Raw genomic sequence first — 72,089 nt, 5'->3', positions numbered from 1 at the left:
ACCACCAAGGGCCGTAAGAAAGGTTCAACAGCTATTTTGACGGACACACCCGTCAAAACGGGCTTTAGAAGAGCAGCGAGACAATCGCTTGGCCCCACGAAGGCTCAGTAGGCCTACCAAGGCTCAGAAGAAGAAGAAGGTGTCCGCCTCCACAGCTGTCGCCACCACCTCCACAGATGTCGCCACCACCTCCACAGATGTCGCCACTACCTCCACGGTGTCCACCGCCAGGGCGAGGGCATCTGCTGCTGCTACCTCAAAGGTGTCCACCGCCAGGGCATCTGCTGCTGCTACCTCAAAGGTGTCCACCGCCAGGGCGAGGGCGTCTGCTGCTGCTACCTCAAAGGTGTCCACCGCCAGGGCGAGGGCATCTGCTGCTGCTACCTCAAAGGCATCCGCTGCTACCTCAAAGGCGTCCACCGCTAGGCCTACCTCAAATGTGAATGTCTGTGAATGCCTGGTCTGTGGAGAGGACTTTAAAGGACAACTTTAGTTTTTTTCAACCATGGTTCATGTTTTAGGTTGTTAATAGAGAAAGTAAAAGATGAGTGTTAATTTTCTTTCATTTGCTGCTTTCTTTCGTTTTAGGGATTTTAGCTGTTTTTGTCCATTGACATTGCAACGACAGAGGAAGAGCGCAGGAATGTGGAAGAGGCTACACGTGATCAAAGCTAAAGTAAGGACAAGCTGTGGTTCAAGTACCGAACGGGAAGGATAACTGCCTCTAATTTCGGAACAGTGTGCAAGTCGTCACCAGTCAAACCTCCCAAAAGTCTCATTAAGAAGATCTGCTACCCAGAGGCCTGTAAGTTTACTGCTGCTGCTACCACATGGGGTTGTGGTCATGAGAACCAGGCCAGGGAGCAGTACAGCAGGGACATGACATCATCCCATGAAAACTTTGAGGTCAGGAAAGCAGGGCTATTCATACACCCAGTCTATCCATTCGTTGGTGCCACTCCTGATGCTGTTGTAGAGTGTGACTGCTGTGGAGTAGGATGCCTAGAAATAAAATGTCCCTATTGCATTAGGATGGATCCAGTTACAGCTGGGGATGTAGAAGGGGGACTGAAGTGGCTACAGAATACAGAGGATGGCAAGTTAAAGCTCAAGACATCGCATCAGTACTATTACCAGGTCCAGTGCCAGCTGAATACCTGTGGGCTTAGCTATGCAGACTTTGTTGTCTGGACGGAAGCAGGCACACATATTGAGCGAATTGAAAAGGACCAGGACTTTTTTAACAGTAATGTGACGCATGCTGAGCGATTCTTCCTACGTGGAATCCTTCCTGAACTGACAGCCCAGTACTTCACCAGAAACGGATGAGAGGCAGCACAACGTTGGCCACCAACGGGGATGTGCCTACGGCGCAGCCTAGCAGTTGGTGGTTGACTGCCATGCATGGAGTCAGGCCCCTCAACAGAGCTGGCCATGAATGGGGATGTGCCTACGGCACAGCCTAGCAGTTTATGGTCAGCTTTATATCAGATGATGGGAGGGGTGTGGGCGGGCGGGCGGTAAATTGTCATATATTATCTGTGTTGCACAGTATGTAAATAAGTAGCCTTCCAGTTCTATAGCGTAATGCTCTGTCATTAGAAATTACATCTGTCCTGACGTGCCTACGGCGCAGCCTAGCAGTTGGTGGTTGACTGCCATGCATGGAGTCAGGCCCCTCAACAGAGCTGGCCATGAACGGGGATGTGCCTACGGCACAGCCTAGCAGTTTATGGTCAGCTTTATCCACACTTTTTCTGGGCTGTGTGTGCTCCAGTTCCTGTTGATTTCATTGGATATCATTGGTCATCTGACCAGTTTCATTGGCTTTCATTGGATCAAATCGACAGGAACTGGAGCACACACAGCCCAGGAAAAGTGTGGATATCAGATGATGGAGCTGGCCATGAACGGGGATGTGACTACGGCACAGCCTAGCAGTTTATGGTCAGCTTTATATCAGATGATGGGAGGGGGGTGGGCGGGCGGGCGGTAAATTGTCATATATTATCTGTGTTGCACAGTATGTAAATAAGTAGCCTTCCAGTTCTATAGCGTAATGCTCTGTCATTAGAAATTACATCTGTCCTGACGTCATTAGTGACTTCATTGTTTTCATTGAATAATGGTAAATTAACTGTCTTGTGTCTTTGACCATAAAACATGTGTATCATTTGACTGCCATGGAATCAGGCCCCATAACAATGCTGGCCGTTTGTTGTCAGCTTTACAGCAGATGATGGGGGTGGGGAGGATATGTTCGTCATATTAGCTATGTTCCTCAAAATTTAAGTAACTAGCCTTCTAGTTCTAGATAGATCTTTATTGTCATTGCTTGCATGACACAACAAATTTCAGTTTAGAGCTTCACCACTGGTAATAAATAACCATACTGTGTGTACTGTGTTCTATAGGGTAATGCATCGTATTCTATATGTAGCATCGTATTCTATAAGTACACCACCTAGCCATGATGTATATCACAGGCACCCGATCCAACCCTTGATGCGGAGTGGCAAGCTGGGAGGCATTGTGTAACTTTTGTTTATCTTTTCATTTTGTAATAGTCTGTGTTCTAACCACAAGGCCACTGTTTTTTTCCCCTCATGTATCTTCAATGCTTGTCACGCCCCTCTAGCTGAGAACAAGATGAAGCAGGGTCCCCACATTTCATGTATTGTATAAAATTGTGTTGCAGATTACACTTTTTCATATGTCTTCATAGACTTGTTTGACAGCATTATCAACAGTGTCAGTGTAATTATTAAATTTATTTTGCTATGAATATGTTGGACTCATGTGTATTCATTTAAATTGTCAATACTTAGTAAACTTGACCATTGCCTCTGTACTTGGTGTGCTATTTTCCCCCTCTAAACCAACCTTCATCACCACATCTACAAATAGATAACAACATGTCACCCCCTAGGCCCAGGCCTAGGTAATCTCAGACCCTGCTGTTGAAAACGCTGTAGCCTACTATACTACTACAAGTAAGACGCGCAAACGCGGGAAGCGAACGCAGCTCGTGTGTGTGTGTGTGTGTGTGTGTGTGTGTGTGTGTGTGTGTGTGTGTGTGTGTGTGTGTGTGTGTGTGCTACAGCTGCGCCCTCTGGTGGCGGGCGGGTGGTGTCACAGCGGGACAGACACACACACACACACACACACACACATACACAGACATGAGCAGCAGGGTCTCATAGTAAGTGGCTCACTGCGTTCGCAACTATGTCATAATTTATTATACTGAGAATTAGCTATATACTATTTCTAAATATGTTTTTTTTTATTAGTTTGATTATATGTAACACATTATACTCTATTATGTACTATAAAATACGATTACATTATACTATAACTACTAACTACTAGATATATTTTTTCTCCCTCAATCTATACATTTTCTATACATTGTCTTATTAGCAGTGGTAGTACTAGTAGTAGACATCTTAATACCATATGATGGTGTAATGTAGTATTAAAAAAAAATCCTTTTTGCATTTCGCTCTTGCTTAAATAATGGCCTTTATCAGTACCTGTCCTGACGTCATTAGCCTCTTCATTGTTTTGGTAAATGAACTGGGATAAAAACAGCAGTGTTAGTCTTGTGTATTTCACCATAAAACATACATTTATATCGTTATTTTATGTGATTGTATTTGCTTAGGTGAGTTAATATTCTGTCATTTAAAAGTAGTCACTTTGATTTTAACTAACGTGTCAAACAGGCGACAATTTTTGTGCAGTAGTCTGCTGCAGTAATACAAGTGACTCAACTAAGTTTGGAAAAAAGAAATTCTTTAGAATCCCCAAAATATTGACATCGCAGGGGGAACAAACTGAGTCTTTGAGCCGTGAAAGAAGACATAAATGGATTCAGGCGATTAGGAGAGAGGACCTCAATGTTAAAACAGGTGACGTGCCCCTCGACTACGATACATATTGTATATGCTCGGATCATTTCGTTACCGGTAAGTGTTAAAGTGATTAAACAACCAAAGTTGGTAAACTTTCATCTCTAGAGTAATGCTACCACCTTCAGGGCTAAACCTCATGCTAACATTGTATAGGTGAGAGGGCAGAACTGTATGATAAAACCAACCCAGATTGGCTACCAACAGTGAAGATGGGACATGGATATGTGGCTTGTGCTGGTCCTAAGGGTTTCCAGCGTCTTGACAGAAGGATGAAGAGGGCAAGAACAGTTGAAGGTAAAAGCAGTACAGTACAAAATTCAGCCAAATATGTTTTGAGTGGCTGCCTTACAGAAGGGCGATGAGCACTCATCACTGGCACACTGACTTGAGAGTGAGAGAGGGTTTTCCTTTTAAAAATAAATATTCAAATAAAGTGTATTAAATTAAGACCCTTCACATATGCAAATTATATCATGCATTGACCTGTCCTGCATTGATTCAAGCCTGGGAGGGAGATGCTGAGTCTAATCCTGATGTCATATTTTAATAGAAGACAAACAAAGGGGTTATTTACTTGTGCAATCGAAATCAGTTGGCAATATGGCAGGCACTCAAAAAGGATGACGACCACTTGGCTGGTGGTATTTTGTTTTTAATATAGAACTCTGACAACATCAACGCATACAAGTTGACAACCCATCTGAATGAAATGTATTTCACCAAAAGCATACATTATAATACAAGTATAAGCTCATTTTGCATTTTAAATGTTAGTTATTCCCAGGTAACTCAGTATACTCGACATTGTTTTTCAGCCTGTGCCATGGAAGACAGAAGAGCAGAACATCAGGACGAGGACGCAGACTTCATGGGGCAGGCTGTAGTGGCTAGAGGAGTTTGCATCCAGGAGGGAGACAGACAGAGCAGCAAGGACAGCCAAACGGATGTCTCTGGCCAGGACATTGCAGCTTTGACAGAGCAGTTGCAGCAAATAAAGATGGAGAATGAACATTTGCTTGAGTCAATGGATGAATACAAGCCAGAAGAATTCCAAGACCCTGAGAAGGTGAAATATTTCACAGGGCTGCCAAATCATCTGGTTCTGATGACACTATTTAAATTTGTAGAGCCTGCGTTAGACCAGACTGGGCCAGGATGCCTCACATCTTTTAAAAAACTCCTAATTTGTCTGATGAGGTTGAGATTAAATATGCCAATAACAGTGCTTTCATACATGTTTAAAGTTTCACCAGCAACTGCATCCAGAGCCTACACTGCTGCCATTGATTCATTGTATGTGTATCTTAAGCCTTTAATTCACTGGCCAGAAAGGGAACACATCAAGGAAACTATGCCACGCTGTTTCAGAGTGAATTTTGGCATGGCAGTAACCGTAATTATAGATTGTTTTGAAATCTTTACTGAGCGTCCATCTGATTTAAAAGCCAGGGCATTAACATGGTCTTCCTATAAACATCACCACACGGCCAAATATCTCATTGGGATCACACCACAGGGAGTTATTTCTTTCATATCCAATGGTTGGGGGGGTAGAGTGTCTGACAAACACCTCACAGAACACTGTGGCTTTCTCAACAAGCTGAAGCCTGGAGACTGTGTACTTGCTGACAGAGGATTTAGCATTGCAGACAGTGTAGCATCTGTCATGGCATCTCTTGTCCTACCAGCCTTTACAAAAGGGAAAAAACAGCTGTCACCACAGGACATTGAGAACACAAGAAAAATTGCCAATGTTCGAATACATGTCGAAAGGGTCATTGGACAACTCAGACAGAAATATACATACCTAGGCAAAGTCATGCCTGTTGATAACCTCATAAGTCACACCACACTGACTTCCGTATCCAGCCTGGGAATGTCTTCTACAGGACTTATGAGGTATCTACAGGCCTTACTAGGTAAGTATATTTCTGTCTGAGGAGTACAATAAGCCTTTAGACATGTATTCGAACATTCACAATTTGTCTTGTGTTCTCAATATCCTGTGGTTAAAGCTTTTTTCCCCCCACCCTTTGTAAAGGCTGGTAGGACGAGAGAAGCCATGTCAGATGCTACACTGTATTCAATGCTGAATCCTCTGTTGGCAAGTACAGTCTCCAGGCTGGTTGAGAAAGCCACTGTTTGTTGTGCCCCCCCCCCCCCCCCACACAACCTTTGGATATGATACAAATAACCCCCTCTGGTGTGATCCCAATAAGGTATTTGTCTGTGTGGCAATGTTTATAAGACCACGTTATTGCCCTAGCTTTCAAATCGGATGGACACTCAGTAATTATAGATTGTTTTGAAATGTTTACTGTTACTGCCATGCCAAAATCTGAAACAGCGTGGCATAGTTTCCTTGATATGTTCCCTTTCTGGCCAGTGAATTAAAGGCTTAAGATACACATACAATGAATCAATGGCAGCACAGTGTAGCTCTGGATGCAGTTGCTGGTGAAACTTTAAACATGTGTGAAAGCGCGGTTATTGGCATACTTAATCTCAACCTCAGACAAATTAGGAGTTTTTAAAAAGATTGTGAGGCATCCTGGCCCAGTCTGGTCTAACGCAGGCTCTACAAATTTAAATAGTGTCATCAGAACCAGATGATTTGGCAGCCCTGTGAAATATTTCACCTTCTCAGGGTCTTGGAATTTTTCTAGCTTGTATTCATCCATTGACTCAAGCAAATGTTCATTCTGCATCTTTATTTGCTGCAACTGCTCTGTCAAAGCTGCAATGTCCTGGCCAGAGACATCCGTTTGGCTGTCCTTGCTGCTCTGTCTGTCTCCCTCCTGGATGCAAACTCCTCCAAATGAGCTTTTTTTTTAAAGCTGTGAGGCTCAGTCTGTGTGGCTGTGTGGCTCAGTCTGGTCTAACGCAGCCTCTACACTAACACTTACCGGTAACAAAATGATCAGAGCATATATGTATCGTAGTCGATCACCTGTTTTAACATTGAGGTCGTCTCTCCTAATCGCCTGAATACATTTTTGTCTCTCACGGCTCAAAGACTCAGTTTGTTCCCCCTGTGCTGTCAATATTTTGGGGATTCTCAAGATTTTTTTTTTTCCAAACTTATAACTTGTATTACTGCAGAAAACTACTGCACAAAAATTCAGCATTTTGTCACCAGGTCGACACGTTAGTTAAACCTAAAATCAAAGTGACTAATTTTAAATGACAGAATATTAACTCACCTAAGCAAACACAAACACAAACACAACGCCGACTACGAACTGCTAGGCTGAGCCGTAGGCACGGCTCCGTTGGTAGCCAGCGTTGCTGAGGGGCCAGACTCCATGACAGTCTTGGCAGAGGCTTCTGGGCCTCATGGCGGTGGTGGGCATGCCGACTACGAACTGCTAGGCTGAGCCGTAGGCACGGCTCCGTTGGTAGCCAGCGATGCTGAGGGGCCAGACTCCATGACAGTCTTGGCAGAGGCTTCTGGGCCTCATGGCGGTGGTGGGCACGCTGACTACGAACTGCTAGGCTGAGCCGTAGGCACGGCTCCGTTGGTAGCCAGCGATGCTGAGGGGCCAGACTCCATGACAGTCTTGGCAGAGGCTTCTGGGCCTCATGGCGGTGGTGGGCACGCTGACTACGAACTGCTAGGCTGAGCCGTAGGCACGGCTCCGTTGGTAGCCAGCGATGCTGAGGGGCCAGACTCCATGACAGTCTTGGCAGAGGCTTCTGGGCCTCATGGCGGTGGTGGGCACGCTGACTACGAACTGCTAGGCTGAGCCGTAGGCACGGCTCCGTTGGTAGCCAGCGTCGCACTGCCTGCAGACTCGATGGAAAAGAGGACTGCACCAACATGGGAGCAGACCTCACCCAGTCCTGTGAGGAAGAAATTATGTTATATGTAACCTTATTTTCAGTACATTGTGTTGTTCATCTCTGTTCCCTATGATATATTATATATTACATAACATAGACCTGATAGTGATAGCTATGATACAGCTTGTCCTTGTATCATGACAGTATAACCATGGTCTGATTGCCTGTGCTCCTGCCAGAATGACTACCACAGGCATGTGCATACTAAAACAACTCCCCTGTCCACTTATGTGCTGCTATTATAGCACAACCACCACCTTTATCAAGGGCCTCTGAATCCTTTAATTCATATTATTGATCGATACTAAATTTCACCACACCTGCCTTGCAGTCACAATTGGCAGCAAGCACCTTTCCAGTTTGCTGTGATGATCCAGGGTTGGCTTCTCCCTCAGTTGCTGTGAGTGGAGCACATAGACAGAACAGACCAGTAAAGTATTAATTTCTTCAGCTTAAATAAGACAACACTGCATGCCCCACACTATAAATTTAATAATATCTAAAGCAGGGGTCTTCAACAGTCATGGACCCTTTTTATCATACCACTGGAAGCCTAGCATGGATGATCTTTTCAATATATCGCTTCTTCTCCGCCTGTGCGAGATGTGCTGTCGGGTCCATCGCTGCAGTGTGTGTCGCTCCGCCCGGATATATAGACAGCCTGGTTGTTTACATGCCGACTCATCTTCCAAGATGGCGCCGGCACCAGAGGGGGGGGGGGCGGCGGGGCGGGGCCAGAAAGGCCCCTATTAACTAAACTAACTAACTAACCCTATATTTATTGAGTCAATCATTGAACCCATTGGGTAAACGGGGGGGAGGGGCGTCCACTTCCGTCTGGGTGCTTCTGTGTTTATTCCTACTAACAACAACACCACATGTTTAGGGCAGTGCATGGTGCTGAGAGGTGAATATTGATACACACAACTCTGTCTCTCTATCGCACGCACGCACACACACACACACGCACGCACACACCCACACACTAGAGGTGGCCCACTAAGGGCATCAGGTCACCTGAGGAAGAGTTCAGGCCTCCCAGTGTCTCATATAACCTCCAACAATATGTCCTGTCAGCATGACTCTCTCTCTCTCTGTGCACTGTCACAAGGTCTCTCTCTCTCTCTCTCTCTCTCTCTGCGCACTGTCACAAGGTCTCTCTCTCTCTCTCTCTCTCTCTCTCTCTGGTGGATGTGATTGTCTGTCTGTCTGTGAGTCTGTGAGTCTGTGAGTCTGTCTGTCTGTCTGTCTGTCTGTCTGTCTGTCTGTCTGTCTGTCTGTCTGTCTGTCTGTCTGTCTGTCTGTCTGTCTGTCTGTCTGTCTGTCTGTCTGTCTGTCTGTCCATATGGTGTGGCAAAAGGTCAAGTAATAAACTTTGATAAGTTATTAATGTTGTGTCTCTCCCCTCCCCTCCCCCCTTTCAAAGTCAAACAGTTTTAAGTTAGCATTACTATGTTGTCAAACACCCACTACTCACACCATCCTCATTTCCTGGTCAAAGTTACACAAAAGAGTCACCACTGAATCCACTGCTCCTTTTATAGGTGGAGGATTCAAATTGGGTTGCGCCATGTTGCAGGGGTGCATGTATCTGGCAATACATACTATTTAGTATGATTGCGACGAGACGGGTTGTTTAAAACCTGGTTTGTTAATTACTTTAGGATTGACAAGTATACTGTAAAGGTTTGGAAATGTTTTCTGTGTTACATGTTCACTATAGATTTGTAAGTGAATGCTTTGGGGAAACCTGTCTGTAGACAGATGGTTTGGGCCAATAGTCAGAGGCCTGGGTTTGAGTTGAGGTAGTCAGTCCATGGTGAGGCATGGGGAGAGAGGGGGCACAATGCGGGAGGCTCTGCACTATAGGACAGTGTTAGGACTGGTAATGTCCAAGACTGGGTGCTTGAATTTAAGCATGTAAGTTAAGTTTTTTTTTTTTTTTTAAGTTTTTTTTTTTTCGTGAAAGAAGTATTCTCCTGCGAAATTATTTTGAACATTATTTTTGGAAACCTTTGAAGAAATAAATCTTTGGCAACGATGGAGATTTTTGGTATGTAATTTTTCTGTGCACCTAGCCCTCATCAAACGGACTCATTTACAGGGAACTTATGTACACATACATACATATATAAACCATCTGCCCTGATTCTTTCCCCTCCTGTATGTACATACTGTACATACATAATATAACTGTACATACATATATAACTGTGCATACATAATATAACTGTATAATATAACTGTTCATACATATATAACTGTGCATACATAATATAACTGTACATACATAATATAACTGTACATACATAATATAACTGTTCATACATATATAACTGTGCATACATTATATAAATGTACATACATAATATAACTGTACATACATATATAACTGTACATACATAATATAACTACATACATAATATAACTGTACATACATAATATAACTGTACATACATAATATAACTGTACATACATAATATAACTGTTCATACATAATTATATAACTGTGCATACATAATATAACTGTACATACATAATATAACTGTTCATACATATATAAACCATCTGCCCTGATTCTTTCCCCTCCTGTATGTACATACTGTACATAAATAATATAACTGTACATTTTTTTCCACATAATTTCTTAATTTCATATATATCTTCCATTGTAATACATTATTTGATTTAAAGGTATATTCAGTGATTTCACTTAATTCAAATATCACTTATTTTTTTGTTTTGTTGTGATAATCCTCCCTACTATAGAGTGTGCTGACCACAGGGTTGGGAAGTAACGGATTACATGTAATCCGTTACTGTAATCAGAGTAAAAAAAAAAACGTAACTGTAACGTCTTAGAGTACATTTTAAAATGTGTAATCTGGATTACAGTAACGGGGGTGTTGTAACGGGGGTTACATGAGGATTACATTCTTCCCTTCCCCTCATTAATTTTACAAACAAGTTATAAATTATTATAACACCAAACGGAATGGATTGGAGTTGAGTGCAGCGCGCACCTCTCTGACTCTGTGTAAAATCCTCACAGAGGCTGCTGCTGGTCAGGGCAGTGTTGCCAACTTGCGAGAGAAATAAGCAACCAGGTCTATGAAAACAAGCCCAAAAGAAGCGACTATAAAAGGCCACACGAGCACTTCAAAGCTATCTATATCGTCCATTAAACAATGTGCATATTTATATATGTTGGCTATTTAAAAATGGACGATCTACAAGCTCACAACCGTTCTACCATTATTTACAAGCAACTTCAGAAATATAAGCCCAATGTGGCTTATAATAATCAGACCAGGCAACACTGCAGAGATACTAGATAGGAGAGCATATATGATATATTGGATTGGGGGGATAAATAATGGGTAGCGCAGTCTTCTCTTTTAGGTCAAATACAATGAGGCTTTTTATTTAAAGAGTAGCCTACGGGGTATAAATATAATTGTATAGGGCTGAGTTCTTTGTAGACTATATAAATGAGTCTTTACTGTCTAGTCAATGTTTTAAACTCATGCCATGTCTATCTAAATGAGTGTCAGCCAGGAATGTCAAAAATAGTTTTTATTTGCCACTTTGACCACACATGGATGGAGTTGTTGGTTGTCAAAGTTGTTGGTTGTTGTCAATCAAACAATCAAAATGGTTCTGTACGTCAAGATGCATTTTTCTTATGATCTGTTATAAGTTGACACAATGGGCTGTATTTTGCGTGTCTTAAGTACCAGGTCTTATTCCCTAACTTGAGTAAACTAAAGACCTGGAGGCGTGATCAATGCCATTTGGCTATTCTGAGTGGCCAAAGAGCATTGATCACGCCTCCAGGTCTTTAGTTTACTCAAGTTAGGGAATAAGACCTGAGAGAGAGGTCAAATTCTTAACAATTAAATGACCTTAACCATATTTCAGTTGTCCTTATCTTAATTTCATAGGCTCAACATTCTTGTCTATCAATGGTAAAACTTGTATTATCTAATTAAATTGAGTTTTACTTAAAAGTAATCCAAAAGTAACTGAAAGTAACTTGTAGTTACTTTTTAAATGGAGTAATCGGGATTACGTTACTGACTCCATTTTTTAGCAAGTAACTTGTAACTGTAGGGGATTCCTTTTTAAAAGTAACCCTCCCAACCCTGGCTGACCATATAAGGAGTTCCTCCCTGTCCCCAGTTAACCCCTGGGGGTCAAAAAACCTTAGGTTTCGTTTTTGACTCTCTATCCTGATTGGACGAAAGGCTGGGTCCCACAGCCAAAAACGAAACCTAAGGTTTTTTGAGTGAAATCACTGAATATACCTTTAATAGCTTCTGCCTTAGCATTATTTCTTTGAGCCATATATTGTCTGAGTTCTTGGTCCAACCATGGAGATGTAACATTTCTTACAGTTCTCTTTTTTACAGGAGCATGTTTATCAATAATTGGCATTTACAAGTTATTGAGAGCCTCCAATGCAGTGTTTGGATCATCTTCCTGTAGGACTGTTGACCAGTCAATTTCCTTTACCTCATCATAATAATTGTTTTCATTAAAATATCTAAACATCCTCTTTTGAATAATTTTCTGACCTGATTTTGTAACTTTAGTCTTCCTTCCAATTGCAACTATATTATGATCGGTACAACCTACAGAAATTGATACTGCTTTCGAGCACTGCTCAGCCACATTTGTAAAGATTAAATCAATACAAGTTGATGTTTTTGAACCATCTGCTTATATAGCATATTCTTGTTGGTTTTTTAACAACTTGTGTCAGATTACAGGTATCTGCACATGGACGCAATTTACCTCTGAGTGCACAGGACTTTATATCCCAGTTAATATGTATGTCTCCCAGATAATACATCTCATTATCTAAATCACACACCCTGTCCAACATCTCACACATTTGATCAAGGTACATTACTGTTGCATCTGGTGGCCTATAACAACACCCAATAAGTACTGGTCGTAAATGAGGTAATTGAACTTGTAACTGCAGATTACTTCCACTCCCAAAACAGTTAGATCATCCCTGACTCTTACTGGTATATGGTCTTGAACATAAATTTGCGACTCCTCCACCATTTTCATTCCTATCTTTCCTATAGATATTGTACCCTTCTATCTTTATTAAATAACAGCTTATTGTTGGACCTAGACGTGTTTCTGAAATTGCCAAGATGTGTAAATTACAGGGCTGACCTTCGATTACGTTTTTGATGATCGACGCTTTGGTTTAAACAACGCTATAGCGGAGAGAAAGGCATGCTTGGATTTGTATCATTTATTTTAAACGATAAGCCTTTAGGGCTGACCAATGAACTATAGGCTTAAAATAAAACAGCGATATAGCTGCAGAAGATAGAGAGGAGCGCATATTGGATTGGTCTTTTATTTAACAATTAAACAGCCTGAAACAGGCATTACCTCTCCATCAAATAAAAATATATATAATCCAAACTCCTCTGTCAATTGTAAACGAACGGTAAGATGAATGAACTCTTCAAGCCTGACACTTGTCAGAAATAAAATCAACCACAGTTAATTTGATTGATCATAAAGTTAATGTGACTGTGAGTGTGCGTATATATATATATATATATATATATATATATATATAAAATATATATAAACTGCACAGATTATAGATCACTTGGAATTATAACAATCTGTTGAGTATTGCCTGAATAATGCCACTAGTGAAATCCCATTTTTATCGACATGCGATGGCGATGCCGATGGAGAAATATATGTAACCCAGGTGGAAAACCCAGCTTACAAGCTAAAAGAGTTAACAAGGTCAACCAAGCTATTATTTTATTTGTATTGAAATTCATTACAAGGTATTGTTTTATTTAAAAACATGTACAAAATAACCTACCTCAGAACTAATGATACTCAATGGTTTAGTTGTTCATGAGGTATACTTGGAAGCAACACGAGAGGGCAGCACTGCTTTTTACAAGCACACAATTCAATTCAAAGGGCTTTATTGGCATGAGAAAACATACGTTTACATTGCCAAAGCAGAAAGAACAATACAGCAATACAATCAAAACAAAAATTATGTACATTTGAAGGTCAGAATCTTCAATAGATCAAATTCTATGTACCAAGGTCACTCGATGCAGGTATAGTGCAGGAATATACACAATGATTCGTCTTTAGGGTGGTTGTGTTCCATTTGATATCCTTCTCCTATCACAGCAACTCACAAATCTTGCTGCTGTGTTTGCACATTGTTGTACTTCGCCCAGCAGATATGGGATTTTTTTGTCATTGGTCATGTTTTCAAAATCTCTGTGTGTGGTTGTAATCTGTGGGAAGTATGTGTCTCTGATGTCTTGGTACAATGGACAGATGGTTAGGAAGTGTAGCTCGGTTTCCACTTCATTTAGTGTGCAGTGGGTGCATAGTCTGTCTTCTCTCGGGACACAGGTCTGCCTATGACGGCCTTTCTCGATCGCGAGACTGTGCTCACTGAGTCTGTACCTGGTTAAGATTTTTCTTTGTTTTGGGTCGGTCACAATGCTCAGGTATTCTGCCACTGTGTATTCTCTGTTTAGGGCCAGATAGCATTCTAGTTTACTCTGCTTTTGTGTTGCTTCTTTCCAATGTGTCAGATAGTTTTCCTTTTGCTGTTTTATAATTTGGTTTAGTCCAATGCGTTTTCTATCTCGTGGCTCTGTTTGTGTTTGTGCCCGGAGTTCCAGGGCCAGCTGGCTGAGGGGGCATCTCTCTAGAGTTTCACTGTGTGTGAGTGCCTTGTTATGGAGTGCATCTAGGTCACTTTCTTTTAGGTGGTTGTAGAACTTAACCCATTCTGACCTGAGATCAGATTCATACGAGGTTTTCCACTGGACACACACTGGTCTGATTAATCAATTATGACCTGAGATCAGATTCTAAAAATGTCAGTCGTTCTTGGATTTTCAAAAATAGCAGACCTACAAGCTCGTAGCGCGCCACTCGGTGGCGCGATATGAGCTTGTAGATCTGCTATTTTTCAATAGCTAAAGCATAACATGATGCCGACACCAAAATGGGTGCCCGGTCAGAATTGGTTAAGTGCTCTCTTTTTTATTTTGATTATGAGTGGGTATCGTCCTAATTCTGCCCTGCATGCATTATTTGGTGTTTTTCGCTGGGTACGGAGAATGGATTTGCAGAGTTCTGTGTGTAGGGTCTCGGTTTGGTGTTTATCCCATTTTTCAAGGTCATGGTTTGCTAATGGTCCCCAGATCTCGCAACCATAGAGGGAAATTGGTTCTATCACAGAGTCCAGTATTTTAAGCCAGGTTTTAATTGGGATGTCTATTTTGATGTTTCTTTTGATGGCATAGAATGCCCTTCTTGCCTTGTCTCTCAGGTCCTTTACAGCTTAGTTGTAGTTCCCTGTGCTGCTGATGTTTAGGCCAAGGTAGGTATAGTTTTTTGTTTGTTCTAGTGGGATTGTATTTAGGAAAAATTGGTGGTTTTGGCGGCTGGGCCTTTTTTGAAATATCATGATTTTAGTCTTAGTTAGGTTCACTGTCAGGGCCCATGTCTGGGAGAATTTGTGTAGGAGATCAAGTTGCTGCTGTAGTCCTTCCTTGGTTGGGGACAGCAGCAGCAGGTCATCTGCGTAAAGTAAGCATTTGATTTCTGTGTTTGCCAAGAGGATGCCTGGAGCTGTAGACTGTTCTAACGTTTTTGCTAATTCCTTGATATGTTGAAGAGTGTTGGACTCAGGCTGCATCCCTGTCTGACTCCTCGGTTTTGGGGGAAAAAGTCTGTGTGCTTTTCGCCTATTTTAACTGCACATTTGTTGTTAGTGTACATTGATTTTATGATGTCATAGGTTTTCCCCCCAATGCCACTTTCCAACAGTTTGTACATCAGGCCCTCATGCCAAATTGAATCGAATGCTTTTCTGAAGTCGACAAAGCAGGAGAATAATTTGCTTTTGTTTTTGTTTATTTGGTTGTCAATTAGGGTGTTGAGAGTGTAAATGTGGTCTGTTGTGCGATATTTTGGTAGAAAGCCAATTTGTGATTTGCTCAGGACATTGCTTTCTGTGAGGAAATTTAGAATTCTGTGGTTGAGGATCATGCAGAGGATCTTTCCGAGGTTGCTGTTTACACAAATCCCGCGGTAGTTATTTGGGTCATATTTGTCTCCACTTTTGTGGAGTGGCGTTATCAGCCCTTGATTCCATGTGCTGGGGAAAATCCCAGAGCTGAGCACGATATTTAGGAGTTTTAATATGGCCAGTTGGAATTTGAGGTCGGTGAATTTTATCATTTCATTTAGGATTCCGTCTGCCCCACAGGCCTTCTTTGTTTTAAGTGTTTTTATTTTGTCTTGTAGTTCTTTTAGGCTGACTACCAGAATCTAGTGGATTCTGGTAGTCTTTTATGGCTGACTCTAGGTTTTGTAGTTTATCTCTTATTTGTTTTTGCTCTTTGTTCTTCTCGATTGGGCCAAAGAGTCTAGAAAAATGGTTCACCCATATATCTCCATTTTGGATGGGTAGTTCATCCTGTTTTAGTTTATTAAGTCTGTTCCAGTTTTCCCAGAAGCTGTTTGTCTGCACACACTTGAAAGCATATCACAACAGCGCAGCTGAAAGTGACGTCACCACGTCTACACTCCCTCTTTCATGTTGGCGCGAATGCATAGAAGCAGCAGTGGATCAACTGAGACAGATTACGTTCATAAAAACGATATAAATAACAGAACAGATACACCAGCTGTGGCTACAGTGTGGTGCTGGGGGAGACCGGGGTGAGTAGTGCCACTTTTTACTTAAAGTGTCTTTGAGGCAAGGGGATTACAGTAATGCCTCCAACTAAAATATGTACATATAGTTTAGAATGTTGTGCATCCCTGAGAACAATCACTTTGAATCTTAAATAAACTGTTTAAGAAATATAGCTTCAGAAAGAAAAGTGGTTTCGTGGCACAACTCACCCCCGGTGTGGGGTAAGATGTGCCATTAGAGAGAATACGCTGGGGTAAATTGTGCCATTGATAATTGGGGCAGGGGGAGGGGAGGAGGAGGGGAGGAGAGGGGAGGACTGGGCAGGAGGAGGGGAGGGGAGAGGGGAGGGGAGGGGAGGAGAGGGGAGGACTGGGCAGGAGGGGAGGAGGGGAGGACTGGGCAGGAGGAGGGGAGGGGAGGACTGGGCAGGAGGAGGGGAGGGGAGGAGGGGAGGACTGGGCAGGAGGAGGGGAGGGGAGGGGAGAGGGGAGGGGAGGACTGGGCAGGAGGAGGGGAGGGGAGGGGAGGACTGGGCAGGAGGAGGGTATGGGAGAGGGGAGGAGAGGGGAGGACTGGGCAGGAGGAGGGGAGGGGAGGAGGGGAGGACTGGGCAGGAGGAGGGGAGGAGGGGAGGACTGGGCAGGAGGAGGGGAGGGGAGAGGGGAGGGGAGGACTGGGCAGGAGGGGAGGAGGGGAGGACTGGGCAGGAGGAGGAGAGGGGAGGACTGGGCAGGAGGAGGGGAGGGGAGGACTGGGCAGGAGGAGGGGAGGGGAGAGGGGAGGGGAGGACTGGGCAGGAGGAGGGGAGGGGAGGACTGGGCAGGAGGAGGGGAGGGGAGGACTGGGCAGGAGGAGGGGAGGGGAGGGGAGGAGGGGAGGACTGGGCAGGAGGAGGGGAGGAGAGGGGAGGACTGGGCAGGAGGAGGGGAGGGGAGGGGAGGAGAGGGGAGGAGAGGGGAGGACTGGGCAGGAGGAGGGGAGGACTGGGCAGGAGGAGGGGAGGACTGGGCAGGAGGAGGGGAGAGGGGAGGGGAGGAGAGGGGAGGACTGGGCAGGAGGGGAGAGGGGAGGGGAGGGGAGGACTGGGCAGGAGGAGGGGAGAGGGGAGGGGAGGGGAGGACTGGGCAGGAGGAGGGGAGGAGGGGAGGACTGGGCAGGAGGAGGGGAGGGGAGGAGGGGAGGACTGGGCAGGAGGGGAGGGGAGGACTGGGCAGGAGGAGGGGAGGGGAGGACTGGGCAGGAGGCACCGGGCATCGCTGCCAAGTTTTTAGGAGAGCGAAGGGATGGGCGAGAGAGAGGAATTGAAACCCTGTCAGTCTTCCTTTCGTATTTGCGAGGCATGATGGATTTTAGTCTAAAAAAAAGAATGTCACATAGTTTTAGTGATCAAATGTAAGAATACAATGTACAATAACAATAAAATACAATAAAGTAGTATATAGTTAAACAAACAAAGAAACAAAAACAAAAACATAGGTTGGGGTGAGTTGTGCCACTGGCACAACTCAACCCAGGCCCTTTGGCACAAATCACCCCAAGCCCACCTTTTTGAAAAAAAAGCATTCCCTAGCTTTTTTGAGCTAGCATCATGCTAACTGTATAGACTCATAGTGTAGCTTACTAGTGCACTAAAACATGTGTGAATTGTTTTCAAAGTTGTCTACAAGTGTTCATACAAAGAAATAAAAAAAACCTTTATCATAGAAATTTTACTTTAGAGGTCCAAAAACAGTTTTTTTAGTTTAAATGTGCTAACCTCTCAAGCCAGGTGCTTCCCTCTTCAGCAGGCTGAGTGAGATGGATGCCTCATCAAACTTAAGTGGTCACATGATCAATTTCTTCTATGGTTTTCTAGATAACAGGGGTGGCACTAATTGCCCCATGGCACTACTCACCCCGGTCTATGTTAGCCTTGCCAGGGGGGAATCCTGCAGCCCACTGTTAACCCACTCGGTGAGATAAACAAACCAACACATTGACATGTTTTGCTAACTAGCTAATGCTAACGTCTTTCATACATAATGCTAACAGCTAGCACCCTGTTTATACAGGCAAACCCCTGTTGTGAGACTTGATCCCTGACGTCGCTCAGTACTGGAACATTGGATGTGATTCGGTGAGATATCTGTGGCTGTTGAAATGTTGTTGTAACTTACTAGTGTTGTGGGAAATATATGATTTTACTGTTATTGTACTAACTGCACAAAAACGGGATTTGATTTGAGTTATAAGATGCACTTTCAAATGGGAAATGTTACAATTATTCCTTATGGTGCAAATGCATTTTAAAGGTGCATTCCACATGTTTTGGTCATAAATGCTAAATGACAGGAGGTATTCTATTATATTATCAGTATGTGTTAAACACAGTGAGAGTAAATTAGTGCCTTTGTGTACTGTATTATGACAGAAAAGCACAATGTGTATTTTATTTTGCACTAAAATCTAATTTTGAGTTCATGATTAATAAGAGGTATTTGATATTTTTGTATGTTGCTATAATGGTTAAACTGAAGCAGTTTAATACTTTTATTTTGTATTCAACCAGTTATTGGTTAAAAATATGCCAAGCATATGTGACTGTATGTGAAGATATAATTCTAAAAATTCATTTCATATGGTATTTGGGTTTAGAGTTAAAAACTGAGTTCATAGAGTATTTGCATTCCGCAATACTCAGTTGATATTGAGATAAAAAAGGTTGTACAACAAAGAACATGATAGAGATACTTGAAGGTATTTAATTCATATAGAGTTAGATTATAGAACTAAAAGACCTGTTTCAAATACAGGTCAGGTTTTTTGATGAGGTTGAAGATTCCCGGAGACCAGTATTCCTGGAAACCAATATCCCTGGAGACCCAGTAACCCTGGAGACCTAGTTGATGGCGAGCTACCCAGTTTGATGATTCCAGGATCCAGATCTGCATCAACCACGTTCTCAGACAGCAGACGGCCGGTCTGTTGATGGTAGGATTGTGCCAGTCACCCGACTGGTGCTGACCCGAACGCGTGTTAATTAAGAGTGCACTCCAACGAACATTGGTCACATAGACCCGGTCTGTGTGGAACTTAGGATCATAGTCAGACCTGATCAGTCTGATCCCAACGAACTATTGACTTGACTTTGGACCCAATACTGACAGAGCTCTAAAAGTGACGACTTCACTTAAAGACATTTCTTTTCTATTTTTATTTTGGGGGTTATTGTTTGCCGGCTAATGTACCATTGTTTATATGTATTTCATGTTCACTATATGCAGCTGCTTAAATACTAAAAGGGTGCCAAGAGGTTACTCAACAAAAGTTACTGTGTCGTCTGATGTGTCACTGTGGTCATTGTACATCGAACATAACAGCTTTAACGGACCTAGAACAAAGCGTCCACCGTAATACGCAGAGTGGGGTACAGGTGGGGGTTACATATAGTTAAATTACCTCATAGTCATGCTGCATGCGCTGTTGGTCGATGAAGAATTATAATCCAAGGTTTGTCAATCATATTATGGTTTATGGTTGAAAGTAAACCATAATAAGTAAACTTTAAGAAGAGATCTGCAGTAATTGTGCTGCAGACAGTGCAGAGCGCATGAGAGCAGCTCCGCTTGCTAATTGAGTTGACATTGGCGCAACTTCACTGCATGGCATTACAGTAATTAGATATTTGCCAGCACCTGCTCCAATATAGGCCTAAATCAAACTTTATTTATATAGCACATTTAAAACAATAAAAGCTGACCAAAGTGCTGTAGGCCTACAGGCTGAAACAAGTGGAGCATCACCATCGGCGCACAAAAAAAAAACATAATTAAAAGAAAAAACACAGGCAAATAGGCTACATAATTACAATAATACGATCAGGTGCAATTAAATGCCAAAGAGAAAAGGTGTTTTGGTCTGGGTCTGTAGGAGCTGCTCTGCTGCATGGGAGTTCACAGTGATGGAACAGGTCAGTCTTCAGACAAGAAAAAAAAAAGATATCGCTGGCAACGGCAAAATCAATTCTCCGCATCGCCAAAAGAAATCTATAGGCCTAGTTTCATTCGTGCCATTATACTCAGCCAATATGCACAACGCAGCGCATGAGAATCTTTGAATTTTTGGTGCGCGCACTCACCATGTGAATCCAAGCAGGTCCAAGCAGGCTCCACAAGGTTCTCAGCGCAATGGCGCGTTGATAAAAGTTGAGATTTTATAGTGGCATTATTCAGGCAATGCTCAACAGATTGTTATAATTCCATGTGATCTATAATCTGTGAAGTTTATATTTTCATTTGGGTGTAAGTAATGTTTTTATATGACTTATAAAACATGGTAGCCTATATTTAATGTCCACTGAGCTGTGGTGCGCTTCCTTGTTTGTAACATGGGGAAAGAGGAGGAGTTGCGAGGTGCTGCGAGGCGCAAGCATGGCCGGTGGTTCCTAAAGTGGGGTCCGGGAACCCCTAGGGCTCCATGAGGGAGTTCCAGGGGGTCCCCACCTACAGTAAATGATAATTAGGAACCAAATGGACTATTACGGGTCTGTAACTCAGAGAGTGTACAAATGGAACCAAACGGACCCCTTATCCATTTGTACACTCTCAGAGTTAAATTAACATTGAGTTTAAGATATAAATTGGGGTCCAACAGAGTGCTTGAAATGAAAATGGTTGAGAATCACTGCTAGAACCGTAATAAAAATCTTCTCTCATGGGGGTCCGTCCTGGCATATCTTTTCAAGATGTATGTTAACTTAGCAGGCTAATAAATGTTGATTTATGAGTCCTTGACATGAAAAAGCAATTGTATCAATTGTATGTACTGTACATCCTTTTTTGTTCTGATCAATATCAAGCTGGGTCTTTGAGATGAAAAGCTTTGAGAAGGACTGCAGTTAGTGTTATATCCAGCAGGTGTCACTCTTTAACCATTTATGTTTATGGCGTAAACAATAATTTGTTATCATTATTTAACAAGCTCTTGTTAATACTTTTATGTAAAATAGAAAGAAAATCACAGGCACACCTGAGCACTTTCATTTTATGAATTAAAAAATGTATATACTGTAATGTCCATTAAATACATAGGTCATACTTGTGTGTTAACCAGCACAAATAGCTGATCTGCAAGCTCACAACGTGTTGTGAGGGAGCTTGTAGATCAGCTACATCAGTGTTACCAGCTCTCTGACTACATGACATCATTAGAGAGTGCCATATGAGTTCTCTGGTGACGTTTGAGAGCACTGCTCTGGCTGAACCGTTTCCCACACTGGTCACAGCCATACGGCTACTCTCCTGTATGAATTCTCTGGTGATGTTTTAGATGACTGCTCTGGCTGAACCGTTTCCCACACTGGTCACAGCCATACGGCTTCTCTCCTGTATGAGTTCTCTGGTGACGTTTGAGATGACTGCTCTGGCTGAACCTAGTCCCACACTGGTCACAGGCGTAGGGCTTCTCCTCTGTATGAGTTCTCTGGTGACATTTGAGAGTATCTTTCGTGCTGAACCTAGTCCCACACTGGTCACAGGCGTAGGACTTATCTCCTGTATGAATTCTCTGGTGAACTTTTAGAGTACTGCTCCTGCTGAACCTAGTCCCACACTGGTCACAGGGCTAGGGGTTCTCTCCTGTATGAATTATCTGGTGATATTTGAGATGACTGCTCTGGCTGAACCTAGTCCCACACTGGTCACAGGCATAGGGCTTCTCTCCTGTATGAATTATCTGGTGACTTTTGAGATGACTGCTCTGGCTGAAGCTTATCCCACACTGGTCACAGCCATACGGCTTCTCTCCTGTATGAATTCTCTGGTGACTTTTGAGTTGACTGCTCCGGCTGAACCTAGTCCCACACTGGTCACAGGCATAGGGCTTCTCTCCTGTATGAATTCTCTGGTGACTTTTGAGATGACTGCTCTGGCTGAAGCTTATCCCACACTGGTCACAGCCATACGGCTTCTCTCCTGTATGAATTCTCTGGTCACTTTTGAGTTGACTGCTCCGGCTGAACCTAGTCCCACACTGGTCACAGCCGTAGGGCTTCAAGCCTGTATGAATTATCTGGTATTGGTTGAGAGGTCTATTTGGGCTGTAGACATGTTTGAGTTGGGCAGGAAAGACATCTGGGATGGAGAATGAGGAGAGAGGAAAAAACATGAATAATTTTTTTTTAAATAACATGCAAGCTGTGTTGTACGCACGCACGCACTTTGTCCAAAAGAGACCTTTGCCCAACCGCATGTGCACACACACACACACACATACACAGAGATATTTGTCAAACACAAACACAAATGAAGATCTCTATGTGCCCCCGCACCACGCACGCAGTGCTAGCTAGGTGGTGTTAGCAGGACTTAGGATGAAGCATTACTCGTTTCTCCACTGAGTACCCACAACGTTTCTGCACATGTGCTTTCTATTGAAGATGAAATCAAAGTGTACAGTGACATGAAAACATGCACATACCTTGTAGGCCTATGTGTAACTTTATCACAGGCTGCTTCAGCATGGCTGCCTGGTAGATCTGTTCCTTCTCTGACGCAGCAGCTGAAAAGCTGTCGGACGACATCTCTATTTCAAAAACTCCAAATAGCGGTTCACTCTGATGGTCCACATTTGAAGCCCGCTTTTACCGTCTGGGACTTTCCTCACTGGCATTCGATGGTCGTGAGGTCAATGACTTGACTCGGTCCTCTGCTCTGCTTTCTGACTAAACTCCACCCACTCTCCGGTCTCCACCCACTGCTACAGCACTCACAGAGTCACATATCAAAGTCCCCCCCCCCCCCTGGCCTCTGCTGTACATATTCTTTCTTTTGATTTCTAACCGTTTTATATCCTATATCTACAACTTGTCCAAAATGCAGCAGCTAGAGTTGTAACTAGAACTAAGATGAGAGAACATATTACTCCAGTTTTGGCATCACTGCACTGGCTTCCTGTTGTTTTTAGGATTGATTTTAAAATTATTTTAAAGGTCTTCCACTGCTGGCCTGCTCGCTTTTCCTAAAAAAATGGCAACTAAAAAATATGGGGAAGCAGCTTTTTGCTTCTACGGGCCGTCGGCATGGAACAAGCTCCCACTGTACCTTCGTCACTCAGCCTCTGTAGACATTTTTAAAGCTCAGCTTAAGACCCACCTCTACAACATTGCTTTTAAGTGATCTTTTTTTTTTATTATTATTTTTATTCTGCTTGTTTTTAATGTCGTTGCCTTATTTTATCTGTTCTTATCTTTGTACCATTGTCCTATTGTTTTAACTGCTTGCCTGTTTTAATGCTGTTTTGTTTTGCTTTTATTATCTTTTCTGCTCTGTAAAGCACTTTGAGTCCTCAAGGGTCTTCAGCTCATGCATATAATCAATCTCCTCCATGGCGTTGCAACATCCTCTAATAAACAAACTGTATGCCTGTAGAGCGCAAATATCTTCAGATCGTATTGCTGGCCATGAAAGCGCCTTTTCCATGTAGGCTGAGGTGATTTTCTGTTAATTTCCAAAATGCTCCAACAGCAAAGCCTATGCCATGGCATATCCTCTGTCATGAGCCAGATGTTGACAGCTTCTGACAAGCTCCCTAGGCTGCCCCCTAGTGTACTGTTCGAGGTAGTACAGTGTAGGGTTGTCAGTCCTTGCTTCAATGCTGTGCTCAAAAGCTTAATATGAATGAGTGATAGTGTAAACAGTGCCCATCAAAAACCTAAATTTCTCGTTTAGGCAGGAATGCCAGAGATTGTCGTTGAACAAGCAAAGCTGTAATTTGATTGTGTTGCTCCAAAGCTGTTATGAGCTGATCACTGCTGCTTGTTGTGGGCTGATTCCTTGTGGCTGGGTGAATGCTTTGCTGATTAACTCCATTTTCCCTTTTAGGTCTTGTGCCTAATGTGAAGATGAGTTGGGCTTGCCACCTATTGGCTTGTTATCGGGCACAAATGATCTTGCATCTGCACTCAGGGGCAGAGCCGGACTTACCGTTGGGCTAGGGTGGGCTGCGGCCCCCCCATTCCTTTTTAAATATATTATTATAATTATCTATGTTTCAGATTACATACATGTATACATAAAGGCATTACCTTTAATCCACCCGACACTGAAACATAAAGGTACATATCTTCATATAAACAGTACAAGTATGTATATGTAAGTTTTATATATGTAATTTGTAAGTTGATGAGTAGTATACTGTGGTTACTTGGGTTGTTTTATGCGTATGCCGTGGACGCATGATTCTGAGAGTGACATAATGAAGATATCTACCAATGCTAGGGTATAACTGGCTTTCGATGGTGACGTAATAAAGATATGTTTCAGTGTCGGGTGGATTAAAGGTAATGCCTCTATGTATACATGTATGTAATCTGAAACCTACCTTTATTACGTCACCATCGACAGCCAGTTATACCCTGGTATTGGTACATATCTTCATTACGTCACTATCAAATCATGCAGCCACGGCATACGCATCGGAGCACCGGACAAACAGTGATTCATGTCCAAACGAGTTCATAAGTTTAAAATGTTTACTAGTTCAGTGCACCAAATATCACAGTATACAATTTCCAATAAATATTATGTAAGAATTGTAGGTTGTGGGTTATTATCTTTAGCACACAGGCATTGGTATACCAGTAAAAGTATTAGGACCAGGATGGATAATTTAAAAGGTTCTCATTTATTTAGCAGTCAGGGTTGGCAGTCAGGGAATGGTGTGGAATTGAGCTGATGGAACTGTTCATGATTTTAAAGCTAAACAGAAACAAAGGAAAAACACATTCAAACAAAGCACATAATTACCAACTAAAGGCAACTTACAGGCAATGAATCATACATAAATCGTTTCTCTTAGAAAGAATCGTTGCAGGTGTGATTCACTCACTCTACTCAGGTGTGTTGGAGGTACTCAGTCTGGCTCCTCTTTCTACAGCCGCCCCACCAATTATTATTTTTTATTATTGGACGAAAATGTCCTTAGTATCAGTTGGAGCCGGCTATACCCAGGGAGGCAGGGAGGGCAGTATCTCTGTTCAGCCGCCCCATGATCAGCATACAACCCCAAACAGGGTGGAGACGGGTTCTGGAGGATGACCAAGCCAGTGGGGGGGGGGGGGGGGGCAATGCTGGTGGGGCACCTGGAGGGGGGCTGGTGGAACCTGGGTTGGGAAAGATGACCTGGTGGCAGTGGGTGCCAGAATGGGAGGTGGATGCACCGCTGGAGGGGTTGCAGGGGGCATCTGTGGAGGGGCTGGTACTGGAGGGGGACCTGGGGCTGCTGGTACGTGCTGGGGGGCCAATACCAAATTCGGCACTATGTCCATTTCGCCTCAGGGTTTCCAGCTGGGAGGAGGCGTAGGCTGGCTTCTGGGTGGGATCATAGTACGGCTGGTGGAGGGCATACTGCTGGGGGGCCGCCGGGGGCCATGGTTGCTGCTGAGGGGGGGCTGGGGGCCATGGTTGCTGCTGAGGGGGGGCTGGGAGCCATGGTTGCTGCTGCTGAGAGGGGGCTGGGGGCCATGGATTCTGCTGCTGAGGGGGGGCCGGGGGCCATGGTTTCTGCTGCTGAGGGAGGGCCGGGGGCCATGGTTTCTGCTGCTGAGGGAGGGCCGGGGGCCGTGGTGGCTGCTAACGGAGGGCTGGGGGCCATGGCTGCTGCTGTGGGAGGGCTGGGGGCCGTGGTGGCTGCTAACGGAGGGCTGGGGGCCATGGTTGCTGCTGCTGTGGGAGGGCTGGGGGCCGTGGTGGCTGCTAACGGAGGGCTGGGGGCCATGGTTGCTGCTGTGGGAGGGCTGGGGGCCGTGGTGGCTGCTAACGGAGGGCTGGGGGCCATGGTTGCTGCTGTGGGAGGGCTGGGGGCCGTGGTGGCTGCTAACGGAGGGCTGGGGGCCATGGCTGCTGCTGTGGGAGGGCTGGGGGCCGTGGTGGCTGCTAACGGAGGGCTGGGGGCCATGGTTGCTGCTGCTGTGGGAGGGCTGGGGGCCGTGGTGGCTGCTAACGGAGGGCTGGGGGCCATGGTTGCTGCTGATGGAGGGCTGGGGGCCATGGCTGCTGCTGAGGGAGGGCTGGGGGCCATGGCTGCTGCTGAGGGAGGGCTGGGGGCCATCGCTGCTGCTGAGGGAGGGCTGGGGGCCATGGCTGAGGGTAGCCAGTGACCTGGACGGCAGGATACAGGATACTGTTGTGAATAAATATGTGCAAAGAAGCTAATTTCAACAGTGAGCAAACCAAACGTGAATAAACCAAATATAAAGTGCAAAATGCGGTCAACAAATATATCAGGGGCGACAGGGCCTTATTTGTGGACTTAACTTAAGACCTGGAGGCGTGATCAATGCCATTTGGCTATTCTGAGTGGCCAAAGAGCATTGACCACGCCTCCAGGTCTTAAGTTAAGTAATAAAACCTGGTACTTAAGACACGCAAAGCAGCCCTATGTCTTCAGATAGGTATTTATGTGCCTATATATCTCAGTTATTAGAGGGCACTACCCGACACCCAGTCTGCAGGTTTTTAGAAAGCGGGCCGAACCTAACAAACAATAGCCTATGAACCCAGGCATGTTGAGTAGGCCTAAACCAAAGTTTTATGTTAGATAGGTTGAGTATTGTAGCATGTAGAAACTGCCCGATGCTAACTTGCATAATTGAGCAATTTTCATAATTGGCATAATATGTGACCATTCCATTAACAAAGAAGGCAAAAAATAAAAAATGTCATCATGCTTTATGTAGCATGTGAAATGTTTTCATGATGCTAAAGTGGATCTGAAGACATTGATTATGTAATAGTATCCCTTACCTCTCCTGTACATGATCAGGTATGCACTAGTGGATCTGAAGAAGTAAAAGATACATTTAACAGCATAGTTATCTTTTGGATACAATACCACATTCTAAGAGATAAAAGAGCATAGATGAATAAAGAGCATATGTGACATAGCTTACTTGTGTGTGTCGTTTTGTGTAAAACGTCCATCTTGAGCCTGCAAGATGTAGCATTTGACATTCAGTTACTTAAGGCAAGCTATTTAACATATATTTAACATTTCATATATCGTCTGTCGGGTAGAAAACCTCATGGTCACTTGATAACCGCATGTAGTCTCCCCATGGCTGGAAACGTTATTGTACCGATCCATTCATCGTGATAGATGTTGGATACTCAAAATGACATGATTCATTCTCTGAATAAACCTAAAGCAAAATGACACTTTGTAATTTTGTCACTGTTACCTTTCTCAAAACGCGTTGCTTGTGACTGAGTAGGATCAAGTATGGGGCATAGCAGTGCCGGCCATTTTCTGGTTCCATCGTTCCCGACCCCATTGATATTTCCCAAAAAGTATTTAGGCTACATAAATTAATTAAGCCTATAGAATCAAGTCATCCAGGATCCTGGTGAATAATAACCACAAAACCCTGCTTTCTAGGGCTGTGGTTCCCAAACTATTTCATGTCAAGGACGCCCAAATCGACACTCATTATCCTACGGAACCCATTAGATGTATGCCAATGTATGCCAATGACCCCCAGAAGAGAAGATTTTTACGGCTCTAACAGCGATTTTCATTTCAACGACCCCCAGTTTGAATGAATAATGAATAATTGTTTATTTCGATTTTTTTTCAAATTTAAAATTAAACATTATTTTAAGGTGATCGAAAGGCATAGGTGGAAGCTTATAGCTTTTTTATTTGACATGCATTTGGCTACGGACCCCCATTTAATGCCATTTCTATCTCTGGGACACCAATTTATATTGTAAAATCAATGTTAAGTTAACTCTGAGAGTGTACAAATGGAACCAAATTGTACACTCTCTGAGTTACAGACCCATAAAGGTCCATTTGGTTCCTAATTATCATTTAGCTGGGGACCCCCTGGAACTCTGTCAAGGACCCCTAGGCGTCCCCACACCCCACTTTGGGAACCACTGTTCTAGTGATTCTAGGCTTAAAAGAATAGATATTTCTGAAATATCAATGGGAAAAATGTATTTGTACGCACTAATGTTTCTACTCACCTCACAGACCCTCAAGTCATTAAAGTCATGCCAGGTGTTATCGAGAGACTGGATGGTGGCGGTGTAACGTCCACCTCTCAGAGTACCAAAGTGATTTACCATTCCATACAGTTGATACTTGACGTTCTATTCATACAAATGAAAACATGTAACAAGTAATGAGATCAAATTATTAAATAAAAATCACACTTGTGTGCAGTGAGTGCATGGTACTCTTATCATCATACATCATCAATCATACTATACATCGTCATACATCACATTCCGTGCTCAGCCAATCAGATCATTACATTCTGTGCTACAAACACATTCCGTGCTCATCCACACAAACACACAAAGCTGTGCATAGGAGGCTAGCGCTTCTTAAAAAAGAAACGCCATTCAACAAATGGTGGCTTCTTCATACCTTTATCTCTAAAGTGCGTGGCACATCTACAGAGCAGTCCATTTTGAAGTTTGACATGGTGTTGTAATCAAAGTCAAATACATTGAGGTGTACAGTCAGAATCTGGGGACACTCCTCCATTTCACACTCCTAAGTAAACATGAAACAACACTGGAATTAATCAGTACATCAATCATAAATAAATACAAAAAATAAATGAAAATACAATTTCTAAAACTCACAAGGATTGCCTTTGCATTTCCCTCACAGTCGTCACAATACATCCAATTGTCTGCACTGGCTGATGTAGGCTCAAAAAACATTGCAATGCCCTCTTTCTGGAAATGCATCAACATTGTAATTAATTCCAAAATGACATCCATATCTCACAGCACACAAAAGAAGGTTAAATAATGAACATTAACGTTCTCCTATACCAAGCTGTAGTCTTGATTTTCCATTCGTAGTGGCAGGGTCCAAATTGAGGCTTTTTGCTCATTCACAATGTGTCCGTCAGAACACTGAGTTCTGTGTTTCAACTGTCCTTGGAAGACCTAAATAAAAAATATAATTATTACTGTACCATGCTGTAATGTATATTTATTTACAATATATATTTTGTTGTTCTTTTTGCATGCAGGCAGTGATTTACAGTTTCTCACCTCAGATGCCTTGGAGCTGACCATACTTAAAATCTTCTCTAAGCATTCAGCAGCATCACATTGAACAAAAACTGTATAATTAACACATGAGAGAAGTCAACACAATGAAAGTTGAATTATTCAACTAGACTAGTCTTCGATAAGTGATGGTCTCTGGCTCTCTGCTCTTTTGCTGTTATCACTGATTTATCAACATACCGTTTTGAATCCCAAATGTTGCAGTGATGGCATTTGTTCTGCAGCTTCCTTTTTCCAAATTTTTAAATAAGTTTAGCAGTTGAAGGTCATAATAATTTTCTGCATCTAACCTGTGTGGGAAAAGAACCGTCTCATTGAAACATTGACCATGCTGCAAAGCAAAGACTTTTTGGTCTGATTTTGACTGACATTTTGTCAAAACGTAGGCCTACAACACTTTCTAATCAATTTTAAAAAAGAAAAAGAGATTTGATTCAAGTTTCTATTTGAGAACACAATGAAACAATGTAGTTTCAATAAATAAAAAGATCTTTTGAACATTTTCTGAAAATAGTCAAATAGCCTAATGATCGAAATACTGTATAATTCTATATGAATTGGTAATTTTGTGTTGTGTTCGTAAGCAGATATCCATATCAAACCTTTCTTTGAACTCGGTTGTCATGAAGAGGATTTGTAGAACAGAGTTCAGGTAACAGGTGGCTCCCTGATTATGCAAGCCATGGAAAACAGCGGCCTGACTCTGTCCCTTTGACGGAGATTCTAAGTGAATACAAGACGGGCTATACAATACACTCGGTAGCATAGATCTGACATGGTTGTACAGTTGGTGCAGTTTGTTGGCACCTTCTTTGTCAGAATTGTTGGCACCTTCTTTGTCAGAAGTTGTCTCTTTGGTTGAGTTTGGTCCATTCATTGTGGGTTTGGAACGTGTCTTCTTGGGGTTGTTGACTTTCTCATTTTTCTCCATTTTCCTGAGTTTGCAGTCATTCTTCTCACTATAATGAGAAGCAGAAAAAGGCTCTCGGCTGACCTCATGGCCTTGAAGACTAGGAGTATCTCCTAGAAATGTCAAGCAAAACAGAAATAAGGATCAGTTGCATGGCTTAAAAGTAAAACGGTTGATCTGCTTATGAGGATCAATAAACTTGATAAACTATTTTCCTGAACCAACCTGATTCAGGTTGGTCCAGATTACATGGACTAACGTAGCCTGTGTTCTTTGGTCTTGATATCCTGGAACCATCCTTCTTTCCGTCACATGCTTCCTTTTGGACAATACCCTTCACTCCTCCATGGGTCTGACTGTCAAATGGTGTCTCCTGTTCTCCCTGTTTCTGACTGCCATATGCTCTCTGACCACTGTCTTGATCAGGAATATGTTCTGAAAATTTAAAGAAAAACCTAGAAGTTAAAACAACGGATGCTAACTTGCATATGTTGAGCAATTTTCATAATTGGCATAATATGTGACCATTCCATTAACAACCTATAGAAGGCGAAAAATTCAAAATGTCATCTTGCTTTATGTAGCATGTGAAATGTCAAACTAGGGAGTTTTCATGATGCTAAAGTAGATCTGAAGACATTGATTATGTTATAGTATCCCTTACCTCTCCTGTACATGATCAGGTATGCACTAGTGGATCTGAAGAAGTAAAAGATACATTTGACACCATAGTTATCTTTTGGATACAATACCAAAGAGACCACATTCTAAGAGATAAAAGAGCATAGATGAATAAAGAGCATATGTGACATAGCTTACTTGTGTGTGTCGTTTTGTGTAAAACGTTCATCTTGAGCCTGCAAGATGTAGCATTTGACATTCAGTTACTTAAGGCAAGCTATTTAACATTATATTTAAATTCATATATCGTCTGTCGGGTAGAAAACCTCATAGAGTAGGTCACTTGATAACCGCATGTAGTCTCACCATGGCTGGAAACGTTATTGTACCGATCCATTCATCGTGATAGATGTTGGATACTCAAAATGACATGATTCATTCTCTGAATAAACCTAAAGCAAAATGACACTTTGTAATTTTGTCACTGTTACCTTTCTCAAAACGCGTTGCTTGTGACTGAGTAGGATCAAGTATGGGGCATAGCAGTGCCGGCCATTTTCTGGTTCCATCATTCCCGAATCCATTCATATTTCCCAAAAAATATTTAGGCTACATAAATTAATTAAGCCTATAGAATCAAGTCATCCAGGATCCTGGTGAATAATGACCACAAAACCCTGCTTTCTAGGGCTGTGGTTCCCAAACTATTTCATGTCAAGGACCCCCAAATCGACACTCATTATCCTACAGAACCCATTAGAAAATGTATGCCAAGGACCCCCAAAAGAGAAGATTTTTATGGCTCTAACAGTGATTTTAATTTCAACGACCCCCAGTTTGAATGAATAATGAATTGTTTATTTCAATCTTTTATTTATTTATTTCAAATTAAACATTATTTTAAGGTGATCGAAAGGCATAGGTGGAAGCTTATAGCTTTTTTTATTTGACATGCATTTGACTACGGACCCCCATTTAATGCCATTTCTATCTCTGGGACACCAATTTATATTGTAAAATCAATGTTAAGTTAACTCTGAGAGTGTACAAATGGAACCAAATTGTACACTCTCCGAGTTATAGACCCATAAAGGTCCATTTGGTTCCTAATTATCATTTAGCTGGGGACCCCCTGGAACTCTGTCAAGGACCCCTAAGCGTCCCCAAACCCCACTTTGGGAACCACTGTTCTAGGGATTCTAGGCTTAAAGTAATAGATATTTCTGAAATATTAATGGGAAAAATGTATTTGTAGTATGCACTAATGTTTCTACTCACCTCACAGACCCTCAAGTCATTAAAGTCATGCCAGGTGTTATTGAGAGACTGGATGGTGGCGGTGTAATGTCCACCACTCAGAGTACCAAAGTGATTTACCATTCCATACAGTTGATACTTGACGTTCTATTCATACAAATGAAAACATGTAACAAGTAATGAGATCAAATTATCACACTTGTGCAGTGAGTGCTGTAGCGGTTTGTTGGGGCGAGCTCGCGTCGGGGTGCCAGTCAGAGACCCAGTCTGACAAAAATAGGTAAAATAATAACAGCCCCAACCACCGTACAAGGGATAGACAAACAAATATATCAACCCCTGAAACAAACAGTAGACACACAACAATACCATACAGAATCACAAAGGAAACACGCACACACAGAGGACTTCATTTACGTGAGCAGTGTATTGTATATTCAATCAACAGTGACACCAAACCAAATCCAATAATAACTGTTCAATGTTCCCACGTCACGTCACGTGACAAACGATATGATGTACAAATAACGTTCAGGCACGCAGCACCAGTATCCACAGTTTGTGAGTTGAGTGTTCCCCCCCAAACAAATGAAATAACAAAACAAAACAACGTCAGTCCGCACGTCAGACAGTCATGTTCAGAGCGCTGTGTAAATCCCTTACTGAAAGATGACGCGGTTAGCGTGTCCGCATCTACGATCCGGGGTGATCCACATTAATCCATACCGACACGGTGTTGTCAGCGACGCCAGCGAGAGCCGGGCGTCGGACGAGCAGCCACGCTCCGACGGGGAAACCACTACTCTCACGGTTAGGATGGCGTGGTGTTGGGCAGTCCCACGGCTGGCTACAAACTATGAACCGTTTGTCGAGATGACAGCTCACAGCTGTCAGTGTCACTTCCTCAAACTCGCTCCCGTTCCATTCATGCATTCTCGTAGCCCCGCGGGCACGTGACGTAGGAGTGTCAAAGTCTGCGTGACGTGCGTGCGTGCGTGTGCATGTGCGTAGGAGAGGGGTTACAGGCGCGGAGCGCCACACTTCCCCCCCCTTGAAGAAAAGCTGCAAAGGGTTTGAGCTTGATTTCCTCCTCTGCCGTCCTCTGCCTCCCTGTCCGAACATTCAGCTGGTGAAAAGGCTTTCTCCGAGGCATGTGGACTAGACGGGAAGCCGGGGAACGATTCCTCGTCCGTTTCCTCTTCAAAGATCTCCCGGAGCCGTCTTCTCTCCAACATATCCCACTCTTGGGCAGTAGGAACTAGCGCAGAGGCAAGTTTTGTGGAGGAGGCCGTTGGGCTAGTGGGGAAGCCCAAAAAGTCCTCGTCATCACTCTCCTCGTTGAACATGGCCATGACCTTCTCTCTTCCCAGCTTATCCACTTCCTGAGCAGTGGACACTAGCGCAGAGGAAAGTTTGGTGGACGAAGTAGGGAAGCCCAAAAAGTCCTCGTCGTCACTCTCCTCATTGAATATGGCCATGACCTTCTCTCTCTCCAGCTTATCCACTTCCTGAGCAGTGGGGTAACAGGGCTTCAAGCGTGCCACATGCACCACCTTCCTATTTTCCCCACTGTCCTCCAGGACAACGTCAAAGTTGACCGGGCCCACCTGAGCCACAACGCGGTATGGCCCTAGCCACTTGGGAGCCAACTTGGCCGCAAAGGCTTTCTCTGCCTTGGATAGTGGATGGGACCGAAGCCATACCCGGTCTCTTTCCTGAAACTGCTGGTCTCTGTGAGTTTTGTCATAATTCCTTTTTTGTCTGGTTCTACTTTTTGTGAGGTTTTCCTGTGCAAATGTGGTGAGATCCTGAAGTTTGGTTATTGTTTTGTAGGCTGAAGAGTCAGGTGTCGCCCCTCTGGGTTGGAGCAGGACATCGGCAGGCCCGCGGAGGGTTCGCCCGAGGTTCAGTTCCGCTGGGGTGACTCCGGTGGATTCGTGGACTGCCGAGTTGAGAGCAAACCGGAATTCGGGCAGGTGTTTGTCCCAGAGCTTGTGATTCTCCCCTACATAGGAGGCGATCATTTGTTTCAAGGTCCGGTTCACTCTCTCTGTCATGTTGGTTTGGGGGTGGTAGGCGGAGGTTTTCTTATGTTTCAGGCTCCATTTGTCACAGGTGGCTTTGAACAAGGAGGAGACAAACTGGCATCCCTGGTCAGACAAAATGTAGTTGGGGACCCCCCATCTGGTGAAGATTTCCTGAATGAGGGTTCGGGATACCGTCTCTGCTGTGGCTTTGCGAAGGGGAAATAATTCGACCCAACGGGTGTAGTAATCCACAAATACCAACAGGTAGACGTTTCCTTTGGAACTCCTAGGAAAGGGACCCATCAAGTCCACACCCAGCATCTCCCAGGGGTGGTTCACGACCGTCTGCTGTAGCTTCCCAGCGACCTTGCGGCTCTCAGGTTTGTAGCGTTGACACACTTGACAGTTCTGTACATATGCTTTAACATCCAGGCTCATTCGTGGCCAGTAGACCAGGCCTAGCAACCTCTTGTAGGTCTTGTACCTGCCCAGGTGTCCAGCCAATGGGTCCTCGTGGATCAGCTGAAACAGCTGCGAGCGGAGACTCTCAGGAATGAAGACTTGATAAATGGTTTTATGTGGAAGTTGTAACACTCGGTACACTTTGTCTTCCAATATGGTGTACTTTGTGGTCTCTGATAAAGTGATTTCTCCTTCATCCATCACAGCCTGATACAGCCGCTGGCAGTCTGCATCCTCCTGTTGCGCTCTCCAAATTTGCTCATCCGAGATGGGCAACTCCTTTCCCCCCTCCGCCTTGACTGACAGCAGGGTGGCACAGGCAGGTGGCAAGCTGGTGGTTGGGGTGAAATCGTATGGAGCTCTGGATAAGGCATCAGGAACGATGTTGTACTTTCCTTTCCTGTATTCCACGGTGAACGTGAACTCCTGCAACCGGAGAGCCCACCGAGTGAGCCGTGCATTGGGTCTCTGGCTCTTGAGCACCCACAGCAATGCTGCATGGTCTGTGACCACCGTGAAGACCCTTCCGTCCAGGTAGTAACGCCACCTTTCCAGAGCCCACACCACCGCCAAGCACTCCTTTTCCGTGGCCGAATAATTGCGTTCTGCCTTGTTCAGACTCCTGCTGCCGTATGCCAGGACCTCTTCTGTGCCAAGCCCAGTTTTTTGAGCCAGCACCGCTCCAAGGCCAACGTCGCTGGCATCGGTATAGACGACAAAAGGGAGGTCAAAGTTGGGATGGCCTAGGATGGGTGGGGAGACCAGACACTCTCGTAAGTGGTCGAAAGCCCCTTGGCACTGAGGGGTCCACTTGAACTTAACGCCTTTGCGTTTCAAGGCGTTCAGGGGTTCTGCTACCTGAGAGAAGTTTGGGACGTAGCGATGGTACCAGCCCGACATACCCAGGAACCGCTGAACACCCTTGATGTTAGTTGGCACAGGGAACTCGTCGACCGCCTTGGTTTTGTCGGGGTCCACCTGAATTCCAGCCGCCGAGACCCAGTGACCCAGAAATTTGAGGGACGTTTGGAAGAAGTTGCATTTCTTCATGCTGACGGTCAATCTCGCCTCCCTGAGCTTTTGAAACACCCGCTGCAGGTCGCAGAAGTGCTGTTCCCAAGATGGTGAGTAGACAATTATGTCATCCAGGTATACAAAGCAAATATTGCCTTTCAGCTCTCCTAAGGTGAGTTCCATCAATCTCTGAAATGTTGCTGGTGCATTTTTGAGACCGAAGGGCATCACTTTAAACTCATACAGGCCAAAGGGACAGGTGAAGGCGGTTTTGTCCTTGCTGCACTCGTCCATGAGGCACTGCCAGTAGCCACTTTGAAGATCGATGGTGGAGAACACCACCGAGCCGGCCAGTGAGTCCAAGATCTCCTGTATGGTGGGGAGAGGGTAAGCATCGGTTTGTGACACTGCGTTGAGCTTGATGTAATTCACACAAAACCTGATTTTCCCATCTTTTTTAGGGATGAGGACCACCGGAGACGCCCAAGCCGAAGAGGAGGGTTCAATGATGTCGGCTGCTAGCATCTCCTCGACTAGCTCCTTCATCACCTTCATTTTTGCCGGGGAGACCCGGTACGACTTCTGTTTGATTGGCATCTCCTGTGTAAGGAAGATTTTGTGTTTGAGCACATTTGTTTGGCCCAGTGCAGAGGTGCACACATCAGCATTGCTCTGTAGGAGCTCGAACAACTGCTTTTTGTCATTCCCATCCAATTCCGCTTCCTCCACTGCCTTCTCCCACAGCTCTGCGTCCCGGGAGGGGGGAGTGACCTGTGTGGTCCGGCGTGGATCAATGGCTGTGTAAAAAGACAGCACGTCCTTCTTCTCCGCTACCGTGAGGATCTCTGTCTCCTTTTCAAAACTGTAGAGTTTTTCCTCCCTCTTGTTCCTGAACCAGTAGGAATTCTGGCCAACATCGATCTGTAGGCCACTTAGGCTTAGATAGTCCAGACCAAGAACTGCAGGGAAGGCCAGGCTTTGTGCTGAAAGTACTACCACCGGAAGTGTGCAGGTATGGTTATGTAGGTCTACCACCACATCCTGCCATCCCAATGGCCATCTTTCTCCTCCATCTGCCAGATACAGGGGCTTTCCCTCCCAGGGTTGTAATTCCACGTCCTTCTTTTTAATGGCCCCCCATAGCTCTTCACTGAGAAGTGTGTAGGAAGATCCAGAATCCACCATAGCCCTGACCCTCACAGCACCAAGGGTTATGGGGACAGCCAGCTGGCGAGGGAAAGGTCTGGAGTTGAAGGGGAAAACCTGCTGTGGTGGCCGTTGATGTGTCACCGCATGCATTATGGGGTTGCTGCTGGTGGATGGCCCAGATGAAGATGGCGGTTGGTCCGTGGACTTTGGATTTTTCCCTTTATTGGACACAAAGTTTGGGCAATTGTGGGGTGAATGTGATCCCTTACATCGCCAGCAGTATGTTTGAGCAGCGGAGGACGATGTTTGTGGGGCGGTGGTGGGTGTAGTTACTGCAGTTTGCGGTTTGTTTGTTGCTGGGACGTGTTTCCTGGTGGCCTCCTGGTGTAGCTGCTTCTCCTTGTCCTTCTCCAGTTGCTGTCCCAGCCTCACCAGAGCATCCACAGTCTTGACCCCGCTGCTTCTCAGCTGACTCGCCAGTGCCGGGTGAATGCTTTTCAATATGAGCTGGATGACTTTTCCCTCCGTAATATCTGGGTTCCACCGCCGGCAGAGCGCTCTGAACATGTAAGCAAAGTCTCTGATGCTTTCCCCATCTCCCTGCACTCTTGTCCTGATCCGTTCTTCCAGCTCATCCATATAGTCCTCTGAGAGAAATGCTGACAGGAAACCCTGTTCAAACTCCCTCCATGTAGAGGTCTCCCGCCTGACCACGTCCCACCAGTCTCGGGCTGTGCCGAACAGGACGTTGCGCAGGGTGGCCAGCAACTCTTCATCAGAAAGTGGGTTCAAGGCCAGATAATCACGACACTGTTCCAGGTAGGTGAGAGGATCAGTGTCATCTTCCATCCTACCAAAACAAGGGAATTGTAATCGGATTGGGCTCTTCATCACTCTTCCCCCCAGGGCCCCCTGGATAGGAGAGCCCATGTGCGCTGGGAATGGCTCTCCACCATGAGCAGCGTGCATGGTGGACTGCAGTCGAGCATCGACCTTGGGCCCTGATGAAGGTAGAGCGACAGAAGGAAGCAGCAATGGAATAGCGGTGCTTTGTCCTGCTGGTGGTGGTATAGAGGCCTGTGAAGTTTGGAGGGTGTGTTGTTTAATGTTGGTAACCTCCTCAGCCACACTGCTCAATAAACCATGACATGTTGTTATGTCCTGTTGCAGGTGAGTGACTGTCTCGGCCATTGGAGTCATGACTCTGTGGACATCCTTGAGCACTTCCACCTGGTACTGGTGAAGCCTCCACTTGATGGTGTCCACCAACTGTGTCCTGAGATATTCTGCATGCTGTTTAATGTGATCTTTCATTTTTTGCTCCCCTTGCTCCTGTCTCTCAGTTAAATTCTCTTTTAGAGCAGACAAGGTGTCATTCATTTTCTGCACAGCAGCGTGTTGCTCCATTTTTATGTTATACAGTGCGTCCCTGATTTTATTTTGACCTTTTTCCAGAGTATTGAAGCTGTTTTTGAACTGATCATATTGGTGTAGTGGCTGCATTGGGGCAGCGACGGGTTCCTCCACAACCAGATCCATATCTAAAACAGCCCGGTCCGTGACGGAGACTGGGGTCTGTTCTCCAGGAGATAAAGCCTGCTCTCCAGGTGAATGGCTCAATCCATCTCCTTCACTGCCACCAGGGGGAGCTGCCTGTTCATCACCAGACTCATCCGCTTCCCCTGCTGATGTTCCCATGTCATCCAGAGAAATAAGCATTCTTTGCACCATTTCCTCCATTTTGTTTGACATTGTCTCCTGGTTTTTAGTTGAAATGGTGATTTAGTTGATGAAAATGATTTTAGTTGAAATGATGATGGTTTGTTTCCCAGTGCTCTGTTTTTTGTTTTTGTTTGGTCGTTTCTTTGTTTGTTTGTTGAATAAACTGCGTTGTCCTCCAGTGTGTTTTCCTTTTAGACCAAGCCAGGGATTGTGGGTTCATTGGTATTTTATTTTGTGTGCACACGTTTTTGTTTGTTTGATTTTCCAGTGCTATGAGACTGGGGTGCCACTTTTTAATCCCTGGCTTTTTTTCCTAAGCCAGGGATTGTGGGTTCGGGTCCCATCTGGGGTGCCACTTTTTATGTAGCGGTTTGTTGGGGCGAGCTCGCGTCGGGGTGCCAGTCAGAGACCCAGTCTGACAAAAATAGGTAAAATAATAACAGCCCCAACCACCGTACAAGGGATAGACAAACAAATATATCAACCCCTGAAACAAACAGTAGACACACAACAATACCATACAGAATCACAAAGGAAACACGCACACACAGAGGACTTCATTTACGTGAGCAGTGTATTGTATATTCAATCAACAGTGACACCAAACCAAATCCAATAATAACTGTTCAATGTTCCCACGTCACGTCACGTGACAAACGATATGATGTACAAATAACGTTCAGGCACGCAGCACCAGTATCCACAGTTTGTGAGTTGAGTGTTCCCCCCCAAACAAATGAAATAACAAAACAAAACAACGTCAGTCCGCACGTCAGACAGTCATGTTCAGAGCGCTGTGTAAATCCCTTACTGAAAGATGACGCGGTTAGCGTGTCCGCATCTACGATCCGGGGTGATCCACATTAATCCATACCGACACGGTGTTGTCAGCGACGCCAGCGAGAGCCGGGCGTCGGACGAGCAGCCACGCTCCGACGGGGAAACCACTACTCTCACGGTTAGGATGGCGTGGTGTTGGGCAGTCCCACGGCTGGCTACAAACTATGAACCGTTTGTCGAGATGACAGCTCACAGCTGTCAGTGTCACTTCCTCAAACTCGCTCCCGTTCCATTCATGCATTCTCGTAGCCCCGCGGGCACGTGACGTAGGAGTGTCAAAGTCTGCGTGACGTGCGTGCGTGCGTGTGCATGTGCGTAGGAGAGGGGTTACAGGCGCGGAGCGCCACAGTGCATGGTACTCTTATCATCATACATCATCAATCATACTATACATCGTCATCCATCACATTCCGTGCTCAGCCAATCAGATCATCACATTCTGTGCTACAAACACATTCCGTCCTCATACACACAAACACACAAAGCTGTGAATAGGAGGCTAGCGCTTCTTAAAAAAGAAACGCCATTCAACAAATGGTGGCTTCTTCATACCTTTATCTCTAAAGTGTGTGGCACATCTACAGAGCAGTCCATTTTAATGTTTGACATGGTGTTGTAATCAAATTCAAATACATTGAGGTGTACAGTCAGAATCTGGGGACACTCCTCCATTTCACACTCCTAAGTAAACATGAAACAACACTGGAATTAATCAGTACATCAATCATAAATAAATACAAAAAATAAATGAAAATACAATTTCCAAAACTCACAAGGATTGCCTTTGCATTTCCCTCACAGTCGTCACAATACATCCAATTGTCTGCACTGGCTGATGTAGGCTCAAAAAACATTGCAATGCCCTCTTCCTGGAAATGCATCAACATTGTAATTAATTCCAAAATGCACACAAACAGTACACAAAAGATGGTTAAATAATGAACATTAACGTTCTCCTATACCAAGCTGTAGTCTTGATTTTCCATTCGTAGTGGCAGGGTCCAAATTGAGGCTTTTTGCTCATTCACAATGTGTCCGTCAGAACACTGAGTTCTGTGTTTCAACTGTCCTTGGAAGACCTAAATAAAAAATATAATTATTACCATGCTGTAAATGTATATTTATTTGCAATATATATTTTGTTGTTCTTCTTTTTGCATGCAGGCAGTGATTTACAGTTTCTCACCTCAGATGCCTTGGAGCTGACCATACTTAAAATCTTCTCTAAGCATTCAGCAGCATCACATTGCACAAAAACTGTATAATAACACATGAGAGAAGTCAACACAATGCAAGTTGAATTAATCAACTAGACTAGTCTTCGATAAGTGATGGACTCTGGCTCTCTGCTCTTTTGCTGTTATCACTTATTTATCAACATACCGTTTTGAATCCCAAATGTTGCAGTGATGGCATATGTTCTGCAGCTTCCTTTTTCCAATTTTAAAAAAAAGTTTAGCAGTTGAAGGTCATAATGATTTTTTGCATCTAACCTGTGTGGGAAAAGAACCGTCTCATTGAAACATTGACCATGCTGCAAAGAAAATACTTTTTGTTCTGATTTTGACTGACATTTTGTCAAAACTAGGCCTACAACACTTTCTAATCAATTTGAAAAAAGAAAATAATAAGATTTGATTCAATTTTCTATTTGAGAACATTTAAGTAGAATAGATTTTATTGAAACAATGTAGTTTCAATAAATAAAAATATATTTTGAACATTTTCAGAAAATAGTCAAATAGCCTAATGATCGATATACTGTATAATTCTATATGAATTGATGGTTTTGTGTTATGTTCGTAAGCAGATATCCATATCAAACCTTTCTTTGAACTCAGTTGTCATGAAGAGGATTTGTAGAACAGAGTTCAGGTAACCGTTGGCACCCTGATTATGCAAGCCATGGAAAACAGCGGCCTGACTCTGTCCCTTTGACGGAGAATCTAAGTGAATACAAGACAGGCTATACATTACAGGACCACTCCGTATTATATATATGAAGACAAGGTTGTACAGTTGGTGCAGTTTGTTGGCTCATACCTTCTTGGTCAGAAGTTGTCTCTTTGGTTGAGTTTGGTCCATTCATTGTGGGTTTGGAACGTGTCTTCTTGGGGTTGTTGACTTTCTCATTTTTCTCCATTTTCTTGAGTTTGCAGTCATTCTTCTCACTATAATGAGAAGCAGAAAAAGGCTCTCGGCTGACCTCATGGCCTTGAAGACTAGGAGTATCTCCTAGAAATGTCAAGCAAAACAGAAATAAGGATCAGTTGCATGGCTTAAAAGTAAAACGGTTGATCTGCTTATGAGGATCAATAAACTTGATAAACTATTTTCCTGAACCAACCTGATTCAGGTTGCACTTCTCCAGCTTTTTCATGAGCTCTCTGACCACTGTCTTGATCAGGAATATGTTCTGAAAATTTAAAGAAAAACCTATAAGTTAAAACAACGGATGCTAACTTGCATATGTTGAGCAATTTTCATAATTGGCATAATATGTGACCATTCCATTAACAACCTATAGAAGGCGAAAATTTCAAAATTTCATCATGCTTTATGTAGCATGTGAAATGTCAAACTAGGGAGTTTTCATGATGCTAAAGTATATCTGAAGACATTGATTATGTAATAGTATCCCTTACCTCTCCTGTACATGATCAGGTATGCACTAGTGGATCTGAAGAAGTAAAAGATACATTTGACACCATAGTTATCTTTTGGATACAATACCAAAGAGACCACATTCTAAGAGATAAAAGAGCATAGATGAATAAAGAGCATATGTGACATAGCTTACTTGTGTGTGTCGTTTTGTGTAAAACGTTCATCTTGAGCCTGCAAGATGTAGCATTTGACATTCAGTTACTTAAGGCAAGCTATTTAACATATATTTAACATTTCATATATCGTCTGTCGGGTAGAAAACCTCATAGAGTAGGTCACTTGATAACCGCATGTAGTCTCACCATGGCTGGAAACGTTATTGTACCGATCCATTCATCGTGATAGATGTTGGATACTCAAAATGACATGATTCATTCTCTGAATAAACCTAAAGCAAAATGACACTTTGTAATTTTGTCACTGTTACCTTTCTCAAAACGCGTTGCTTGTGACTGAGTAGGATCAAGTATGGGGCATAGCAGTGCCGGCCATTTTCTGGTTCCATCGTTCCCGACCCCATTCATATTTCCCAGAAAATATTTAGGCTACATAAATTAATTAAGCCTATAGAATCAAGTTATCCAGGATCCTGGTGAATAATGACCACAAAACCCTGCTTTCTAGGGCTGTGGTTCCCAAACTATTTCATGTCAAGGACCCCCAAATCGACACTCATTATCCTACAGAACCCATTAGAAAATGTATGCCAATGACCCCCAGAAGAGAAGATTTTTACGGCTCTAACAGCGATTTTCAACCATTTTCATTTCAAGGACCCCCAGTTTGAATGAATAATTGTTTATTTCCATCTTTTTTTTTTCAAATTTCAAATTAAACATTATTTTAAGGTGATCGAAAGGCATAGGTGGAAGCTTATAGCTTTTTTATTTGACATGCATTTGACTACGGACCCCCATTTAATGCCATTTCTATCTCTGGGACACCAATTTATATTGTAAAATCAATGTTAAGTTAACTCTGAGAGTGTACAAATGGAACCAAATTGTACACTCTCTGAGTTATAGACCCATAAAGGTCCATTTGGTTCCTAATTATCATTTAGCTGGGGACCCCCTGGAACTCTGTCAAGGACCCCTAGGCGTCCCCAAACCCCACTTTGGGAACCACTGTTCTAGGGATTATAGGCTTAAAATAATAGATATTTCTGAAATATCAATGGGAAAATCCGAAAAATGTATTTGTAGTATGCACTAATGTTTCTACTCACCTCACAGACCCTCAGGTCATTAAAGTCATGCCAGGTGTTATTGAGAGACTGGATGGTGGCGGTGTAACGTCCACCACTCAGAGTACCAAAGTGATTTACCATTCCATACAGTTGATACTTGACGTTCTATATTCATACAAATGAAAACATGTAAAAAGTAATGAGATACAATTATTAAATAAAAATCACACTTGTGTGCAGTGAGGGGCGCTCTTATCATCATACATCACATTCCGTGCTCAGCTAATCAGATCCATCACATTCTGCGCTACAAACACATTCTGTGCTCATACACACAAACACACAAAGCTGTGCATCAAAAATAGAATAGTAGAAACGCCATTCAACCAATGGTGGCTTCTTCGTACCTTTATCTGTAAAATATGTGGCACATCTACAGAGCAGTCAATTTTGAAGTTTGACATGGTCTTGAGTACAGTCAGAATCTGGGGACATTTCTCCATTTCGCACTCCTAAGTAAACATTAGACAACACTGGAATGAATCAGTACATAAATCATAAATTTATACAAAAAATAAATGAAAATAAATTGATATACATATATTATATACCGTACGTACATACATACATACATCTAAGACAATTAAATTGTGGTGGGAAAAAGCAAAATAAAAATTTCCAAAACTCACAAGGATTGCCTTTGCCTTTCCCTCACAGTCGTCACAATACACCGAATTGTCTGCACTGACTGATGTAGGCTCAAAAAACATTGCAATGCCCTCTTCCTGGAAATGCATCAACATTGTAATTAATTTCAAAATGACATCCATATCTCACAGCACACAAAAGATGGTTAAATAATGAACATTAACGTTCTCCTATACCAAGCTGTAGTCTTGATTTTCCATTCGTAGTGGCAGGGTCCAAATTGAGGCTTTTTGCTCATTCACAATGTGTCCGTCAGAACACCGAGTTCTGTGTTTCAACTGTCCTTGGAAGACCTAAATAAAAAATAGAATTATTACCATGCTGTAAATGTATATTTATTTACAATATATATTTTGTTCTTCTTTTTGCATGCAGGCAGTGATTTACAGTTTCTCACCTCAGATGCCTTGGAGCTGACCATACTTAAAATCTTCTCTAAGCATTCAGCAGCATCACATTGCACAAAAACTGTACAATAACACATGAGAGAAGTCAACACAATGAAAGTTGAATTAAACAACTAGACTAGTCTTCGATAAGTGATGGTCTCTGGCTCTCTGCTCTTTTGCTGTTATCACTGATTTATCAACATACCATTTTGAATCCCAAATGTTGCAGTGATGGCATTTGTTCTGCAGCTTCCTTTTTCCAATTTTTTAAAAAAGTTTAGCAGTTGAAGGTCATAATATTTTTTGCATCTAACCTGTGTGGGAAAAGAACCGTCTCATTGAAACATTGACCATGCTGCAAAGCAAAGACTTTTGGGTCTGATTTTGACTGTCATTTTGTCAAAACGTAGGCCTACAACACTTTCTAATCAATTTGAAATAAGAAAAAAAAAGATTTGATTCAAGTTTCTATTTGAGAACATTTAAGTAGAATAGATTTTATTGAAACATTGAAACATTTTCAGAAAATAGTCAAATAGCCTAATGATCGCTATACTGTATAATTCTATATGAATTGATGGTTTTGTGTTATGTTCGTAAGCAGATATCCATATCAAACCTTTCTTTGAACTCAGTTGTCATGAAGAGGATTTGTAGAACAGAGTTCAGGTAACCGTTGGCACCCTGATTATGCAAGCCATGGAAAACAGCGGCCTGACTCTGTCCCTTTGACGGAGATTCTAAGTGAATACAAGACAGGCTATACATTACAGGACCACTCCGTATTATAGATATGAAGACAAGGTTGTACAGTTGGTGCAGTTTGTTGGCTCATACCTTCTTGGTCAGAAGTTGTCTCTTTGGTTGAGTTTGGTCCATTCATTGTGGGTTTGGAACGTGTCTTCTTGTTGCTGTGTGTAGGGGAAGAAAGAAAGACCACAGATCATATCATATCAAATTCTTTCCGTTTATGTATAACACACATCTACATTGAGAAATGTTTTGCTGTCAGAATCATTTTAATTGATTTACCACAACCCTAAAATGTAAAAAGAAATGTGAATCTTACCGTTCACCAGTCTTGAAAACACGTTCACACTGTTGCCAGACTCAGGCCTGGCTATCAGGTAGTAGCTCGCACAACTCTAACTCTCTTGAAGACTTACCCGGTCAGGTAAGTCACTTTGAAAGAGGTAATCTCTAAAACTGAAAACACCAGCACTCTTTTTAAGGACTCGCCTAGTTTACCATGGTTGTAACTTTTACTTTCATTTCATGATCAGAATCAATTTCACTTGAGTGTTATCGCCCATGAACTCTAACCATGCCATAAAAAAAGATAAGATCTGAAATCAAGAGAACATAATATTGGTCTGTTATCCCGGGACACAAATTAGCTTTGTTTCATATTGAACATTACAAGAAAATGTGGATTACTGCCTTTTTCCACTTTTTCCCATGGAAGCATGCGCAAATAGAATAAGTACATCTGTACATAACACAATAAAATAAATCATAAGGGTCTTGGTATGTTTAAGTTAAATGAATAACAGACAGCTGATGGCAACACACATACTGTTACAAACAACAAGATGGTTAACACAGAAGGTGAAAGGCTTCCATGTAGCACTTGGGTCTTGAGCAGCATGTGTTGTTAAAAATAGTATTTGATTACAGCATTAGCATAATTATTAAACAAACGGTCAAGAACGAGAAAAAACCAGGGTATATAGTTAGGTATAGCAGCTACTGAAAATAATAATAATGCTGATGGTGTATACAATATACCAAGATTATATGCATGTACATTTGATGTTGCTATTGAATCTATTTTATTCTCTCCTTTTTTTGCAATTCTTTTGCACAACCAAAATAGGTTTTAGGCCTATACTCTTATGTACAGTAAGCTTACCTGGCTGTACACAAAATGTAGCAATAAAGCAGAACCTTGAACCTTGTTAAAAAAGAAAGAAGGAAAGAAAGAAAGTTATCTGAACACGCATCAACCTTTCATCTTAGCTCAGTATAGTAACCCACACCTCCCATCCATCATGTCCCTTGGCACTGTGGCAGTAAGCCCAGACATCCTCTATTGGAGACTGTCTGTACCCATCCAAAGGCCAGGTTATGACAAACATGTACTCTATGAGAGCTGAGAAAGATAAGATCCATAAAAGCATAAATAGCGTTAGTTTAATTATTGTTAGCATACTTATAAAGGACATATTATTGCACTTGAAGACAACATTTTAAGAGAATAGAAACACTAAATGAAAATGTACCACTTGCCAGTCATACACATATATACCGATAGCCTATGGCTACACTATTCCACCTAGCCTACTGCATAGGTCGGCTAGTTAATGTTGTTTGATGAAAACAAGCCGTGCAACGTTTGTTGCAAAAAACATGCTTTTTTGGGGTTAAAACCCCCTTCAAATGACTTACACATGATCACAGGGGTGATTTGACAATAAGAGAACCGTGGCAGGTAGTAGCTAAAATGTATCACGTGTCCTTCGAGGCATTTCAGAACAATGGGAACACTCAACTCACGGAACGTTGTAGGCCTGCATATGTAATGGTTGGATTGTTTTGTTGATGTACACACTATCACTACTGTATAGTGTTCCATTTTTGCTTATGTAATTAGGCATACGTTTTGTTTTATTCTCATTATTAATAATTTACAGGAGGATTTTGTGAAATAGAGGACACCTAAAATCTGTGTTCATCTTATCAATCATTGTCTAAATCCTAAATTTCAATTCCATTCTCTGATCTCCGCAGCACCACTACCTGCATGGTGCTTCCTGCTTGACAGTTCATGCAATCACATCCAGACTGAATCTTTGGTTATTAGTGGTGTTCCGTCTCCATGTTAAATTTAGTTGTCATTTACAACTCATGTAAAAGTTTAACTTTCACTACTAATTTGAAGGTGAGGGTCTATAGAACCATTTTGGTCCGAGTGGCAAGCGCCCAGATAAATAATTGGCCTCTAGGGGGGCGTACCACCATCAGCCCTACCAAAATATGTTAACTTTTGTTTGAATTATCCAATCTGAACACATGAGATATGTATGGATTCACAATCAGTAGTAGCATTTGTTACTTAGACCATATTACACATATAATAACCCCCCAAAATAGCAGTATTTAAGCATAGCATTTGGCACACAGTTGGAGAATGCCATAAGGAACATTTTTGTATCACAGATTTGTCCCGTGGTAACCATGGCAGCCATTTTCTAAAATGGCCTCCACCTGCTGTTATTTTACCAATTTGTTCTAGACCAGTGTTTCTCAACCTATGTACCGCGGCACTTTACTGTGCCTTTGAAATCTCCAGGTGTGCCTCGAGATTTTGACCAAAAGTAACACTAGCCCTCCCCCGAAAGCGATAGATAGGCGTCCTATTGTTGCGTCGTTGTTGTTGTCACACGTCTAAATAGACATGCGAAAACAACACGACGACGGAACAATAGACTCTTCACTCTTAACGACCATCGGCCATAGAAATGTTAATCGCCTGGCAACTTTACTGTATAAATGGGGCACAGCACAGACATTTCGCTCCCTCCAGAAAGACACCACCAGAACCCGACAGCAGCACACACAGCGCCGCCGAGTCACCTCCACCTGACGACGGCACAGCAACAACGGCGGCTACTAACGCAACGCCTACAAAGAAAGCCCCTGCCAGACTGTACCGCGATGATTACATGAAGTTTAGATTCACGTTTACTGGGGATAAAATGTACCCGATTCCGCTGTGTATAGTTTGTGGATTCAAGCTTGCAAACAGTGCATGGTTCCGAGTAAACTGAAGCGCCACCTTCATACCAATCATGATGAACTCGCTACGAAGGACAAACACTTTTTCGTGAGCTTGAAAGAAAAAAAGGAGAAAGACACAACGAAGCAGGCAAGTCTCTTGATACTTGAAAGAATATCCAGCCATCACAGCCAGCGCAATGGCAGTGCTGCTCCCCTTTTCCACAACCTACCTGTGAGCTTAGCTTTTCAAGCCTGACTTGAAAATGAAGAGCTCCGTGTCTGTTTGTCCAGCATCCAGCCAGGATAAAAACTCTTTGTTCAGGAAAACAAGCTCAAGGTTCACACTAAGACAGAACTTGTCAAAAATATTTACTTTTCTTTTTATCAATTGTTTTTTATGATTTTCTTTGTACAAAAGTGCTCAAGTTTAAGACCATTGTATTGTGGCAAAAGATTTTTGTTCTTGTTTTTACAACTCCTTTTTTTATTTAGAAGTATTACTTTGCATTGACAAATTGAACATGTGTGTGCTACATTTTGTATGAGTTTTCAAAAATAAATTGGTGAAACTGAGGCACTGTCTCTGTCCTTTTCTTTCTCTTTAAGTAATTTGACGAGTGCTGTCATGTGTGTTTTTAAAAGTATATTGGGTTCATATATATATATATATATATATCATATATACAGTATATACACACACCATATATCTAGGTGTGCCCCGAGATTTTTAGGCTATGAAAAGTGTGCCCCGGGACAAAAAAGGTTGAGAGACACTGTTCTAGACCACCTAGGATCTTGATTCTGGTAACTAATCCAACATTGTCAAGGATGAGGAATACAGTGGTTCTATTTACATAATTTTTGTCCTGTGACCATGGTTGACACTTTTTCATAATGGCCACCACCTGCTGGTATTTTACCAATAACTCAAGTTCTAGACCACATAGGATCTTGATTCTGGTAACTAATCCTACTTTTTCAAGGATGAGGTGCATGGGGTGAGGGTCTATTTCAGGTGCAGGTTGAGTCGCATAACGTTAACCTCTGTTGTACTTTCACAATTAGATCTGATAATCTGATATCATAATGATGTGTGACTTAGTGGCATAATTTACTCCCCTGTTTTATTACTGTTAGTTGGGTAAAGAGATAAGAAATGTGGGTGGATGATTTCCATGAAACCATGTGGTTTCAAGAGAATAACCGTCCGATACACAGCTCAGCATATTTCCTGTCAGTAGGCTGGGGTGCAAAACCCAAACTCAACTGTACTACACCATGCCATACATATTAGGGATATTAGTGATACCAGTAGTCCTTGAGGTTTCCAGGTGGTCCCCAGCTAAATGATAGAGTAACCAAATGAACACTTATAGATCTTTAACTTTTGAGAGCATAAAATGACACGAAATTTGGTTTCATTTTAAGCTCTCAAGAGTTACAATATTGTTAAACATCTGCATTACTAAATGTACAAGAAGTCTGCACAATTAGAGAATGTAGAAGAATTGTCTTTCCTGTTCTCTCCTAATGGTACCAACATCAAATACAGCATGGAATTGTGGACAAAATCTTACATTGAGGTTCTGAGAGGCTCAATCTCATCAAATTGTGGTGGCTCAATTGCCGAAAAATAATGGGCCTTGACATGAAAAAGGTTGAAAACCACTGCCCTATTAGTACAGCGAGACTATGGAGAATATACCATCAAACCACTGCCCTATAGTACAGACACACCACTGACTATTAAGGATGCAAACTGTCATAATACCCCATGAAGAAGAAGGATCAGTAAATCTGTGTTCTACAGAATGGGTCTAGAGACAAAAAGCCAGGCTGTCTATTCAGCCAGGCTTGCTGACCCCGGCTCGCCAAATCCGCCAATTCTGAGCCTCGCTTGGCTTTAGTGGAACAGAATAAACCAGGCTGTAAAGACCAGGATTGAAAAAGACTGGTTTTGGCCTAAATCCTGGATTAGTTAATCCAAGTTTCGTGGAACAGGCCCCTGGTGGATTACTGCAGGTCTGTTATTTATGTATTTAATATTTGTATTAAGGTTTTGAAAAAAAAAAGAACAGACAAAGGAATTGAAAAGAAAAGAAACAAGAAAAAAAAGCATAAACAACAAAAAGAGAGAGAACAGGGCATGATTTCAAATCAATGAGTTACATTGCTAGAGACTAGAATATATCATAATGGAAAGTGGAGGACACACAGATGCTGCATGCAGACTAAATGCTAAGTGGGATCAGTGAGACATTTGAGCAATGTGTTCTAAGAATTGCTGCCAAATAGCATGGAACTTGCTTGAATTATCCATCATAACATAACACATTTTCTCCATGTGTAATATACAAGTCAGTTCAGATAACCAAGAGTGAGGTCTGTTATTTCTGAAATACTAGGACTGGATGCAGTGGCGATCACAGACATTTTGAGGGGCAGGTGCTCAAGTGAAAAAAGGGCACCTTGTGCAGCACGTGGAACTGGCCGGTTGCCTTAATAGTGTGACTGAGATGTATAGATTTTGGGGCCTAAATAATATATTAGAAGCTATTTTATCAAGAATTGATCAATGTCACCATGGTCCACATACTGTAGTGTAGTCAGTACTGTACAAAAAAATGTCCTCCAACAGCATACCGTTAGGCTCATTAAAGGTGTAATTCACTATTCGATTCAAAATTTAAAAATCGATTCCCGTGCGTATCGATTGAACATCGATTAATCGATTTTTTTGGGTCAGCCCTAGTAAATTATGTTCCAAAATAATTTGTGAAATATCCTGTACTTTGTTTCTTAAACTGCAAATATTCAAGTGAGCTATTTGTAATCCCTTTTTTGGCAATGTTTCTTTAATCGATGTCCCAAAGTAAAAAGTATGCATTTTGTTACTTAGAGCTAAGACAAATAAACACATTATATACACACACAAACACACACACACACACACACACACACACACACACACACACTCCTACCAATTTCCCTGTCATTATTAAATGACACATGAACAGCTGAGAGAAACGCCTTCCCCTCTATTTGTAACTTTAATTTTCCTACTGTGACCCCTTCCCGTTTCCTAAGATAAAAAACTTTTTCTGCCCATCTTAGAGATTGAGGTGCAATTGTTGGTCCTCTGCTGGCCTGCTACATCAGAGGTTGTGCATTTAACTGGGCTGATTGCACTTGTGTTCACGTTCCTCCGATGTTAGGGGACCACATCTCCTACTTTCGTCTTCCTCCGACGTTAGGGAACCTCATTTTCATTTCGTCTCTATTGTAATCATTCCTACACCACCAGGGAGGTCAGGGTTCGATCCCCGGCTGGGTCATACCAAAGACTCTGAAAAATGGAACCCAGTACCTCCCTGCTTGTCCCTGCTTGGTACTCAGCATCAAGGGTTGGATTGGGGTAAGTCCCTGCTACATACTAGCGTCATGTCCAGGGGGTGTACTTGTACATCAAGCTGCCTCCTACTACAGAAACGGGAGATTGGCTCCTGCCCTATGGGCCTCATGGCTCCGCAAGGCTTACAGGTCCATTTGGTTCCATTTTTTACACTCTAGTTACACACCCGTAAGAGGCCCTGGATATCATCAACAGCTCAGTGGACTTGTAGTTAGAGCGTCCACCCTGAGACTGGATGGTCCGGGGTTCGATCCCCAGCTGGGTAATACCAAAGGGTCCCTGCGACATACTAGTCATGCCAGGGAGTGTACTTGTTAGGCTCCTGACCGATGAGCCACATGGCTTGGCTAGAGCTATTTGAATTGTGAGTCTTCAGTGAAAGAGTGGTGGGGGCAGATGACAAACTAATTTCTAAATCTAAAGTTGACCTGGCTCGTCTTGCTCCATGCTACTCTGCTCTGAAGAGAACCACCGTGTTGCCTTATACAAGCGAGCTGATGAAGCTTTTTTGGAAAAACCAAAACCCTATGATGAAGGACAGGGGTGGTTGAGTTTTTTAATCCAGTGTGTCCTGCGGTGCAGTCCTACCAACCTCACTGGTTGATCTCCTTGACACTGTCTGGAGAGCATGGACAAGAAGCCGACGAGATAGATATTTAATCGGCACTGATTTGTACACCAGCATGCCACGGGCACATGTGGTCACTTTAAGAATAGTTTCACTGAGATCCTTGACCCTCAAAACATAGGTCTAGACACCTTATTTGTTCATTTAAGTGCAATATTGGCTGAGATATAGTGAAAATCGATTATTTTGATAATGGAGGCACTCATTTGCATAAAAATGGTAGATGGGACACTTTGCAAACTTTTTAACATAGCTTATTCAAGTAAGAAATATTCCATGATGTGGAGTCAGTTCAAACTCAGTCATTCATTCATTTATTCCAAATGTATAGCTGATACTGACTAAATATACAATTTTCACCGATTTGAGGTATAGTTCAGAATTTTGGCTACAGAAAGACTAATTTACAAGATAGAAAGGTTATCTTGGGCTCAAATTGAAGCTTAGGGATATGGGAAGTTTTCTATATAGAAGTGAGGCAGTGATACTCACCATAATGTGTTGGAAAATAACCATCTTTGTTGTTATTAGCCAAGCGGACACCATATTCTTTTGTCTTTTTGAGGATGATGTGGGTCATATTTAAGAATATAATGGTAGCAACCCCCCAAATCCTGTTCTGCTACTTACCCATATGTGTCAAGATACTTCATGACCAATTTCAGACTACCATGTCTATTTATGTAATTTTAGTGAATTCATATTTGCCTTTACACAATTTCGCCAGAGCCATATACCAAAAAGGGGGTTTTGAGGTAGATGGGACATTTTGACAACTTTTTATCATAGCTCATCATTTTCAGCACATTTTTTCCAATAAGAAAACACTGATTAGAAGTATATTTCCGGGGGGTGCAGGAGACCCCCCTCCAGAGACTGTACTAATGGTTTTGTGTTATGTTCGTAAGCAGATATCCATATCAAACCTTTCTTTGAACTCAGTTGTCATGAAGAGGATTTGTAGAACAGAGTTCAGGTAACCGTTGGCACCCTGATTATGCAAGCCATGGAAAACAGCGGCCTGACTATGTCCCTTTGACGGAGATTCTAAGTGAATACAAGATAGGCTATACATTACAGGACCACTCCGTATTATAGATATGAAGACAAGGTTGTACAGTTGGTGCAGTTTGTTGGCTCATACCTTCTTGGTCAGAAGTTGTCTCTTTGGTTGAGTTTGGTCCATTCATTGTGGGTTTGGAACGTGTCTTCTTGTTGCTGTGTGTAGGGGAAGAAAGAAAGACCACAGATCATATCATATCAAATTCTTTCCGTTTATGTATAACACACATCTACATTGAGAAATGTTTTGCTGTCAGAATCATTTTAATTGATTTACCACAACCCTAAAATGTAAAAAGAAATGTGAATCTTACCATTCACCAGTCTTGAAAACACGTTCACACTGTTGCCAGACTCAGGCCTGGCTACCAGGTAGTAGCTCGCACAACTCTAACTCTCTTGAAGACTTACCCGACTGCGCGGTCAGGTAAGTCACTTTGAAAGAGGTAATCTCTAAAACTGAAAACACCAGCACTCTTTTTAAGGACTCGCCTAGTTTACCATGGTTGTAACTTTTACTTTCATTTCATGATCAGAATCAATTTCACTTGAGTGTTATCGCCCATGAACTCTAACCATGCCATAAAAAAAGATAAGATCTGAAATCAAGAGAACATAATATTGGTCTGTTATCCCGGGACACAAATTAGCTTTGTTTCATATTGAACATTACAAGAAAATGTGGATTACTGCCTTTTTCCACTTTTTCCCATGGAAGCATGTGCAAATAGAATAAGTACATCTGTACATAACACAATAAAATAAATCATAAGGGTCTTGGTATGTTTAAGTTAAATGAATAACAGACAGCTGATGGCAACACACATACTGTTACAAACAACAAGATGGTTAACACAGAAGGTGAAAGGCTTCCATGTAGCACTTGGGTCTTGAGCAGCATGTGTTGTTAAAAATAGTATTTGATTACAGCATTAGCATAATTATTAAACAAACGGTCAAGAACGAGAAAAAACCAGGGTATATAGTTAGGTATAGCAGCTACTGAAAATAATAATAATGCTGATGGTGTATACAATATACCAAGATTATATGCATGTACATTTGATGTTGCTATTGAATCTATTTTATTCTCTCCTTTTTTTGCACTTCTTTTGCACAACCAAAATAGGTTTTAGGCCTATACTCTTATGTACAGTAAGCTTACCTGGCTGTACACAAAATGTAGCAATAAAGCAGAACCTTGAACCTTGTTAAAAAAGAAAGAAGGAAAGAAAGAAAGTTATCTGAACACGCATCAACCTTTCATCTTAGCTCAGTATAGTAACCCACACCTCCCATCCATCATGTCCCTTGGCACTGTGGCAGTAAGCCCAGACATCCTCTATTGGAGACTGTCTGTACCCATCCAAAGGCCAGGTTATGACAAACATGTACTCTATGAGAGCTGAGAAAGATAAGATCCATAAAAGCATAAATAGCGTTAGTTTAATTATTGTTAGCATACTTATAAAGGACATATTATTGCACTTGAAGACAACATTTTAAGAGAATAGAAACACTAAATGAAAATGTACCACTTGCCAGTCATACACATATATAGGCCTACCGATAGCCTATGGCTACACTATTCCACCTAGCCTACTGCATAGGTCGGCTAGTTAATGTTGTTTGATGAAAACAAGCCGTGCAACGTTTGTTGCAAAAAACATGCTTTTTTGGGGTTAAAACCCCTTCAAATGACTTACACATGATCACAGGGGTGATTTGACAATAAGAGAACCGTGGCAGGTAGTAGCTAAAATGTATCACGTGTCCTTCGAGGCATTTCAGAACAATGGGAACACTCAACTCACGGAACGTTGTAGGCCTGCATATGTAATGGTTGGATTGTTTTGTTGATGTACACACTATCACTACTGTATAGTGTTCCATTTTTGCTTATGTAATTAGGCATACGTTTTGTTTTATTCTCATTATTAATAATTTACAGGAGGATTTTGTGAAATAGGGGACACCTAAAATCTGTGTTCATCTTATCAATCATTGTCTAAATCCTAAATTTCAATTCCATTCTCTGATCTCCGCAGCACCACTACCTGCATGGTGCTTCCTGCTTGACAGTTCATGCAATCACATCCAGACTGAATCTTTGGTTATTAGTGGTGTTCCGTCTCCATGTTAAATTTAGTTGTCATTTACAACTCATGTAAAAGTTTAACTTTCACTACTAATTTGAAGGTGAGGGTCTATAGAACCATTTTGGTCCGAGTGGCAAGCGCCCAGATAAATAATTGGCCTCTAGGGGGGCGTACCACCATCAGCCCTACCAAAATATGTTAACTTTTGTTTGAATTATCCAATCTGAACACATGAGATATGTATGGATTCACAATCAGTAGTAGCATTTGTTACTTAGACCATATTACACATATAATAACCCCCCAAAATAGCAGTATTTAAGCATAGCATTTGGCACACAGTTGGAGAATGCCATAAGGAACATTTTTGTATCACAGATTTGTCCCGTGGTAACCATGGCAGCCATTTTCTAAAATGGCCTCCACCTGCTGTTATTTTACCAATTTGTTCTAGACCAGTGTTTCTCAACCTATGTACCGCGGCACTTTACTGTGCCTTTGAAATCTCCAGGTGTGGCTCGAGATTTTGACCAAAAGTAACACTAGCCCTCCCCCGAAAGCGATAGATAGGCGTCCTATTGTTGCGTCGTTGTTGTTGTCACACGTCTAAATAGACATGCGAAAACAACATGACGACGGAACAATAGACTCTTCACTCTTAACGACCATCGGCCATAGAAATGTTAATCGCCTGGCAACTTTACTGTATAAATGGGGCACAGCACAGACATTTCGCTCCCTCCAGAAAGACACCACCAGAACCCGACAGCAGCACACACAGCGCCGCCGAGTCACCTCCACCTGACGACGGCACAGCAACAACGGCGGCTACTAACGCAACGCCTACAAAGAAAGCCCCTGCCAGACTGTACCGCGATGATTACATGAAGTTTAGATTCACGTTTACTGGGGATAAAACGTACCCGATTCCGCTGTGTATAGTTTGTGGATTCAAGCTTGCAAACAGCGCATGGTTCCGAGTAAACTGAAGCGCCACCTTCATACCAATCATGATGAACTCGCTACGAAGGACAAACAATATTTTCGTGAGCTTGAAAGAAAAAAAGGAGAAAGACACAACGAAGCAGGCAAGTCTCTTGATACTTGAAAGAATATCCAGCCATCACAGCCAGCGCAATGGCAGTGCTGCTCCCCTTTTCCACAACCTACCTGTGAGCTTAGCTTTTCAAGCCTGACTTGAAAATGAAGAGCTCCGTGTCTGTTTGTCCAGCATCCAGCCAGGATAAAAACTCTTTGTTCAGGAAAACAAGCTCAAGGTTCACACTAAGACAGAACTTGTCAAAAATATTTACTTTTCTTTTTATCAATTGTTTTTTACGATTTTCTTTGTACAAAAGTGCTCAAGTTTAAGACCATTGTATTGTGGCAAAAGATTTTTGTTCTTGTTTTTACAACTCCTTTTTTTATTTAGAAGTATTACTTTGCATTGACAAATTGAACATGTGTGTGCTACATTTTGTATGAGTTTTCAAAAATAAATTGGTGAAACTGAGGCACTGTCTCTGTCCTTTTCTAAGTAATTTGACGAGTGCTGTCATGTGTGTTTTTAAAAGTATATTGGGTTCATATATATATATATATATATATATATATATATACAGTATATACACACACCATATATCTAGGTGTGCCCCGAGATTTTTAGGCTATGAAAAGTGTGCCCCGGGACAAAAAAGGTTGAGAGACACTGTTCTAGACCACCTAGGATCTTGATTCTGGTAACTAATCCAACATTGTCAAGGATGAGGAATACAGTGGTTCTATTTACATTATTTTTGTCCTGTGACCATGGTTGACACTTTTTCATAATGGCCACCACCTGCTGGTATTTTACCAATAACTCAAGTTCTAGACCACATAGGATCTTGATTCTGGTAACTAATCCTACTTTTTCAAGGATGAGGTGCATGGGGTGAGGGTCTATTTCAGGTGCAGGTTGAGTCGCATAACGTTAAACTCTGTTGTACTTTCACAATTAGATCTGATAATCTGATATCATAATGATGTGTGACTTAGTGGCATAATTTACTCCCCTGTTTTATTACTGTTAGTTGGGTAAAGAGATAAGAAATGTGGGTGGATGATTTCCATGAAACCATGTGGTTTCAAGAGAATAACCGTCCGATACACAGCTCAGCATATTTCCTGTCAGTAGGCTGGGGTGCAAAACCCAAACTCAACTGTACTACACCATGCCATACATATTAGGGATATTAGTGATACCAGTAGTCCTTGAGGTTTCCAGGTGGTCCCCAGCTAAATGATAGAGTAACCAAATGAACACTTATAGATCTTTAACTTTTGAGAGCATAAAATGACACGAAATTTGGTTTCATTTTAAGCTCTCAAGAGTTACATTATTGTTAAACATCTGCATTACTAAATGTACAAGAAGTCTGCACAATTAGAGAATGTAGAAGAATTGTCTTTCCTGTTCTCTCCTAATGGTACCAACATCAAATACAGCATGGAATTGTGGACAAAATCTTACATTGAGGTTCCGAGAGGCTCAATCTCATCAAATTGTGGTGGCTCAATTGCCGAAAAATAATGGGCCTTGACATGAAAAAGGTTGAAAACCACTGCCCTATTAGTACAGCGAGACTATGGAGAATATACCATAAACCACTGCCCTATAGTACAGCGAGACTATGTAGAATATACCATCAAACCACTGCCCTATAGTACAGACACACCACTGACTATTAAGGATGCAAACTGTCATAATACCCCATGAAGAAGAAGGATCAGTAAATCTGTGTTCTACAGAATGGGTCTAGAGACAAAAAGCCAGGCTGTCTATTCAGCCAGGCTTGCTGACCCCGGCTCGCCAAATCCGCCAATTCTGAGCCTCGCTTGGCTTTAGTGGAACAGAATAAACCAGGCTGTAAAGACCAGGATTGAAAAAGACTGGTTTTGGCCTAAATCCTGGATTAGTTAATCCAAGTTTCGTGGAACAGGCCCCTGGTGGATGACGAGGAATTTCCATATTCTAGACTCATTTGAAGATCATTTGAATACATTTAAATTAGTCTATACAGACCGAGCTTTGAAGCTCTGAACCATGCTGTGAGAACAACAGAACTCAACACTTGGCTCTGTTGTCCTGGGACCTATCCTCACCTGTTCCCCCTACCCCACAACCTCTTCCTTTGTCCATACTTGGAGATCAACAGAGCCCTTCTCATCCTGTCCCTCCCCCCCCCCCCCTTCCCCTCTCACCTCCCACCCCCCCTCTTCCTGTGTCTGCAAGCAAATGGTCAATTCATCGATTCTGCGTCCTGCCTCTGGGTCCACCTTGTGGGTGGGACTAAACTGCTATATAAACTGTAACTCTGTGCTTGTATCGTTATGCCTGCTTGGGAGACCGGCCTGTGTGCTTGCAGCATCCGTGGACGGCTGTACACGTTAAATAAAGATCAACAAAGAGAACTTGCTTGCCTCCTGACAGACCTTCAAGCCTCTTGATTCTGATTCCTCACGCGTTTAGAGTGTGTAAAACTGCCACGTCAATTTGGTGTCGAGAAGTGTGGATCCTGTGTCGCTGAGCTCCAGAAGATCAAGCCACAACTGACGTCAACAAAACCGCTCCAAAAGGACAGATCTAAGAGTCATGGCTGCATCAATGGAGTTCAACGCCTGGATTGAAAAAAAAAACCTGTGGCTACACTGAAAAACGGTGAGAATCTTCCAAATTTCAGACAATTGAAGAGCTAATTATAAATTCTAAGACCATATTTTGCCAAACAATCTCTAGCTATTGTATAGTCAAGTATGTTTGATTCACAAAATACAGCAGCAAGCCTAGCCTAAGTAAAGAGACCTTGCATTAAGCCAAGTTTGCAAACGCAAAGACACCTTGTTAACCTTGTTGAAAACAACATAAAGAAAACATAAAGATACAGCGTTTTGCATTAAGTCGAGTAAAGAAAGAGAAGTAAAGTTTGTAAACACAAAGACACCTTGTTATACTGAGAATAGCATAAGAACCTTGTTGTAAAAACAACATAAAGACATCTTGTTACTCTCAGATAAGACATAAAGATACCGTGTTTACACCAAGTAAAGTTTGTAGCACAAAGATTACCGTGTTACATAGATAGTCAGTATGGGAAATAAAAAAAGTGCGCCAGTGACAGAAGATAAAGAAGATAAGTCTTCTCTCATGAGCGAGATGGTTGCAAAATATGGTCCAGAAGCATTAGACTGCCTTGATGAGTGGAAACAGATGGGGTTCCCAGAACAAGGCTCTTTAAGTATAACAAATTTGCTTGACTTAGACCGACTACTAAAAGAAGCTGAGAAGAAAATGAGAAAGAAAAAGTCAGTTAAAACGCACAAACTTGACAGATGTGACCGCCACAGAAAAGTATTTTCAATGTGGATGGACGTTACGGTGTAACGTCCACCACTCAGAGTACCAAAGTGATTTACCATTCCATACAGTTGATACTTGACGTTCTATATTCATACAAATGAAAACATGTAAAAAGTAATGAGATACAATTATTAAATAAAAATCACACTTGTGTGCAGTGAGGGGCGCTCTTATCATCATACATCACATTCCGTGCTCAGCTAATCAGATCCATCACATTCTGCGCTACAAACACATTCTGTGCTCATACACACAAACACACAAAGCTGTGCATCAAAAATAGAATAGTAGAAACGCCATTCAACCAATGGTGGCTTCTTCGTACCTTTATCTGTAAAATATGTGGCACATCTACAGAGCAGTCAATTTTGAAGTTTGACATGGTCTTGAGTACAGTCAGAATCTGGGGACATTTCTCCATTTCGCACTCCTAAGTAAACATTAGACAACACTGGAATGAATCAGTACATAAATCATAAATTTATACAAAAAATAAATGAAAATAAATTGATATACATATATTATATACCGTACGTACATACATACATACATCTAAGACAATTAAATTGTGGTGGGAAAAAGCAAAATAAAAATTTCCAAAACTCACAAGGATTGCCTTTGCCTTTCCCTCACAGTCGTCACAATACACCGAATTGTCTGCACTGACTGATGTAGGCTCAAAAAACATTGCAATGCCCTCTTCCTGGAAATGCATCAACATTGTAATTAATTTCAAAATGACATCCATATCTCACAGCACACAAAAGATGGTTAAATAATGAACATTAACGTTCTCCTATACCAAGCTGTAGTCTTGATTTTCCATTCGTAGTGGCAGGGTCCAAATTGAGGCTTTTTGCTCATTCACAATGTGTCCGTCAGAACACCGAGTTCTGTGTTTCAACTGTCCTTGGAAGACCTAAATAAAAAATAGAATTATTACCATGCTGTAAATGTATATTTATTTACAATATATATTTTGTTCTTCTTTTTGCATGCAGGCAGTGATTTACAGTTTCTCACCTCAGATGCCTTGGAGCTGACCATACTTAAAATCTTCTCTAAGCATTCAGCAGCATCACATTGCACAAAAACTGTACAATAACACATGAGAGAAGTCAACACAATGAAAGTTGAATTAAACAACTAGACTAGTCTTCGATAAGTGATGGTCTCTGGCTCTCTGCTCTTTTGCTGTTATCACTGATTTATCAACATACCATTTTGAATCCCAAATGTTGCAGTGATGGCATTTGTTCTGCAGCTTCCTTTTTCCAATTTTTTAAAAAAGTTTAGCAGTTGAAGGTCATAATGATTTTTTGCATCTAACCTGTGTGGGAAAAGAACCGTCTCATTGAAACATTGACCATGCTGCAAAGCAAAGACTTTTTGGTCTGATTTTGACTGTCATTTTGTCAAAACGTAGGCCTACAACACTTTCTAATCAATTTGAAATAAGAAAAAAAAAGATTTGATTCAAGTTTCTATTTGAGAACATTTAAGTAGAATAGATTTTATTGAAACATTGAAACATTTTCAGAAAATAGTCAAATAGCCTAATGATCGCTATACTGTATAATTCTATATGAATTGATGGTTTTGTGTTATGTTCGTAAGCAGATATCCATATCAAACCTTTCTTTGAACTCAGTTGTCATGAAGAGGATTTGTAGAACAGAGTTCAGGTAACCGTTGGCACCCTGATTATGCAAGCCATGGAAAACAGCGGCCTGACTCTGTCCCTTTGACGGAGATTCTAAGTGAATACAAGACAGGCTATACATTACAGGACCACTCCGTATTATAGATATGAAGACAAGGTTGTACAGTTGGTGCAGTTTGTTGGCTCATACCTTCTTGGTCAGAAGTTGTCTCTTTGGTTGAGTTTGGTCCATTCATTGTGGGTTTGGAACGTGTCTTCTTGTTGCTGTGTGTAGGGGAAGAAAGAAAGACCACAGATCATATCATATCAAATTCTTTCCGTTTATGTATAACACACATCTACATTGAGAAATGTTTTGCTGTCAGAATCATTTTAATTGATTTACCACAACCCTAAAATGTAAAAAGAAATGTGAATCTTACCGTTCACCAGTCTTGAAAACACGTTCACACTGTTGCCAGACTCAGGCCTGGCTATCAGGTAGTAGCTCGCACAACTCTAACTCTCTTGAAGACTTACCCGACTGCGCGGTCAGGTAAGTCACTTTGAAAGAGGTAATCTCTAAAACTGAAAACACCAGCACTCTTTTTAAGGACTCACCTAGTTTACCATGGTTGTAACTTTTACTTTCATTTCATGATCAGAATCAATTTCACTTGAGTGTTATCGCCCATGAACTCTAACCATGCCATAAAAAAAGATAAGATCTGAAATCAAGAGAACATAATATTGGTCTGTTATCCCGGGACACACATTAGCTTTGTTTCATATTGAACATTACAAGAAAATGTGGATTACTGCCTTTTTCCACTTCTTCCCATGGAAGCATGCGCAAATAGAATAAGTACATCTGTACATAACACAATAAAATAAATCATAAGGGTCTTGGTATGTTTAAGTTAAATGAATAACAGACAGCTGATGGCAACACACATACTGTTACAAACAACAAGATGGTTAACACAGAAGGTGAAAGGCTTCCATGTAGCACTTGGGTCTTGAGCAGCATGTGTTGTTAAAAATAGTATTTGATTACAGCATTAGCATAATTATTAAACAAACGGTCAAGAACGAGAAAAAACCAGGGTATATAGTTAGGTATAGCAGCTACTGAAAATAATAATAATGCTGATGGTGTATACAATATACCAAGATTATATGCATGTACATTTGATGTTGCTATTGAATCTATTTTATTCTCTCCTTTTTTTGCAATTCTTTTGCACAACCAAAATAGGTTTTAGGCCTATACTCTTATGTACAGTAAGCTTACCTGGCTGTACACAAAATGTAGCAATAAAGCAGAACCTTGAACCTTGTTAAAAAAGAAAGAAGGAAAGAAAGAAAGTTATCTGAACACGCATCAACCTTTCATCTTAGCTCAGTATAGTAACCCACACCTCCCATCCATCATGTCCCTTGGCACTGTGGCAGTAAGCCCAGACATCCTCTATTGGAGACTGTCTGTACCCATCCAAAGGCCAGGTTATGACAAACATGTACTCTATGAGAGCTGAGAAAGATAAGATCCATAAAAGCATAAATAGCGTTAGTTTAATTATTGTTAGCATACTTATAAAGGACATATTATTGCACTTGAAGACAACATTTTAAGAGAATAGAAACACTAAATGAAAATGTACCACTTGCCAGTCATACACATATATACCGATAGCCTATGGCTACACTATTCCACCTAGCCTACTGCATAGGTCGGCTAGTTAATGTTGTTTGATGAAAACAAGCCGTGCAACGTTTGTTGCAAAAAACATGCTTTTTTGGGGTTAAAACCCCCTTCAAATGACTTACACATGATCACAGGGGTGATTTGACAATAAGAGAACCGTGGCAGGTAGTAGCTAAAATGTATCACGTGTCCTTCGAGGCATTTCAGAACAATGGGAACACTCAACTCACGGAACGTTGTAGGCCTGCATATGTAATGGTTGGATTGTTTTGTTGATGTACACACTATCACTACTGTATAGTGTTCCATTTTTGCTTATGTAATTAGGCATACGTTTTGTTTTATTCTCATTATTAATAATTTACAGGAGGATTTTGTGAAATAGGGGACACCTAAAATCTGTGTTCATCTTATCAATCATTGTCTAAATCCTAAATTTCAATTCCATTCTCTGATCTCCGCAGCACCACTACCTGCATGGTGCTTCCTGCTTGACAGTTCATGCAATCACATCCAGACTGAATCTTTGGTTATTAGTGGTGTTCCGTCTCCATGTTAAATTTAGTTGTCATTTACAACTCATGTAAAAGTTTAACTTTCACTACTAATTTGAAGGTGAGGGTCTATAGAACCATTTTGGTCCGAGTGGCAAGCGCCCAGATAAATAATTGGCCTCTAGGGGGGCGTACCACCATCAGCCCTACCAAAATATGTTAACTTTTGTTTGAATTATCCAATCTGAACACATGAGATATGTATGGATTCACAATCAGTAGTAGCATTTGTTACTTAGACCATATTACACATATAATAACCCCCCAAAATAGCAGTATTTAAGCATAGCATTTGGCACACAGTTGGAGAATGCCATAAGGAACATTTTTGTATCACATATTTGTCCCGTGGTAACCATGGCAGCCATTTTCTAAAATGGCCTCCACCTGCTGTTATTTTACCAATTTGTTCTAGACCAGTGTTTCTCAACCTATGTACCGCGGCACTTTACTGTGCCTTTGAAATCTCCAGGTGTGCCTCGAGATTTTGACCAAAAGTAACACTAGCCCTCCCCCGAAAGCGATAGATAGGCGTCCTATTGTTGCGTCGTTGTTGTTGTCACACGTCTAAATAGACATGCGAAAACAACATGACGACGGAACAATAGACTCTTCACTCTTAACGACCATCGGCCATAGAAATGTTAATCGCCTGGCAACTTTACTGTATAAATGGGGCACAGCACAGACATTTCGCTCCCTCCAGAAAGACACCACCAGAACCCGACAGCAGCACACACAGCGCCGCCGAGTCACCTCCACCTGACGACGGCACAGCAACAACGGCGGCTACTAACGCAACGCCTACAAAGAAAGCCCCTGCCAGACTGTACCGCGATGATTACATGAAGTTTAGATTCACGTTTACTGGGGATAAAACGTACCCGATTCCGCTGTGTATAGTTTGTGGATTCAAGCTTGCAAACAGCGCATGGTTCCGAGTAAACTGAAGCGCCACCTTCATACCAATCATGATGAACTCGCTACCAAGGACAAACACTTTTTCGTGAGCTTGAAAGAAAAAAAGGAGAAAGACACAACGAAGCAGGCAAGTCTCTTGATACTTGAAAGAATATCCAGCCATCACAGCCAGCGCAATGGCAGTGCTGCTCCCCTTTTCCACAACCTACCTGTGAGCTTAGCTTTTCAAGCCTGACTTGAAAATGAAGAGCTCCGTGTCTGTTTGTCCAGCATCCAGCCAGGATAAAAACTCTTTGTTCAGGAAAACAAGCTCAAGGTTCACACTAAGACAGAACTTGTCAAAAATATTTACTTTTCTTTTTATCAATTGTTTTTTACGATTTTCTTTGTACAAAAGTGCTCAAGTTTAAGACCATTGTATTGTGGCAAAAGATTTTTGTTCTTGTTTTTACAACTCCTTTTTTTATTTAGAAGTATTACTTTGCATTGACAAATTGAACATGTGTGTGCTACATTTTGTATGAGTTTTCAAAAATAAATTGGTGAAACTGAGGCACTGTCTCTGTCCTTTTCTTTCTCTGTAAGTAATTTGACGAGTGCTGTCATGTGTGTTTTTAAAAGTATATTGGGTTCATATATATATATATATATATATATATTATATATACAGTATATACACACACCATATATCTAGGTGTGCCCCGAGATTTTTAGGCTATGAAAAGTGTGCCCCGGGACAAAAAAGGTTGAGAGACACTGTTCTAGACCACCTAGGATCTTGATTCTGGTAACTAATCCAACATTGTCAAGGATGAGGAATACAGTGGTTCTATTTACATTATTTTTGTCCTGTGACCATGGTTGACACTTTTTCATAATGGCCACCACCTGCTGGTATTTTACCAATAACTCAAGTTCTAGACCACATAGGATCTTGATTCTGGTAACTAATCCTACTTTTTCAAGGATGAGGTGCATGGGGTGAGGGTCTATTTCAGGTGCAGGTTGAGTCGCATAACGTTAACCTCTGTTGTACTTTCACAATTAGATCTGATAATCTGATATCATAATGATGTGTGACTTAGTGGCATAATTTACTCCCCTGTTTTATTACTGTTAGTTGGGTAAAGAGATAAGAAATGTGGGTGGATGATTTCCATGAAACCATGTGGTTTCAAGAGAATAACCGTCCGATACACAGCTCAGCATATTTCCTGTCAGTAGGCTGGGGTGCAAAACCCAAACTCAACTGTACTACACCATGCCATACATATTAGGGATATTAGTGATACCAGTAGTCCTTGAGGTTTCCAGGTGGTCCCCAGCTAAATGATAGAGTAACCAAATGAACACTTATAGATCTTTAACTTTTGAGAGCATAAAATGACACGAAATTTGGTTTCATTTTAAGCTCTCAAGAGTTACATTATTGTTAAACATCTGCATTACTAAATGTACAAGAAGTCTGCACAATTAGAGAATGTAGAAGAATTGTCTTTCCTGTTCTCTCCTAATGGTACCAACATCAAATACAGCATGGAATTGTGGACAAAATCTTACATTGAGGTTCCGAGAGGCTCAATCTCATCAAATTGTGGTGGCTCAATTGCCGAAAAATAATGGGCCTTGACATGAAAAAGGTTGAAAACCACTGCCCTATTAGTACAGCGAGACTATGGAGAATATACCATAAACCACTGCCCTATAGTACAGCGAGACTATGTAGAATATACCATCAAACCACTGCCCTATAGTACAGACACACCACTGACTATTAAGGATGCAAACTGTCATAATACCCCATGAAGAAGAAGGATCAGTAAATCTGTGTTCTACAGAATGGGTCTAGAGACAAAAAGCCAGGCTGTCTATTCAGCCAGGCTTGCTGACCCCGGCTCGCCAAATCCGCCAATTCTGAGCCTCGCTTGGCTTTAGTGGAACAGAATAAACCAGGCTGTAAAGACCAGGATTGAAAAAGACTGGTTTTGGCCTAAATCCTGGATTAGTTAATCCAAGTTTCGTGGAACAGGCCCCTGGTGGATTACTGCAGGTCTGTTATTTATGTATTTAATATTTGTATTAAGGTTTTGCAAAAAAAAAAGAACAGACAAAGGAATTGAAAAGAAAAAGAGAGAGATAAAAAGAAACAAGAAAAAAAAAGCATAAACAACAAAAAGAGAGAGAACAGGGCATGATTTCAAATCAATGAGTTACATTGCTAGAGACTAGAATATATCATAATGGAAAGTGGAGGACACACAGATGCTGCATGCAGACTAAATGCTAAGTGGGATCAGTGAGACATTTGAGCAATGTGTTCTAAGAATTGCTGCCAAATAGCATGGAACTTGCTTGAATTATCCATCATAACATAACACATTTTCTCCATGTGTAATATACAAGTCAGTTCAGATAACCAAGAGTGAGGTCTGTTATTTCTGAAATACTAGGACTGGATGCAGTGGCGATCACAGACATTTTGAGGGGCAGGTGCTCAAGTGAAAAAAGGGCACCTTGTGCAGCACGTGGAACTGGCCGGTTGCCTTAATAGTGTGACTGAGATGTATAGATTTTGGGGCCTAAATAATATATTAGAAGCTATTTTATCAAGAATTGATCAATGTCACCATGGTCCACATACTGTAGTGTAGTCAGTACTGTACAAAAAAAAGTCCTCCAACAGCATACCGTTAGGCTCATTAAAGGTGTAATTCACTATTCGATTCAAAATTTAAAAATCGATTCCCGTGCGATTGAACATCGATTAATCGATTTTTTTGGGTCAGCCCTAGTAAATTATGTTCCAAAATAATTTGTGAAATATCCTGTACTTTGTTTCTTAAACTGCAAATATTTTGGCAATGTTTCTTTAATCGATGTCCCAAAGTAAAAAGTATGCATTTTGTTACTTAGAGCTAAGACAAATAAACACATTATATACACACACAAACACACACACACACACACACACACACACACACACACACACACACACACACTCCTACCAATTTCCCTGTCATTATTAAATGACACATGAACAGCTGAGAGAAACGCCTTCCCCTCTATTTGTAACTTTAATTTTCCTACTGTGACCCCTTCCCGTTTCCTAAGATAAAAAACTTTTTCTGCCCATCTTAGAGATTGAGGTGCAATTGTTGGTCCTCTGCTGGCCTGCTACATCAGAGGTTGTGCATTTAACTGGGCTGATTGCACTTGTGTTCACGTTCCTCCGATGTTAGGGGACCACATCTCCTACTTTCGTCTTCCTCCGACGTTAGGGAACCTCATTTTCATTTCGTCTCTATTGTAATCGTTCCTACACCACCAGGCGTAGGACCCTACACAGCCAGACAAATAACCTCTTCGGCCGGTTAACTTCTTCGGCTGGTCTGTCTGGTGTTGGTCCTGCGGCATTGTTCCCGTCATTGTCACGTTAATGCTGGTGCCGTCTGTGATCTTCGGCCCACCTCTCACCATGCTACTGGTGTTAGTCATGAGGGCGTCGGTGGGATTCTCTCCATGGTGGTGTTGGGCATGAGGGCGTCGGTGGGGGCGACGAGGGGGATACAGCATCCTTGGGCAAACCAATAAATCACCAGCGGCAGGGCAATTGCTCTGAATACAAGAAGAAATGCTGAGGAAGAAGTGAGTGAGATTGGTGATAGTGTACGATGTGTCTTCTTGCAATGTGTCTGTGTGAGTGTTCCAGATGGTCAGTTGTGATTTGTGGGTGGTGTCTGCGATTTCAATTAGTTGCTGGGTAGTGTGTCCGGGTGTGCAGGGGTGTATTTTTGTGCAGGTGATCTGTACAATCTGATGAGAAAAGAAAAGACATTAGTATTTAGTTGGGTCATTCTCATGATTTCAGACAGACAGACAGACAGACAGAGGAGCGGGTAGGCACTGCTCAAAAAACTATATGCTATACGGAGAAGCCGCCATAGAAACAGCCCCCAAAAATGAGTGTCACTCGTCCCATCTGGTACCCACTGGTCCCATCTGGTACCCAGGAAGGGTGGCCCTCCAGACATGTAGGATTATAGGCCTACTATTAGGGATGCACTGTCACTGATATGGAAATGTATGGCCGATACCCATGATTTAGCCGATACCCAATTTAGCCGATACCGAAATACGGTTAGTTTTTGTTGTTTTTATTTCCCCCTTTTGTGCCAGGGAAACAAATACATCTCAATACAAGGAATACAATTCATGTTCAGAATCTACAGCTTGGTAGACTGCAGACAAGCCACAACTATCAATATTTACAAGCCACTTCACAGAAAACAAAGCCCAAAATCACGTATGTGATCAACAACATGTGTTGCCAGGTTTTGTGAGAGAAACAAGCAACCAGCCCCGGCTCTATGAAAACAAGCCCAAATGATTATAGGCCACACACTGATAAAAATATGGCACACCTTTTACCTAAAAAAATCAATGAATTTAATTGAGTCAAAAAGTTACTTTTATTATACAAGACTAGTTCTTGTATAAAATACGTAATCGATTCAGTTCAATAGTCTACAAATTCCAGTAAAATCTACAAGATATGTCCAGTAAAATCTACAAGATATGTCCAGTAATATCTACAAGATATGTCCAGTAAAGTTTACTGGATCTACAAGATATGTCCAGTAAATTTTACTGGACATATCTTGTAGATTTTACTGGACATATCTTGTAGATTTTACTGGACATATCTTGTAGATCCAGTACATTTTACTGGACATATCTTGTAGATTTTACTGGACATATCTTGTAGATTTTACTGGACATATTTTGTAGATCCAGTAAACTTTACTGGACATGTCTTGTAGATTTTACTGGAAAATGTATGTACTATTGAATTGAATGGATTAAGTATCTTATACAAGAACTAGTCTTGTATAATAAAAGTAACCTTTTGACTCAATTAAATTCATTGATTTGTTTTAATAAACTGGGGTGGAATTTCTTTGTAGAAGAAATGCCACCCCATTTATTAAAAAAAGATCAATGGGTATTTTCAGTTTGTAATCAAACAAATGTCCTATGACCATCATGTTCTTTTCTACACAACTTCTGCTGAAAATACTCATAAACATAAATGTTTGTCTTGTCCTATATGAACACCACTAGCAAGAGTCAAATGGCATCAGGTATACATTTTTTTTTATGGTTTTATTCCTCAAACTGAAACATAACCTTCATGCATGTACAGCTTTTCTTTTTAAACAAAATTATATCAGTGCATAAAAACAAAGTAAATACAGCCACAATATGATAGCTTCGTGGGCAGTGGGACCCATAGTGTACTGTGGTTCTCTATGGCTCTGTGGGCAGTGGAACCATTGGACCCACAGTGTACTGTGGTTCTCTATGGCTCTGTGGGCAGTGGAACCATTGGACCCACAGTGTACTGTGGTTCTCTATGGCTCTGTGGGCAGTGGAACCATTGGACCCACAGTGTACTGTGGTTCTCTATGGCTCTGTGGGCAGTGGAACCATTGGACCCATAGTGTACTGTGGTTCTCTATGGCTCTGTGGGCAGTGGAACCATTGGACCCATAGTGTACTGTGGTTCTCTATGGCTCTGTGGGCAGTGGAACCATTGGACCCACAGTGTACTGTGGTTCTCTATGGCTCTGTGGGCAGTGGAACCATAGTGTACTGTGGTTCTCTATGGCTCTGTGGGCAGTGGAACCATTGGACCCACAGTGTACTGTGGTTCTCTATGGCTCTGTGGGCAGTGGAACCATTGGACCCACAGTGTACTGTGGTTCACTATGGGCCCCATTGGACCCACAGTGTACTGTGGTTCTCTATGGCTCTGTGGGCCCCATTGGACCCACAGTGTACTGTGGTTCTCTATGGCTCTGTAGGCAGTGGGAACCCACAGTGTTTGGCTTTTCTTAAAATTATCAGTGCATAACAACACAAAAGAAACATAATTGTATTTGTTCAAATATAGAGTAACACATTGGCACGAACGTGTGTCTATCACGCAAGCACCAAAATGTCTCCCAAAGTATATGGTTTCAAGTTTAAAGTACTAAGCCAACCCTTAGGGCTACTCCTAAAAACAATTAAAATTATGTTCTGAAAGTCATTGGCCTAATGTTTTCGTGGATGATAGCCCTCATGACATGATATTTTAAAGTATGTTCTAAAGGTCAACATTGGCACAGGGGAGGGTGATCACTGGCACACTGGCATAAGGGTGAGAGAGAGAAAGTTTTTCTTTTAAAATTAAATATTCCAAAAAAGTGTAGTCAGTTAAATTAAGTCCATTCACATCTACAAATGACATGATAATTTACATCCTGCACATAATTGTACATTCATTCAAACTTCTAACTCATGACTGGGGAAGGATTAGGTGGGTTATTGCTCTGAGTTTAATGATCATTACATCCTGAAAGTATTCCTAAGCCTGTTATATGTATCCTATATGGACAGTCATAATTATATATGGCACACTGACTATCACACAAATGAAAACATGGCACTTCATGTAAAAAGGGTTGCAGACCCCTAGGGTGCAGTACTTAGTTCAGACTGGTCATTGGTCAGACAAACGACAACCTAGGACTAATGCCCCGTAGGAATTACTTGCGGATCCCCTGGCCGTTCTGTCGAGACCACCACCTCTGTACTCGAAGATGCTCAGGACACTAGAAGAGATGGCCTCTTGGACAGCTGCAGCATCATCGTCACCACATAGCTGGGGGGGAAAAAAGACAGTGAGAATATGCTAAAACAAAAAGGTGCATACATGTGTCTTTGCTCTATCTCTGCAGTTTGTAGCAAGTGTGGTCTGGGCTAATAGAAGCCCAGTTTTGCTTTGACAGCAGCTGTAATCTCATTTGTATTGTTGTGTCCAGTCTCACACCTTCCTCCAACATTAATACTATGGTGAGTATACCAGTTACTAGTAGTTTTTTTTCTCGCTATAGAAAAGCAAATCCAGGCCCAGGCCGTAGCGTAACGGTCTGGGCACCGGACTGGTGATCCAGTCGCGGTGTGCCGCGGGTTCGACTCCCGAACCCGACACGGCCTTTACCGCATGTCATCCCCCATCTCTCTCCCGTTTCCTGTCAGCCTACTATCTGTCCCTTAAAAAATCAATAAAAGGCGTAAGCCGCAAAAAAATGTCTTTAAAAAAAGAAAAGAAAAGCAAATCCATAAAGTTTGTCAACAACACATCTCATGGTAGATGGCTGTATCGACTCTGGACTTGATAAAACACAGTGGACCAACACCAGCAGAAAATCATCACTTAAGTGAAAACCTCACAATCTACCAGGACATTTTAGAACATGTGCCAAAACTACTAGTATGGTATAGCCGCTTAGGGGTCTGCAACCCTTTTTACATGAAGTG

The 72,089-nt window shown here is 42.0% G+C and overlaps 2 protein-coding genes across 2 annotated transcripts; both read right to left on the bottom strand.

The window, feature by feature from the left end:
* Nucleotides 1-21,765: 21,765 nt before the first annotated feature.
* On the bottom strand, nt 21,766-45,468 carry LOC310875936 (uncharacterized protein; the record flags this gene model as incomplete). Its single annotated transcript, XM_083789370.1, has 25 exons — nt 45,357-45,468; nt 45,139-45,259; nt 44,725-44,833; nt 44,528-44,598; nt 44,307-44,423; nt 44,112-44,207; nt 43,830-43,934; nt 43,462-43,587; nt 42,367-42,404; nt 42,212-42,246; nt 41,914-41,982; nt 41,610-41,801; nt 41,392-41,512; nt 40,950-41,059; nt 40,753-40,823; nt 40,529-40,645; nt 40,340-40,435; nt 40,119-40,247; nt 32,374-32,499; nt 31,294-31,331; nt 31,139-31,173; nt 25,861-26,652; nt 25,613-25,762; nt 22,311-22,604; nt 21,766-21,974 (listed from the first exon to the last, which is right to left on the bottom strand). Exons 4-25 carry the CDS (start codon nt 44,549-44,551, stop codon nt 21,766-21,768), a joined length of 3,090 nt encoding a protein of 1,029 aa, XP_083645496.1. The 5' UTR covers nt 44,552-44,598; nt 44,725-44,833; nt 45,139-45,259; nt 45,357-45,468.
* An 8,023-nt stretch (nt 45,469-53,491) lies between these two features.
* Nucleotides 53,492-62,118, bottom strand: LOC310875935 (ubl carboxyl-terminal hydrolase 18-like; the record flags this gene model as incomplete). Its single annotated transcript, XM_083789369.1, has 10 exons — nt 61,985-62,118; nt 61,753-61,826; nt 61,535-61,655; nt 61,120-61,229; nt 60,923-60,993; nt 60,702-60,818; nt 60,507-60,602; nt 60,225-60,329; nt 59,917-59,982; nt 53,492-53,557 (listed from the first exon to the last, which is right to left on the bottom strand). Exons 2-10 carry the CDS (start codon nt 61,796-61,798, stop codon nt 53,492-53,494), a joined length of 798 nt encoding a protein of 265 aa, XP_083645495.1. The 5' UTR covers nt 61,799-61,826; nt 61,985-62,118.
* Between the last annotated feature and the right edge of the window lie 9,971 nt (nt 62,119-72,089).

This window comes from Protomyctophum parallelum (assembly GCF_964188405.1).
Source record: "Protomyctophum parallelum genome assembly, chromosome: 18".
Taxonomy (NCBI): Eukaryota; Metazoa; Chordata; class Actinopteri; order Myctophiformes; family Myctophidae; genus Protomyctophum; species Protomyctophum parallelum.
The sequence above is the reverse complement of the archived record's forward strand: the minus strand, read 5'-3'. Positions and strand labels throughout refer to the sequence as shown.